The sequence below is a fragment of the Mauremys mutica genome, chromosome 4 (genome assembly GCF_020497125.1).
Source record: "Mauremys mutica isolate MM-2020 ecotype Southern chromosome 4, ASM2049712v1, whole genome shotgun sequence".
In the NCBI taxonomy this organism is placed as follows: domain Eukaryota; kingdom Metazoa; phylum Chordata; order Testudines; family Geoemydidae; genus Mauremys; species Mauremys mutica.
Genome location: NC_059075.1, coordinates 107,856,693 through 107,928,178, shown reverse-complemented (window position 1 = coordinate 107,928,178; position 71,486 = coordinate 107,856,693). Strand labels below are relative to the sequence as shown.

The 71,486-nt window shown below is 45.6% G+C and overlaps 2 protein-coding genes across 3 annotated transcripts; both read right to left on the bottom strand.

Annotated features, from left to right (window-relative positions):
• Positions 1 to 12,779: 12,779 nt before the first annotated feature.
• Positions 12,780 to 17,281, bottom strand: LOC123370078 (insulin-like). The gene is made up of 3 exons (XM_045016309.1): positions 16,938 to 17,281; positions 15,377 to 15,608; positions 12,780 to 12,959 (listed from the first exon to the last, which is right to left on the bottom strand). The coding sequence occupies exons 2-3, from the start codon at positions 15,561 to 15,563 to the stop codon at positions 12,826 to 12,828; spliced, it is 321 nt and encodes a 106-aa protein (XP_044872244.1). The 5' UTR covers positions 15,564 to 15,608; positions 16,938 to 17,281; the 3' UTR covers positions 12,780 to 12,825.
• A 14,656-nt stretch (positions 17,282 to 31,937) lies between these two features.
• On the bottom strand, positions 31,938 to 68,209 carry TH (tyrosine hydroxylase). 2 transcript variants are annotated; one of them, XM_045014815.1, is made up of 13 exons: positions 68,102 to 68,209; positions 60,515 to 60,733; positions 54,231 to 54,405; positions 52,690 to 52,778; positions 51,676 to 51,743; positions 48,330 to 48,380; positions 43,740 to 43,885; positions 42,164 to 42,299; positions 41,961 to 42,030; positions 40,442 to 40,498; positions 39,121 to 39,216; positions 38,811 to 38,944; positions 31,938 to 34,065 (listed from the first exon to the last, which is right to left on the bottom strand). In XM_045014815.1, exons 1-13 carry the CDS (start codon positions 68,189 to 68,191, stop codon positions 33,906 to 33,908), a joined length of 1,491 nt encoding a protein of 496 aa, XP_044870750.1. In that variant the 5' UTR covers positions 68,192 to 68,209; the 3' UTR covers positions 31,938 to 33,905. The 2 variants fall into 2 exon arrangements, with proteins under 2 accessions (XP_044870750.1, XP_044870752.1); XM_045014817.1 differs by lacking the exon at positions 48,330 to 48,380.
• Between the last annotated feature and the right edge of the window lie 3,277 nt (positions 68,210 to 71,486).

The window sequence follows — 71,486 nt, the reverse complement described above, 5'->3', positions numbered from 1 at the left end:
CCACCGCTGTCTCCTGCAGGGACAGGAGGCAGAAGCTTGATCCTGTCGGCAGCCAAGCTCCCACTTCCCCCACTTCTTCCCCCCAGCGTGCTGCCTTCCTGTGCCTCCTCCTCTCCTTCCCTGCGCCGATCAGCTGATCGCCCTTGTGAGGGGGAGGGGGAGCGGAGCCGCAGCACGCTCCCTGCTCCGGGGAGGAGGCAGAGGTGGGGATGGATGGAGCCCTGGGGAAAGGGGTGGTATCCCCTCTAGCCCCCTGCCATGAGCCGCTCATGGCAGGGGGCTGGGAGCACCCCCATGAGCCGAGCACTCCAGCCCTCTGCCCTGACCCCTGAACCCCCCACACACACACATCCAGCCCTCTGCCCTGACCCCTGCACCCCCTCCACACACCCAGCCCTCTGCCCTGACCCCTGCACCCCCTCCACACACCCAGCCCTCTGCCCTGACCCCTGCACCACCCACAACCCCAGCCCTGACTTCTGCATCTCCCACACATACCCAGCCATTCCACACCCTGACTCCTGCACCCCCTAACACACCTCCAGCCCCCGTTCTGACTCCTGCACCCCCCTCATCCCCACCCTCACACTGAGCACCAAATGGGAGCTCCTGCACCCACCTCCCACATTCCCACCTGCACCCCCGGTCTGGGGTCCCAGCCGCTGGCCCTGCTCAGCCCGCTGCCGAACTAGGTGGACAGAACCCCAGGCCGGCAGTGGGCTGAGTGGGCCAATGGCGTAAGATCAGCATTTTAATTTAATTTTAAATTAAGCTTCTTAAACATTTTGAAAACCTTGTTTACGTACAATAGTTTAGTTATATAATATAGACTTATAGAGAGAGACCTTCTAAAAAACGTTAAAATGTATTACTGGCACGCGAAACCTTAAGTTAAAGTGAATAAGTGAAGACTTGGCACACCACTTCTGAAAGGTTGCCGATCCCTGCATTACAATATGTGTGACTCATAGATCCCATTCCTAGAAAAAACAGTCACGTGGTTTGTAGACAACTAAGGGAACTTTTGACTTTTTCTGAGCAATTGCTTAAATCAATTTCAGAAAAAGGTCAGGCAATATAGGCAGGGCCGGCTCCAGGCACCAGCTAAAGAAGCAGGTGCTTGGGGTGGCCCTCCAGCTGCTATAGGGGCGGCACGTCCAGACCTTCAGCAATTTGGCAGTAGGTCCCTCAGTCCCGCTCGGAGTGAAGGACGCACCGCTGAATTGCCGCCGAAGAGTACAGCGGTGCGATCGCGCTGCCGTGGCTTTCTTTTTTTTTTTTTTTTTTTTCTGCTTGGGGTGGCAGAAAACCTGGAGCTGGCCCTGAGTATAGGCAGTTAACTTGCCCTTTTTCCCTATCCTCCAGCTGTACCCTCCATGCAGCAGAGCTGGAAGCAATGGAACGAATAGGCCGCACTAGGCGATTTCAGTCTGCACAATGTTCAGACACTGTTAGAAGTGACTAAAGTTATCAGTGTTATATGGGCTGAACCAGAGAGAATAGACTTTGGTCCTTGCCCGCTCTCTCATCCCTCTGGTTACCAGAAATGCTAGCTCTGCATTCTCCATCCCTACCCCCACCCCAGCCTCTGGGCAGGTTTGCAAAGCTATGTTATTAATTCTCCCTGAGAATCAAGCAGGATGAGCTTTCTCAGTGATGGTGCTCCCATGTCTTATCCCACTGACACGCTCTTGTTTATGTTAGTATGGAGGGGGAGAGGGAAACACTCTCTCCCTAATAGGGGAAGCACCTGTTATGCCTCAGGAACTCTCCAGTTGCCTGAGATTAAGATAACGAGGTTGGGTGTAGCTCTGATGCCAAGTAAGACCTTCATCTTTGCTCACTTTGCAGCCTAGGGATCAGCTGTTCAGTTCAGCTCCTCCTGACAGACTGGAGTTTGCCATAACAACATAGAAGTGACCTACAAAGGGAAAAAATTGCAGTTGTGTCGCCCTCTTCACTGTTTTATAAGGTCTGAAGAAGGCCTGAAAATGTTGTTTCTACTTGGGATTTTTCCCCCCATTAGAAATATCAGGTCTGAACCGCCCTGTTTGTGCTGGAGAATTCCATGGAGGACTGGAGATCCAGGGGTACTAAGACATTACAAGATCTGTACAATGGGGTGTTCAATCCATAGAACCGTGAGTGGATTCATCTGGGCCAGGAGGGGCCAATTAACATTCTGTGATGCACCTGGAGGGGAACCAGGGCTAGATAGGGCCTAATGGCAGATGAAACCCAACGGGGGGAGGAGCTGGCATAGGAGTATAAAGCCAGGAAGGGGCAGCAGGCAGGAGGCTGGCAGTCACTCTACAGAAGAAAGGGGAGTTGGCTAGGGATAAGAAGGAGACCTGGGGGAGAGCACTGGGATCCTGCTCTGGACTAGAGTGTTTTACAAGAGACCTAGAGGGGTGAAATAGCCATGGGGAGTGGAGAAAGCTCTGGTAGCAAACTCACAGAAAGGCAAAGAGCTGGGGGAGGAGCCTAGGGAAACAGCAGTGAGGACTGATGCTGAGCAAATCTAGATGACTAGTTGTAGGGTTCCTGGGCTGGAACAGGGAAGAGTGGTTCCCCTACCATCTCCTGGTAAAGTGGTACCTGGAGCTGGAACAGAGGACTGCCTGAGAAGGCATATGGACAACTTGTCCAGTGGGACTTTGTTGCCTCAGAAGTGGGTCATGATCTAGTGACCTGACTGGAGAGCTGAGTCAGGGAGAGAAAGAGAGGAGCCACAGCACAAGCAATTGACAGAAGGGGTGTGGGGGAGGGGGAACTGGACTGAAAGCTAACTTCCAAACCCGGCCAGAAGGGAGGAGACTGAAACTTGAGCAAGTGAGCCAGGAAGTTATATTTTAGTCAAATTGTCTAAGAGCTTATCAAGTGAAACTCCTAACAAACAGTCAGGAGAAAATCTGAGTTCACTGGTCCTCTAGCAAAAACAGGGAAGGCAAGCGTTCATGGGCTTCAATCAACATGGGATGTAACTGCACTTACCTCAATGTAATTACATCAGTAAAACCAGAGTACCTATCATCAGTGATGAATGAGATCAAGAATTCCTCAATTAAGAAAAAATAAGAATATACCAAAAACCTTTCAAGCCTTTTTAATATAGCACAAAGAAGAATGAAAGGGCAGTGATTTATTTTTGCCAGTTGCGGGGTGACCTTAAAAATACAATTACTCAGTGCATGAGACTCTTCACAATACCAATTTTTCCCCTCTCGCCAGGAGAGCCAGGCCTTTCATAGTCTGAGGCAGACAGATGTAGCTACATCCAATGAGAATGTTCAGTAGATATTGTTCATGGGTGTTATATCCTTGGGGCAGCCGGTGTAGGAAACAATCACTTGAGGCCAGAGAGCAGGCAGCTAACCAAAACCTCCATTTTATTTACATATCTACAGAGAGCTCCTCAGCCGGTTGAAACCGGTTGAGCTAACCCATAATAATCTAACTCAGTTGCCATAGCAACAAAACCATGACAACCAAATGCACAACATATTCCTCTCCCCCAATAAGAACATCCCCTAAATAAAACACACACTAGACTAGAGAAGGAGGATAGACTGCCTCCATTCCCGGCTAAACCCTGGGGATTATTTTGCCCCATAACCGTGGGTTCGCCCTAGCTAAAGATCCAGCCGATGAGGAGGCCTTCTGTCTCTAGGTGGATTACGGCGAACTACTGGTGTTATTGCACCAGAAAGCACGAGGGGCTCAGGGTCCGCAGCACGAACAGGTGAGGAGGTGGTATCAGCTCGTGCTGGGCAAAGGGGTATCTCAGCCGCCGGCAGTAATGGAGGAGAACAGTCAGAAACAGGTGACTCGTGATTCGATCCCTCACCAGAAGAGGTGAAGTCAGACCCCTCAACTGCAGATGGGTCCTGAGGACTGGCATGACCTGGCAACAGCTGATCTACATGTCGCCGCCAGGTAAGATTCTCTGCAGTCCGGACTGTGTAGGAAACAGGTCCTGTTTGAGTGATGACTGTGGCCGGAACCCATTTAGCTCTGGAAGTATAATTCCGAGCCAAAACTGGCTGTCCCGGGCTAAAGGTTCGGTCTTTTGCTCTGGGTGCCCGTCTGATGACTTGATATTGCTGCTGATGTTGCACAATTTGTCGGGGTTCAGAAGGTTTCAGCAGATCAAAGCAAGTGCGCAGCTGTCGTCCCATCATTAGAAAGGCCGGAGATGCGTGGGTCGTAGCATGAGGTGTGTTTCTGTAGGAAAGTAAAAAGGTATCCAGACACTTTTGAATGGAGTGTTGTCCCCTTGCTGATTTCAAAGCGTTTTTCATTGTCTGCACAAATCTTTCAGCTAATCCGTTGGTGGACGGATGATATGGTGCTGACGTGATGTGGTGTATCCCATTTGCTTTCATAAAATTTTGAAACTCCTGAGAAACGAACTGCGGTCCGTTGTCGCTCACAAGTTGTTCTGGCAGACCAAAACGACTAAAGAGTCCTCGTAGTTTTTGGATAGTACTCTCTGCAGAAGTGGACTGCATTATAGAGACTTCTGGCCATTTAGAATGGGCATCTATTGCCACCAAGAACATGCTTCCTTCAAGGGGGCCAGCAAAGTCAACGTGAATACGTTGCCACGGGTTTTCAGGCCAGTCCCATGGGTGTAGGGGTGCCCACTGGGGTGCATTCCTCACACCCTGACATGACATACAAGCTTTTGCCTTCTCTTCAATAGCGCTGTCCAGTCCAGGCCACCAAAAATAGCTTCGTGCAATTTCCTTCATGCGCACTATTCCACAGTGACCGGAATGTAGCTGTTCTAACATCTGTGATCTCAGTGGTGGTGGAATAATGACACGTCTCCCCCACAACAAACAACCAGATTGGACCGATAACTCTGTCCGCTTGGACATGTAAGGAACAAGGTCGGATGAGACCGGAGAGGTTTGTCGAGATGTTCCATGCATCACCAGGTCCATAACGTGGGACAATACTGGGTCAACGCGAGTTGCCTTCTTTATCTGAGTAGCAGTGATGGGTGTATTCTCTACCTGTTCAAAGTAGAAGATTTCCTTGTGGGCACTATCTTGGTGTTTGACCGGCAAAGGCAACCTTGAGAGGCCATCTGCATTGCCGTGTAGAGTGGATTTCCGATATTTGATTTCATATGTGTGTGCTGAAAGTAACAATGCCCAACGTTGCATACGACTAGCAGCTAATGGGGGAATGCCTGTGTAAGGTCCAAAAATTGATGTCAGAGGTCGATGGTCTGTGAGAAGAGTAAATTTTCGCCCAAACAGGTACTGATGAAACTTCCGAATTCCAAAAACAATTCCTAATGCCTCACGTTCGATTTGGGCGTAGTTAGTTTCTGCTTTGCTTAGAGTGCATGAAGCAAAAGCAATAGGTCTCTCTTCTCCTGAAGGCATAATATGTGACACGACTGCTCCCACTCCATAAGGGGAGGCATCGCAGGCCAATTGCAGTGGTAAGGATGGATCAAAGTGCGTTAGAACTTCAGAATTTAGCAATGCATCCTTAGCTTTGTTAAACGCAACATCACAGGCTTCAGTCCACTTCCAGGCCTTGTTCTGCCCAAGGAGCTCATGAAGTGGTTTTAGCAGTGTGGCTAACTGTGAGATGAACTTTCCATAATAGTTCAGGAGTCCTAGAAACGAGCGCAGCTGGCTTACATTTCGAGGTGGGGGAGCCTCCACAATAGCTTTAACTTTTGCAGGGGCCTTATGAAGACCTGCAGAATCAATGATGTGTCCCAAATATTCAACAGAGGGCTTGAAGAATTCACACTTGTCTTTGCGAACTCGTAGGCCATACTCTTCCAGTCTTTGTAGGGTAGCCTCTAAATTCTTTAAGTGATCCTCTTCATTTCTTCCAGTGACCAGGATATCATCTGATATCCTGAACTCCTGACAAGCCACACAAGATCTGGTCCATAGCCCTCTGGAACAGGGCGGGAGCAGATGTTATTCCGAAGGGTAGACGACAGTATCGATAAAGCCCCTTATGAGTCACAATAGTCAACAGCTCTTGGGACTTTTCATCGACGTGCATCTGTAAATATGCTTGACTCAGATCAATCTTACTGAACTTTTGTCCCCCAGCCAGGCCTGCGAAGAGGTCATCGATGCGGGGAAGCGGGTATTGCTCTGCACACAACACTGGGTTGACAGTGACTTTAAAATCACCGCAAATCCGGAGAGAGCCATCTTTCTTCACGATTGGAACGATAGGAGTGGCCCATGAGCTATGGGTAACTGGTATTAGGACTCCATTGGTGACCAGGCGCTCCAGGTCTGCTTCAACTTTTGGCCTGATGGCATATGGCACAGTTCGGGCTTTCAGATATTTTGGTGGACTGCCAGGTTTAATGTTCAATGTCACAGTGATTCCCTTCATACTTCCCAAATCATCTCCAAAAACAGCAGCATGTTTCCTTAGTATAGGGGTTAGACTGGTTTCTTCTTTAGTCATCCGGTACACTTCTGCCCAGTTCAGTTGAATCTTCCCAAGCCAAGACCTACCCATTAAGGCTGGGTAGTTACCTCTCACCACAAACAGTGGCAATTTAGCCACCTGTCCATTGAGCTCCACCTTAACATCAATAGTGCCCAGCATAGGCACAGCTTCTCCCGTATACGTCTTCAGAACAGTTTTTGTTGCCTTAAGCGGAAGATGCTGTAGCTTTTCTTTATACACAGTCTCGGAGATCAGTGAGACGGCTGCACGGTGTCCAGTTCCATGCGTATACGTTTGCCATCCAACAACGGGGTTACCCAGTATTCATGTGAGCCCATTGCCAAAGACAAAACATGCAGTGGCACTTCCTCTTGCGATGAGGTGTCACCTTGATCATCCTGGGTCTGCTCTAGGGTATGCAGGGTTCCTCTTTTTGTCGGCCAGACCACAGGCCTCTTTTTCTTTTGTTTACAGGCACACTCAATGTGTCCCTTTTTGCCACAGTGTCAACACACCAGGTCCTTACACCAGCATTCTGACGCCTCGTGACCTGGCTTACCACAGCGGTAACATTCTTGACTCTGCACAGTTTTGTGGGTCGGTTCTTGTGACACTTTTTGCACCCTAGGGAGTGCACCGATGTATTGTGCCTCCCTTGTAGCCAGTTCCATGGAGACAGCAATATCAACAGCCTTCTGTAAGGTAAGCTGAGCCTCTGTCAGTAGGCGCTTCCGTATAGCTTCACTGTACAGGCCACACACTAACCTGTCACGCAGGGCATCATGTAACATTTCTTTAAATTCACAGTGTTCTGCTAGCTTTTTTAAAATGGCTACAAATTGTACAACTGTTTCATCTTCCTTTTGGTCTCTTTTGTGGAACCTATATCTTTCAGCAATTACCAGTGGTTTTGGGGAGAAATGAGACCCCAGGATTTCCACAATGTCACTGTAAGATTTAGTCTCAGGCTTAACAGGGTGTAGTAAGCTGCGTAGCAGAGAGTAGGTTTTAGCCCCTACAACAGTTAAGAATATTGGCACCTTCTTCGCTTCTGTAATGTCATTTGCAATACCAAAAAGCTCAAAACGCTCAGTATACACATGCCACTGCTCTGTATTCTCATCAAAAGGCTCCAGGGGCCTGGTCAGAGTAGCCATGATTTTTAGTTTCACTTTCACAGTCAGTGCAAACAAGCAGCTTTTTTTCTTTGTTTGGTCTTTACCTTGACTTCTACTTCCTTCTGTTACTGGAGCAGCACCGGAATCCCATCCTCGTCGCCAGTGTTATATCCTTGGGGCAGCCGGTGTAGGAAACAATCACTTGAGGCCAGAGAGCAGGCAGCTAACCAAAACCTCCATTTTATTTACATATCTACAGAGAGCTCCTCAGCCGGTTGAAACCAGTTGAGCTAACCCATAATAATCTAACTCAGTTGCCATAGCAACAAAACCATGACAACCAAATACACAACAATGGGGGGGGGGAAATGAGGCTAAGCCCTTGCTCTAGTGGGGAGTGTCCACTGCTACCAAGCAGAAGAGACACACCAGGGAGGAAGGGTGTTCTTGTGGTTAAGGTACTGAACCAGAGCTTGAGCAATACGTGTTCAGTTCCTGGCTCTGACCTACACTTCCTCTGCTCCCCTGAACTAGTGACTTAAGCTGCTGGTGCTTCAGTTTCCCCCGCTGTAAAACGAGGAGGATGATGATGATAACTTCCTCTCTCCCAACCTCTGTCTGATTAGACATTGCACTGTTTCGGGCAGAAACACTCTTGACACGTATCTGGACACCGCCTAGCACAATGGGGTCCTGACCTCAGCTGGGGCTTCTAGGTGCTACTGTCATACAAAGAGTTAATGATAATGAAGACACTTCTCTTCTAATTTTGATAAGCACTTGTACAATGGCAATGATGCAATATACGAAGCTTCCCCTCTGATCCTAACGCCTGTCTAGGGGGCCTGCATGAGATATATAGCTCCCCAGGAATGTTCCAGGGATTTAAATGTGTGCAGCTGCCTTGATTGTTTTTTCTGGGCAGTTACTATTCATCTCTGACAGCATGTAACAAAAACTGTAAAACTGCCTTCTCTCCAGGCATTGATATCTCACTCATTGCTGAATGCTTTAAATACACAGGAATGTAATCCCAGGTGCCTGAGAGCTGCTGATTTTGACTAGGACCTGCCTTTCCCATCTCCTCTCCTCCTCTATATTCAGGCAGACTGTCTAGGGAAAGGGGAGGGAGGAGGAAAGAGGGCAGTGGAAGCAGGTGAGAAAACCTTTCCTTAGTGCCCATGTGCAAGCACAAGAACGTAGGGGTTGGGAATCTCTTCTGGGAGAAGGAGCAGAAGAGGAGGGAGGAATTCTGGTATCTTTTGGGTCAGGCTCTATGAAGAGGACCAAGGTGGGGAGGTACTTTTGTTGAGTGAGCACCCATGTTGAGCATTCTTATCCACAGCATCTGGGCTGGTGTAGGTAAATCAGGGGCTCCCTGCAAAGCCCTTTGATGGGGCTTTCACTTGCAAAGCCAATGAAGCAGTGAGTAACTTTTCCCACCGACCCCGAACTGAGCTCATGCCAGCTATGGGTGAGGAAGGAGTAAGGAAGTAGGATTTCAGCCCCACAGTGGGGTGGGCTCTGGCCAGAGAAGTGGTGTATGTTCTTGGCCAGGAGGAGTTAGGGGGATGGAGGATTCTTGCTGAGAAGGAGGAAAAAGAATCTGCATTGTACTTCATGCTTGTGGGCCATGATAAATGGGGAGACATCTTGCTTCCCTGTGGGGGCTTGAGACATACCCCTACCCTGAACTCTATCTCATGAAGCAGCACTGGAGCAAGCGCAATAAATATTGGTATAATCTACCTGTATTAATGGGCCCCACGATCCCAGAGAATCTATTGCTGCAAGTCTGGCAACATTGTCTGACTCTGCCTGTGCTAAGGAGAGTGAATGACCAACTGCACAGCTTTACGCCTCATACAAGAGACGGGTACATTCAGCAGCACACAGGAGGGCACTGGCTCAGTTCTGATTCCAAGGGAAGAGTGCCACCTGCTGAATTACCAATGCCACTTTCTGCAGCAAGTGTACGTTACTTGAGCTCTTTCCTCTAAAGCACAGCAGATCCTACAGGTTCATGGTGAAAAGTGACACTGTGTTGTGCTCCAGGTCACAACTGACTGACCTTGGACAAGACTCACTTAAGCAGGCCTCTTCCTCTGCTATTTCAAAGGGGACCCCAATTTGTGTTTCTCTCTAAGGAAAGAATTACTCTGGCACCTCTAAATCCGGTCACTGAGGAGAGGAACATCTGCCTCACAGGGGTCTCTGTTCATGAGGCTTTCCTCCTCTGAACTGTTTGGCCTTTCACATTTGCGAGTGGAGTCAGCATCAGAATCCCTCTTCTGTCTCTGTGGATCTGTTTAGCACTGCTCCTCTGGCATGATGGAAAGTGTGCAATTGCTGGAACTTAAGCTAAATGCCTGGATTTAATTAAATAACAGCCTTATCATTAGTAATTGCTCTTGGTATTTTTATTGCAAAAATCTGAATCCTGGTGATTTCACTCGGCATTAGCATAGCTATATAAGTGCTTCTTCAGAGTCTTCCCTAGAAACGAATGAAGTGATACTCAGCCTGGCTTGGAGCTAGTTACTCTGAAAGCAGCAACAGCCATGCAAAGATCTTGTCATATCTTCCCAGCCTGGGGCTTGTGGCCTGAGTTTCCCAAGCACAACCACAGGCACCACAGTTCTATAGAATAGAGACCAAAGAGATGTGCCTCTAGTCCAGGATGGTGGCAGCTGTAGGAGTGAGATGCTGAGACGAGAGTGGTCCTGGGGTTAAGGCACTGGACTAACGCCCCTTTCTGCATGGCCTTAGGCAAATCATTGAATTTCTTTGGGTGAAATCCTGTCCCTGTGAAGTCAATGGGGAATGTCACTAGAACTGGGCTTGAATTCTTTGTGGCTCAGTTCCCCATCAGTAGAATGGGGATAAGAACATTGCTTTACCTCCCCGGGCCTGGTGAGGATAAATGAATCAATGTCCGAGGCTGTCAGATATAAGTACCTAGCTAGGAAGAGGTCAACTGGACGGAAAGTCTCATGCTGTTTGATTTTCCATTTTGTGCAGGTGTGCTTCCCACCTGCACTTCTGCCAAGGTGACCCACACAAGCCCACACTATTCCAGTCCTTGAACTTGTCACCAGTTTGCCAGATTGTGTTCGTGGTGGAACTAGGAGCTGTACTCTAGGAACGTATTAAAAGATGGCACCTGGGCTACTGTGATCACTTGCTGGGGGACAGCAGTTCTGACATCTTTTGGGCCAGGTTCTATGAAAAGGACTTGGGGGCAGGGTGGGGGTGGGGCATCTGAATCTCTGTGAGGCATGTACAGGTAGAACCCAGGTAGTGCAAGTTATGCTTGTGAGCCTGCAGATCAGTGAGGATGCTCTATAAAACATCTGCTTATCGGCAATTTAAAATTGACCATTGATGGTTTTGTTTCAGGGAAGAGGGGACGTATATGTTCAGACTAATATGTCTCAGTAGCCTCCCTCATCTGCTGAGCTCCAAGTGAAATTATCAAAATTTGCCTCTGAAAGGAAAGAATTGGGTTTCTTTTCCTGCAAACAAATGAACAAACAAAAATTCAGTGGAGATACAGGAAGGAATAAAATGGATGCAGCCACCTTGAGGTGCTTGCTTTTCATTCAAGTGGACTGTGGTAAATCCAGGACAAACAGCTACAAAGGTGAGAGTGGTAGTAATTAGTCCCAGGGGGTTAAAAGGCCTCTCCCAATCCACTGAGGAGAGAGAACCATGGGAAAATAAGGTTCAGCTGGAAAGGGGTTACTAGGGAACTAATTAGGTTCAGCTGGCTCCAACTGCTTGTGACCTTTTTAAACCCTCTCCTGTGTGGAAGTGGAAGGGGGTGAGGGAGCGGGAGCGGTCAGTAGGTTGGGTGCAGCAAGACACTGAACCCTTCCAGGAAGGAAGGCTGCACTTCCTTCCCAGAAGGGAAGCAAAACAAGCACAAGGGACTGACTGGGGAAAGGAATAGCCTGACCCTATGCTACTGGTAAGGATTTGTCTTGCCCAAGCCTGTGTCTCCAAGGCTAAAAAGGACTGAGCCTAGTGAGGAGAAGGTACTTTGCCACAGGATTTAACTGTGTCTCTCACCAACAGAAGTTGGTCCAATAAAAGAAATTACCTCACTCACCTCTTTCTCTGGATAAGAGAAACTCATCTCAGTGATGGAGTGGGATGCTTAGTGCAGCGCAAGGGGGGATGCAGTGTTGCCCCATGAAAAGGGACAATAAAGTTAAATGCCCTAGGTGCAAAAATAAGATGGGAATGGCCTCCCACGCATACAGCATTTGAATCTCAGTAACCTTGTTTGTTTTATTGAAGCAAGGCAGTTGGGTGTAGGTGCTTTTCAGGGCTGCAGCTGAGATCAGATTAATCAAGAAATGAAATTCATGTTGTGAGGCAACAACTTGTTTTGAGTGGAAGGGGCAGCATGTTATAAGGGTCAGGGAAATCCCAGCAAGGAACAGAAACAATTCTATGTTCCACATGGAGCACAGCTCAAACAGCACATTTTGAACACTGAGTAGTCACTACAAATGGTTTGGGAAACTCCTTTCACTGAAATTTAGCTTTATATGAACTATTGGTTAAAGACTGTTGAAAAGCAAACACATTTTTAATAACCATGAGCTACTCGTGGGTAATTTGCGAACAGAAAGAGGGCTGGATTCACTTAATCAGTCGTTCATAATGATTAATTTAACCAGTTATAGTTAAGAGATTACTCCACTCTTTGCTTATAGCAGCCTGAGCCCTGCCATCTGAATGAGTTCCATTTTTCCAGCAGTGCTTCTATATTTGGACCATGGACCTACAGAAAGTTGGTCAGTATCAAGTGCTGATGGAGATGGTACGGGAGTAAGTTGTTGGCAAGATATGCTTCATCTTAAACCCCCTTTTACCACCCATCACCAAGTCACTGATGGTAGTTTCTACTACTAACCCTGACATGCCCAGTTCAGCATTGCGTTCTCTGCTTTTAGGACTTTTTAGATTCCCAAGAAGTCTTCTGAGTTGGGTAAAGGCATTATTACACGATGGGTGACTCCATTCCTTTCTGATCCCTTTGATACAGACCTATCAGACTGCAAAAGACATTTCAGACTCTGGATTCCTGAAATAAACATAAAGTAGGCTCTAGAGGCAAACATCTAATGAATTACACAGCTCCTTGAGTAGATTCACAGCATTTTTATTCAATTGCTTTAAAGGTGCAATACCAAAAGTGCCTTTCTCTCTCACACACACAGACACACACTCCCCTCCATATTTGTCTCCTCTAATTGCAGTAGTTTTCCAGCTGGTACAAGGAGCAGGTGTTATGGCAGCATTGCTCAACGATTCCCCTCTTGTCTTGCTGGTATTCCTGTTGGAATGGCAGTTCTTCCACCGAATTCGGCAGATGGCCATTCACTGCCAGGAAAAAGAAGAAAACCTTGTGGAATTAAATATAAAATTACCTTTTGGCTGTTTTATCTCAGCGGGGGTACCTCTTTATAGTGATCAGGATTTCCTGTATAGAGTTGATTGGAAAATAGGGGGAAACTGAATTTATTTTCCCTTTATTAATATTGTAGCTTATAGAGGCCCTGTATTTAGGGTGACTCTCCCGATATTAGAGGCTTTGTCTTATATACACAACTATACCCTGCTCCCTGGAAAGAAAAAAAAAAGTGTCCTGATTTTTCACTCTTGCAATCTGGTCATGCTACCTGTATTTCATGTTCCAACCAGGTTCTGTAACTCATTAGAGGGGCCATGCCTGATGGGTATTGGCAATACTAAAAGGAAGAGGGTGTAGAATTATTGTGGGGGACTTGTAGAGATGAAGAAAGATCTTCTGAGCTAAATGAGGTGTCTGGCTGGTAATCAGGGCCGGCTCCAGACCCCAGCGCGCCAAGCGCGCGCTTGGGGCGGCATCCCGCGGGAGGGCGGCAGGCGGCTCCGGTGGACCTCCCGCAGGCGTGCCTGCGGAGGGTCCGCTGGTCCCGCGGCTCCGGTGGACCTCCCGCAGGCGTGCCTGCGGAGGGTCCGCTGGTCCCGCGGCTCCGGTGGACCTCCCGCAGGCGTGCCTGCGGAGGGTCCGCTGGTCCCGCGGCTCCGGTGGACCTCCCGCAGGCGTGCCTGCGGAGGGTCCGCTGGTCCCGCGGCTCCGGTGGACCTCCCGCAGGCGTGCCTGCGGAGGGTCCGCTGGTCCCGCGGCTCCGGTGGACCTCCCGCAGGCGTGCCTGCAGGAGGTCCACCGGAGCCGCGGGACCAGCGGACCCTCCGCAGGCACGTCTGCAGGAGGTCCACAGGAGCCGCGGGACCGGCTACCGCCAGCGCGCCCCCCGCGGCGTGCCGCCGTGCTTGGGGCGGCGCAAATCCTAGAGCCGCCCCTGCTGGTAATAGACTATTGTAAAAATGTGCTGCTTTGTTACATGGAGGTGAGTTAGGTTGGAATTGCAAATGTCTCAGAGGGGCCTCATCTTGTGAGCCTGAGCAAACAATAACACTGCCCAAGGGACTGTGGGCAAGTGTTAGTTGTCAGGTTGGATGTGCTGCCTCTTGAATCTGGAATAACCTTTTCTCTTCACTGGCTGCATGTAACCTAGGGATGACTGGAACATAGTACATATTTATGTTTGGTGAAAAGTGGGAAATGGAGGATTTTTGCAAAATTTTTCCAAATTTTTGATGAACTGAATTTTTTTCCATAGAAATATTCGGCTTTTCAATGAAAAACATGGAAAACTTCAAATGATGTGAAAATTTTTGCTTGGAAGGGAAAAAAAAGCAATTGTACAACTACAAAAGTTTAGATGGAAAAATTGTGACCATTTCCATTATTGCATCACTTTCCCCTGGCTCTTTGTTTGTCTTTGTTTAGAAGTTCTCTGGGGCTCTCTGTTTTATGTTTGGAAATCTCCTAGCACAAAGGGGCTTCCTGTTCAATTGAAATTTTCCAGCCAGTCCTTTTAATGTCAAAAAGAATAGCTTGGAAACAAGCCCATTCACTCTGCACCTCAGTCAGGCAGATGCTATAGTGCCACTGGCACCCAAGTGAGCGCCTGATTTTGACACCATGACATGTTTACATGGAGGAGCCTCTCTTCCCCTTGGAATGCACCTGAAATCTTGGGCTACCATGTAGACAAGTCTTGTCCTTCCTACAGACGGTCTGTGCTCAGCCAACTGGTTGAGAAGAGCCATGGTGCCTGACAATACCACTTCCATGTCAGCCATTTGGCAGCACGAAGCACTGTATGAGCCCACCAGGAGCTGGGAATGGCACTGTTCCCACTCCCTGCTTTCTAAGGGAGGAGACAAGTGTGAGCCTTCAGTGATAATTCCTACAGCATGTTGCTTTACTGCAGGACCACCCAGCCAGTCTTTGCTTTTGAAAAAAACAACAAAGCTTCACTTGAAATATGATTTTCCCGTATTTGTACAATGGGGTCCAGATCCAGGACTGGGATTGCTAGGCTCTACCACAATACACATTAATAATAATAATTAGCATCCTTTATTTGCTTCATACATTTTTGCCCCATTGAAGAGAAGATGGCTGCTAACATTTCAACAGCATGCCCTGAAGGACAGCTGGAACTATTAAGACATGCTGTGCCCTAGTTTTCTCCCTGCCAACACTTGCAGTTCAGACTTCCCCTTTCCTCCCTGGCCACACTGTGATGGAGAAGCATCTTCTCACTATGATTCAGCAACATGCTTTCTACTCATATATACATAGCCTGTGAGTTCCTGAGGAAAGAGAAGTAGTTTGCAAAGGGAAAGAAGCTGATGTGAGCTGCAGGGGAAGCAAGTGAGACTGCTGGAAAGAACTGACTTACCTAGGGGCTGCTCGAGGTCCCGTCGGGCTTTGGGAGAGTAGAAGAAGCCCCGTTCTCCACACACCAGATAGAGGGCCTCCACTAGGTGTGAGCCACAGAGGTGCTGGTTGGAAGCAGCATGGCTGATAGGGGGGCCAGAAAGGGCAAGAAGGGCCAGGAGAGGCAGCGATTGGATCCAGAGAGCCATGATGAGAAGGGCGAGACCCAGGAAAGCTAGGACGGGGAGAATGAGCTAGAGACAGGGAGGGTGGGTAGGAGAGAGTTTAATATGAGACTTACATCATCGTGCATCTTAAAGCCTTTAATTCTTTTGGCAAGAGAGTCAATGCAAGGTGATGGAAGGGCCCCTCTAATAATCCCACAGAAGCATGGGTGAGAGGGTGCGTTATGAATCCCAGTTGCAGGGAAACTTTGGTGCCTCCCATGTGATATTACATTAATAATACTTTTTAAAAAACAACTCGTACCCAGTACATATGGAACCCAGTCAAGTAGAAAATGGCTCATGTCTAATTTATCGCTCCCTGACCTCTTCCCCCAAAGAATTGACTGGACCCTAAGTGCCTGAGTACGAAATAACAGAGAACCGCTCTTAACTCCTGCACATCAGCCGCAGCTCGGAGCCTCAGGGAGAAGAATGCAAAGATAGCCTATGATCTCCCCAATTCCTGGGGCAGCAAAGCAGTCAGGGCTCAGTGGGGCATATGGAAAGCCCAGTCATGTTCCCTACACCAGCGCTGGTGGGGAAGAGGGGTTGTACTGTCGGAGCCACAACAGCACCTCTGCAGCAGCAGAGGACCCTCCTATAGCAGGATCACCCTTCTCTGGCCAGTTATGTTAGTTATGTGGTGCTTGTTAGGCGATGGCTACAGCACACACCAGGATCTGGGCCATAGTCTTTTGAACGGAATGATGCAGTCATCTGCCATGTTAATCCCAAGATGCACACAAAGGGGTGAAACAGACCTGATCAGGCTGCTTCTGCTTATCCATAGAACAGGTACAACACGTGCCATAGCAGTGCCAGCTTCCCTACCCATCCTACCAATGCATTTCAGCCATGGCCTGGATAAGGAGGCAGCCCGCAACGCTGGGCTGTTGTTTTTTTTTTATTTTAGCCTGCATTTAGCTTGTGGGTTTCTTCTCCTTCTAGCAGGTTGCCCCGACAATGAATATTTTGTGGGGAAAACACTCAAGATGGACTTTCACTGTTGAACCTCCATGGTCACCTCTTCCCACTTGTGGTGCCCACCTGTGCTATGAACATCACAAAACCACTGCAGGCACTGACTAGCACCCTGGTTTGCTGTCTTAGCAGAGAGAGCACAAAGACTGACCAGCCGTGGATAGGTAACCCATTCATGTCAAATCTGAAGCTTTTAAGCAGGGCAATATGGGAAATTTTGATATCCCCATGCTGTGCCAATGCTGCAGATAGCTGATATAATTTGCCAGAGCTGTCAAGCCAACACCTTTCACTGGCACTACATTCTCCTAAGAAAAGGGCTTGAAAAAAAAACACAGATAGAGGCTGAGGTGATAGAGAGGAAAATAGACTTACCTAACTAGGTGGCAGCAGGAGAAGAAGTGAGGTCTGCTTGGAGAGACAAGAGTTGCTTTATAGTGACTTCCCTATCCTCCTTTCACTGTATTTATATCCTTTGCATTTGTTCGAACAACACAGGAGCTAATCAGAGCTCCACCTTCTCAGCGAGGCCCTGGCCAAAATTTTTGCTGCCTAGGCACATTAAGTCCTCTCTGCACAGTGTCAACAGGTCTTTAGGAGGGTTAAGATAGAAGCAACAGTGTGCAGTTTCCATCTCATTTCACCTGAGCCTGTTTTTGCTTTGCAGAAGCTCTGCCTGGAGTTGTGGTGACCCTTTTAGCAGGAGATAATGCTGCTATTAAAGCTCTAACGATTACACTAATGCTGGGCAATAGGCACTGCCAGGATTGAGGGGGCCAAGTGGCTGCCAGTCTCAACAGCTGTTTCTGAAGTGTAAAATTAGAGAATAGCAAACATGTTAATATGTTAGGTTAATTTCAGCCCACTGAATAACTGACGATAGGCCAAGCTGTTGATGAGACTGTGCTAGAGCCAGGTGTTAAAGAGGAAAGAAAACACTTCATTAGAGAGAAGGATATCTGTATCACTCACTCACTCACACACACATAGATATAGATATAGATAGACTAGAAATTGGATCTTGGACCCAGAAAACGTTCCTGATGAAAATTTCCTTGAAACTGACGTGTTTCCATGAAACATTTTGGCTTCAATTAAACAGCATTTTCAACGGAGAAAAGATCTGTCAAAAAGAAAACATGCATCAAGGTCTTCCTACAGATGGACTAGGAAGGATGGCTTCATGCTCTCACCTCTAGGCCAGAAGGCTGTGGGTTCCAGAACAGGCCCTAGGCTTGTATGTGATCTTTACAATGCAGGACTACATACGGGGTACAGCTGAGACTTCTCCTCGTTGGAGATTCATCTTTAAGTCTAGCTTAATTGTTCCCATTAACTCACTCCCCCATCCAGACACAAACCCCCTCAACTGTGTGTTGCTTGTTACAGTAGTCCAGGCAACTACCATGCTTGGTGGCCTAGAGCGGACTGTCATTTTGCAGTGAGGTCACATTGTCTCATGCTAGCCCAAAGATCTGAAGATCACTATCTGATTTAAAAAAAAAAATTAAGACTGAGAGGCAGTAGTGAAATTCCAAGGCCCTTGGTAGATGGTGAACAAGCAGGGCTGTTTAGTGAGTGGTGGGGAGGGTGGGAATAAACAGAAATGTAAACTGCAGCAGTGTTGAGCAAGGAATTGCCTCTGGCTACAAAAGCATGAGAAGGGAGACTTCATCTCTCAAATTTTCCTTTCGTATAAGCTCTTTTGTTTGTGAATCAAGGTTTAGCTAAGTTTGTAATGTCCTTCAAGGTAATTATCTATGGTGGGCTACTGAAATTCAGGCTCCTGCCATGTGGGGGGTAGGGGTAGGGTTGAAAACAGGATATCATTTATTATCCGAGTCCTCACTAATACTGCCCATCCACCTGTCTGAATGAAACAAGTTTTAACTTTCATGGGGCTTGTATACTCCATGATTCTACTGCCATGTGATTTTCTGCAGAATTCTACTCCATTGCTGGCAATTTTTAAATGACGATTGGATGTTTTTCTGAAAGATGCTCTAGGAATTATTTTGGAGAAATTCTATGGCCTGTGTTATACAGGAGGTCAAACCAGATTATCCCAATGTTCTTTTCTGGCCTTGGAATCTATGAACCTCTCTTTTTTTTTTTTTAAACGAATTAGGTTCCTTGCCTTCAGGGTTCCAATGGAAAGCTTAAAACTGTGACCTGAATGTAAACCAATGCACTGATGTCTGCAGAAAACCTGAAGGAATAGCTTGGAGAGGTGGGAGCTACCCTATTTATAGTATTAGCTTGTTAATTCTGAATCCTAATGATAACATTTAGCATATTATAATGTGAGGAGAAAGTCAAATAAATAGAATTTAATATCAGAATGAATAATGGAGGGGCTACTGTATTGACTACATTATTCATAGTCATAAAAACAAAACAAAAAAATTCACCATAAGCTGCTACCGAATTTCTACTAGAATGCTGCAGAACATAGGGAGCTAAGTGCAGAATTATGTTTCTCTCCCCTCAGAATATATGGGAGTCGGGAGGTTGCTGTCATTCTAGGTTTTTTAGGAGTTCATATTGAATGCATAATGGCTGCTACGTTTGCCTGTCCAGATGCTATGTTACCCTGGAAAGCACTTGTAGCATAAAAAGGTGCTATATAAAACTACACACTGCAGACAAGGCATGGGTTGTTTTTTTTATTATTATTATTCTGTACTTCCGTACTGGTATCCAAATGATACAAAATCAATAGGGGAAATAAAACCGGTAGACATCTCCGCTCCTCTTAAGAAGTTTATTACCTTTATGTCTCTATCGCACAGCAATAAAGGGAATTATGGAAGATAAAAAGCATGAGGAGTAGTTGTTTGGTTCATGGTAGAATACTGGTTGGGTGAGAATGAGCAAAAGAGAGACTGAAGGAACATCATAGGGAAATCTATATGATCCCAGAAGGAGTTACAGGTTCAAGTGCAACCAGCTCACATGCAGGAAAGCTAGCAGACATCAGCAGAATTCCCCTATGTATTTCCAAAACCACAACTTGGATCATATCTTACTTTTGTCTTCAGTAGCTTCCTTTTCTTCTGGCCTTCCGGGAACTCATCTTACCCCCCTTCACTTGATACAGAATTATGCTGCTACAATCACCCTTCTTTTTAATTATCTGATCACAACACACTCCTTGTCACTGACCACTTTGATTTGCTCTTGCCCATTGTTTCCCAAAGTGTGGGGTGTGGGTGGAACTCCCTGTTGTTCTCCAGTCTCTAGCTGGTATGGTTGAGAAGAAAACCTTCAGAACATGAAGTGAGTGTAACCGCTGTAGAGATGTTTGCACCTGAGTTTGCAGAGAGCCTGAAACAATAGCTCTGAGGTGTGAGATGCTCTGTTCATGTCAATGGGTGCTAACCAGATGCCAATGATGATACTTTAAATGTCAACACATTTAATTATTTCACTGCTCATCAAAGAAAGGAAAGAAAGCACCATACTATGTAGATCCACACTATCATTACACAAAGTATGTGAGATCAAAAGGACTAACCAGCAAAGGGGGAGGGGAGCATTAGTTTCATTTTCCTGAAAGTAAGCTCAACTTTCAAACACTGCTGTAGCCTACCACAGCAGGTTGCAGTTACTTGCCTCACCCTCATAATATGACTCCAGCTACTGTACATCTCTGAGCTCACTTCCTCCTGCTCCCATGCCTGCTGCTGCCAATCCATTTGTGCCACCCTCTTCAAAACACACTTTTTCTGCAAAGACTCTCAGCAAAAGAAATGCATTTTAAAAATCTGGACTCCTTTCATTGGACCATCTTCTGGTATCCTGTTACACTATTCACTGGAGTTACAGACACTCAACACTTCTGAAATTCAGGACCTTATCTCTCTTAACTCTCTCGCCTGTTTAATTTAGAAATTAAGGGCTTGATTATCCTCTTATATCTGTATAAATCAGAATTCCTTTGAAATGAGTGGAGTTAGACCAATGTAAAAAATGATGAGAGCTGAATCAGTCTAAATTACCTAAATTAATGGCCTAAAGTCCTTAGGTAAGGGATCATGTCTTCCCCTGCTATCAGTGCTCCGTAAGTAAAAACTCCTGTTTGGCATTTTCATGTTTTTAGGGAATATAGTATCATGTGTTTGCTAAATGACTCTGGGAGCAGAAAGTCTTGTGAAAAGTGGCAAACCTCTGATACATGGATGGAGAGGGGATTTATTTACCCACATAGATCTAAGACAAGGTTATCAGTCATGTCCTCTGCTATATATGCTCTCTCTCTCTCTTTCTCATGCCCTCATGACATTCAAACAATTTAATAGCATCTCTGCACAATATGTAACATTATCCCCATCAACCCCTTCCCGCGGTCCCCCAAAAAGCCTGTTCATGCACTACTGAGTGACCTGGCAGCATATTCAAGGAATAGGGGCTCGGGTGCCAGGAAGATCTGAGTACAGTAAATTCACTTAATCAGGCCTGCTTTCCACTGGGCTATGAGAGGGTATTACCTGCTTCCTAGAGTAAGTGCCACCTAAATCACAAAACTGAGATACAATGTTCAGGAGATTTTCAAAACCATGAATAGAAACTGGGTGCCTACCACATCTCTGTGTCTATGGCAATCTCCCCCAATATACTGATCCAAAGTAATGAATCTCACAGCCTGTTGTGCTTCTGACATTATGGGTGGCATTGGCAAAAATACAGAAATGACTTAGGACCCCAAGTCCTGTTACAAGTTAGACGTTTTTAGTTCCCCCTCCTGCAATGTGGCTAGGTACCCTATCAATATACTGCATATCTTAGGCTCTTGAAGAACCTATAGCAATGAGTTCTAGCACTAGAAAAGGTTCAGAAAAGGGCAACTAAAATGATTAGGGGTTTAGAGAGGGTCCCATACGAGGAAAGATTAAAGAGGCTAGGACTCTTCAGCTTGGAAAAGAGAAGACTAAGGGGGGGATATGATAGAGGTATATAAAATCATGAGTGATGTTGAGAAAGTGGATAAGGAAAAGTTATTTACTTATTCCCATAATACAAGAACTAGGGGTCACCAAATGAAATTAGTAGGCAGCAGGTTTAAAACCAATAAAAGGAAGTTCTTCTTCACGCAGCGCACAGTCAACTTGTGGAACTCCTTACCTGAGGAGGTTGTGAAGGCTAGGACTATAACAATGTTTAAAAGGGGACTGGATAAATTCATGGTGGCTAAGTCCATAAATGGCTATTAGCCAAGATGAGTAAGAATGGTGTCCCTAGCCTCTGTTCGTCAGAGGATGGAGATTGATGGCAGGAAAGAGATCACTTGATCATTGCCTGTTAGGTTCACTCCCTCTGGGGCACCTGGCATTGGCCACTGTCGGTAGACAGATACTGGGCTAGATGGACCTTTGGTCTGACCCAGTATGGCCTTTCTTATGTTCTTATGTTCTTATGAGTTACATAGGTTAATGGCAAGAGGTGCTATTTTAGAAAAGTGTTTCCTATTTATCTGTTGCCTTAGTGCTCCCTTGTTCTTGTATGACTGGGAATAGGAGTGTCCAATGAGTCTCCACTATGCCATTAAATATTTGTTTAGACTTTTGTTTATATCTCCTGTTCCTCGTCTCTTTTCCACACCTTAGAACGGTGTGCCTTGAGCAGGGGCACTGTGCAAGGCTGTCTGCTCTCAACCCTGCTCTTTGTCAGTTTAATCACTAGTGACAGCTATTAAGCATCAAAAGCATCACGGTAGGAAGGCCAGACTGTAAACTCTCCGGGTGCCCATGAAGGATTGCTGCAGAGAGGAGACCCGGATCTCTTTGTTTAAAGCCTCCGTCCTCACAGCTGTCACAAACTCTGGAGGTTTTAAAATGAGCTTTGATAAGCAGGATCCTTTCAGCATCCTTCCCAGAAAAGTCTGAAAGCAAGCCCCATTACCTAGGAATCTATATGTCCTAGCAACTATCCCCACTCCCATCCACCTATACTAAGCAACCTTTGCAGCCACTTGAATCTTGCATGTCTGCCTATGCCGGGGGTTGCTGCTGCCTGTTGGCTACACTTTAGAGCTGGAGGGCAGCAGATTTGCCTAACCTAGCCAGTCAAGTGCCATTGGGGCTGCTTCCAAGAGGAGCCTGCTCTGGAGCAAGGGCTTGTGACACTTTGTACATTTTGGGAAGCATCCTCAGATGTTTTAAACTGACATGGTTCCAGGGAAGTCAATTGAGCTCTTCTGATTTACACCAGCCAAGGAGCTGGCCCATATGACACTGATTCAGCTGCAGCTCCAGCTGTCCTAGTCATATCATTTCATTTACGGGCCTTACTTAGAGGTCTAAAGCACTGCTTTCAGTTGCACCCAAAACCAATTTTGTTTTGTGATTAACTGGACTTTGGCCACAGGCCTATCCCTCCATCTAAAGTTCCCATTAATTCCACATATCCAAATCCCTTAGGCAGGTTTGAAAATCTCATCCTGTTTCTGTAGCATGCACACACGAGGTCTAGTATGGCATCGATCTTTTCAGGAATAAAATAACAGCTAGCTGTGGAAAAGGAGAAAAGCCAAACTGCACCTGTCCAGACAGTAATTCCCATAGCTTTGCCATAGTTTGAGTGGTTGAGAGCACTTACTAGGACTATTAGTGTTATATTTTGTTCAATTCATTTTCCATTTCTGTGGACAGCTCAGTTTTTACAGATGGGGGGGGGAATGATGTGGGGAAAAAAAATCAAAATTTTGAAGTTGTTTCAGGGTTCAAAATAGACCCATTTCCCACTTCTTGTGAAAACTTTCTATGATTTTTTTTGCCCAAAAAATCATTATCAATTATATTGCATTTCAAACATGGGTTTTCAGTGAATGAAAAATATCAACAATGATTCTGATATAAATTTCAATAAAATGTTGATAAAAACATTCTGGAAAATGTGCAAGAATGACGGTGTCAATGAAGATAAATTTTTGCAAAAAGTTGAGAGTTTGCAAAAGGCCATCTTTCAATGAAAAATGTGTGAAAAATCTCAACCAGCTCAATCAGTTTCATTGTGGGGTGAGCCTACCCCTGGATCATCACTTAATTAGATGGAAACGGGCCAATGTCATAAACATTTCTTAGATTTTTAGGCCAGATTTGAACAGTGTGTTCAAACCTGCGGCACCGCCCCATCCTCCGGTCATTTGGAGAGAAGAACATGCTGTGGGGGGTTGAGAAGGGTTGTTGAACTGCTCATGACTTCTGCCCTGTGTGACATAGTTTCAAGTCACGTCCTGAGCTGATATCTTCCAGCAAGACTTGTGCCTCCCCCGACCCTAAGCACTAACATCAATGGGAACTTGGCTTAGGCAATCCTCAGTGTCGTGTAATCAGGTTTTACAGTCTGTTGCCAGCACAATAAATCCTTTACTACAGTAGATGTCTAGCATTTTCAAACGGTGTCCTGAAAAATAACAGGACTATTATGGGGGAACTGGTTAACGATTACAAGTTTGTGCAAGTTCTTCTGAAACCAAAGGTCAGATTCAGAGGTGAACAAGTTCTCGGTGAGTAAACCAATTGGTACCACAAGTCACACCCGTGGCTTTAGCTGCCTCACATGCATTGTGTTCGCCGTTCACTGCTAGGGCTGCCCTGTCCCCGTGCCACTGGCAGCTCTCTCACCAGCCTGATCTTATCACACTGCTGTTTAACCATGTCCAACTGTTACCCATCTGCTCTCAGTTTGGATTTAAGTGCTTGTGTAAGGATATGGATCAGCAGTAAAAACTGAAGCCCTTTCTCCATTAAACGGGCACAGAAGTTCAGTCCTTGGCAGGCTGATTAGTCAGTTGCTCTGTCAGCTGTGATTATGGTTTTTGTGATATGGACACCTTTCTTATTGAAAATGGGGCAGAGACCATGGACTCATTCTCTCTAGGGATCACCTGTTGTTGTTGTCATCTTCTTTCTATTCAATTGTGGGTGAATTCATTGCATATTAAACCAATGGTAGCTGAGCTAGGCATAATGCATGCAAGCACTGTTTGAACTTTCCCCATACCTTTCTGCCACTGCATCTTTTTACTGATCCAGCAGCAACAGGGCCTCTCAAGATGTTCATAAAGATCAGAAGTGTTGTTAGCAGCTTTTATGATGTCCACTTAGCAAAGGACATAACAAGCCAACTCATAACGGAGATCTAATCTGGATCTGAAGCCAGGGGTCTGTTTCTCTAGCTGTAGTATGCAAGTAAATCCCCTTGCTGTAAGTGGCAGCTGCTTTGTATCTGTGGTGGGAGACTAGAGCTTCTGGGAGTCCAACAATGCAAGGCCAGTCCATCAATTCACAATGCCACCCAGCACTCATATTCTGTGTCATTCTGCATGTGCTGCTCTCTCATACTAAATCCTTATGCTCAGCATAATCGAAAGAGGAGATGAGGATTTAGTGTAGTCTAGAGGGTAGGGCACTGGCCTAGGAGTCAGGAGGTCTGTTCCCAAGGTCATACAACAGAAAGGGGAAGTTATTTCACCTCTATCCCCTCCAATCCTGTGTTCCATTAGACTGGAAGCTCCAGGGTTGTTTCTCACTAAGCGTTTGATTAGCTCCCTATTGCTCATATTAAATCCTCAGCACGTCGTACAATGGGGCTGCAGTGTGCTACTGTATTACACACAATAACAAACAGATCAGGAAATGAGGGATCTGCAATGGAAACGCTGAGTGAATTGGCAGCAAGCAGGGGATGTAAATCCAGGATTAAAAATCCGAGGTATCAGGAGAGGGATTGTAGCTTCAACCTGCAGGTGTGGCAGGGAATCTCTGCCTGTGTGGGAGATATGGAGGCCCAGAGCTGAAGAGCAGTGGTGGTGAGCTATAAAGGCTTATCTGGAGCCGTACAATGAGAGAAATAATTGCGTCAAAAGGGACATTGTGCAAGCTAACAAGGACTTCCCTCCACTATCTGGGCTAAAAGCAATCCAGCTTGTTTCTAGAAACTAATCCAGGCTGTCAGCCGGGCACACCTCTTATGGGCTGACCTGATCTTCCCTCCAGCTATGAGACCAGAGGAGCAATGTGGCTACCGGACTGGATTTCACAACTTTCCAAGCTCCTCTGGGTAGGGAACTTTGTCTTGTTCTTTGTTTGTAGGGTGCCATCCACAGCAACGGTGCAATAGTATAAAATCGAGAGCCTGATTCAAAACTCAGTATAGCCAACTAGACTTTTCCCATGGGTTTTGTATCTGACTCTGCCATCAGATCTGATCTGTTACAAGATTGCCAGAGAAAGGAGATATATCTGTATATATGGATAGGTAGCTAATGAATATAAGGAGTACCATATACTGGTACCCAAGAATACATAGCATTGTTCATAAGGCAGAAGGTTCAATAAAGTTGTTGCTATACACAGCACATGGCTTCTTGACTCCAGCTCTTATTACGATTCCTTCATCCAACGGTGACATTGTAGCAGGGAGGAAACAATTGGCCCAATTCCTTCATCCCTTTTCACATCCCTGGGAGCTCAGATGATTCTACTTTCCATCCACACTTTGTGCCGACTGGATTTCTTAATAAAACCTAGTTCTGATCATTTTTCATCAGCAGATCTCAAAGCACTTTACAAAGAAGGGTCAGGGACATTATTTATTCCCATTTTACAGATTGGGAAATTGAGACACAGGGAGGGGTGGCTGCTGTTTTGAGGCTGGAATTAGTTTATTTTATCCATAACTTTCTTTATAATCAATTACACTTAATTACACTCTTGAATAGCCCCATGCCCTGTGAAGCACTATGAGGTTACAGAAGGGTTAATTCTCTCATGTGTGTACACGCACACACACACACAGGTCTTTAAGACATTCCCAATTATTCTGGAAATCAATCAAATCCCTTGGGGTTAGATACCAATAATAATCACTGGATAAGTGGATTGTTTTGAGCACTTAAGGCTCAGAGGCACACCAGTAACTGGTAGGTAGATTTTTGACTACTGGTTTATTGGGTACCTAGACAACGAGGTGTAAATCCCACTGATAAGCACCCTTAGTATTACAGGGTCCACAGAAACTAAGCCAGTGGTAGGCTGGAGAGTGGTTTGGTTGGAGACAGGCACATGAATCTCTAGGTTCTTAGGGGAGATGATTAGTGGAGAGCTGGTTCTCTGCTGTCCCTCTCACAGGGGCTGTCAGCTGTGCAGCCTGCATCTGGTGCTTCAGAATCCCTCTTGTTCACACTGTGGTGTGGAAGTGACTTGAGGCATTGGGCTATCACTACCAGTGGGGGCTCTCCCGACTTGCTCCAGCTGAGGATCTGCTCCCATTAGTTCAAAGTTACCTCCTCTCAGTTCTTATCAATGTTTAGAAAGAAAGCTCCAATCTGTTCATTAGTGGTTTGGCCTTAGCTATAAATCGAGGGGCCCAGTACTTTGCTCTGACATTGTTGTCCTTGTTAACTTGTCTGTGCCCCCAAAGGGAGGCAGAAGTTATTTAGGGCTGACCTCAGTGGAATAAGAATGAACAACTCGCCTTTCTCACTATTTTTCTCTCTCTCAGGTTATTGTTTGTTACATCAGATCATCAGAGCAGGATATCTACTACTTCCAAGGCCATAAGAATATTTTTTAAATCATTTCATTGCTCAGTTACCAAGCGTGTAGAGATAGTAAATCACCGTAAATAATAAAAGGGTAAGAGCGTTTAACAGCAAGGATAAAAATGGATCTTATGTCTTGTTTCTCCAACAAGACCAATTAAGATGGTTCCTGCTTAACTCTGAGTCACCAATCTGCCATCCCTTTGGCTCACATCTCAAAAAGCACCTGTGTTTCATTCCTAATTAGCACTTCCAGCATCCCTCTGGCTGAATCTTTAGTGTGTTTTATTGCAATGTATGTACACATCTCTCTCTTTGTCAATGCGGGGCAAACCTCTAAAGGTTTGGAGGTTGGGTTAGGGTTGGATCCAGGGTTTGACACTGGGAATTTAGATCTGGATCCAAGCTCTTCACAATTCTGGGTTGTTCAGTGCCAGGGTTTGTTTTTTTGGATGGTGGGGGGAGATGGATCCACCTCTAGTTAGGTTTTGAAAGCTACCCATGCAAAACTCCTCCATTCACAGTGGAGCACAAACATGACTTGTGCATGTATAATGCCCAATGAGTATATGCAAGCCAGGATTTGTGTGCACATATTGACGTGATCATGCACAAATCCCAATTTGTATCTATGCAAGGCAGGCGTATATAAAAGAGTGTGCAGGTTTGACCATTCGGCCCCCCAACAGCTCATTTTATTAATCTAAGTCTGAAAAACAGGCTGTATAATAATTGTAATGTGTTTGCTTAGTTTGTAATGGAAGTTGTATGTTGAGAACTCAACAACGCTATATCAGTATGACTTCTGTTTTGTAGTCAGTGTTTATACATCATTAACTATGAATCCTTATGTGATCTTGCCAAACCTAGTTAGTCAGCAAAATGGGGCTCAATCTCTCAATCAGGCATTTTCATGAGATATTTGATACTTCCTACTTTTGGCCACGCCAGAAATAGCACAAGACCAGCTTTTCTGTAGGACTTTTGCTTTCAGTCCCAAACGTAATAATGCACAGCTGCAAAGGAGCTGGACTATTGAAAACTAATAAAGAAAAGTGCAGAACATTTTTTTGCCTCTCTTCCCCTCCCCCTCATCCTCCCACCCCCCAAAAAAAGAGGTTGATTTGAGCTTGATTCGAATTTTGGGTGATGGTTCAGGTCTGTTCTTATTTTACCCAAATCAATTCACAGGTGCTTATGTGAATACACAAACATACCCATCCCAACAGTGTGGCACACTCTAGGCAGAGCTTCAGTTCACAGATTGCCGTTGTGGAACAGCAAAGCCAGCTGTCACAATTTTTTTAAAAGCTTTCACTGAAGAATAATACACAATTATTATTATTTTTAAAGTACTTGGACCATATTTTGTTTGCTAAAAGCAAAGTATTTCCTAGGAAATACTTTAGATATTTTCAGGACAAAATCCTCTTTAATAAAAACCCGAAACATATAATTGTACTGATTTGTGCAGTGATTTGGGTCTGATGCAAAGTTTGTCGGACTCAACAAACTGATTCAGCAAGGTACATGCCTCTTTTTTTCTATATATAATTTCCCATTTTTACTACCACTGGTGTGGCTCCTCTGGTGAGCGCACTAATGTACAAATGCTGTAGATAGCTGTTGCTGTGTTACCCACCGGCTTGTCTGTATCTCTGCTCAGAGCAGGTCTAGACATAGAGAGTAAAACTGCAGCAGTAGCAGGTGCATTTTCATCCCCATCAAAATCACTTTGTGTTACAGTTAATAACATTCGTCGGTTCCTATACAAGTGCACTTGTAATGACGTCCCTAGGCTGTTCATGGTCATCCCTAGATGATCCCTAAGTCATCTGCAAGGATTGAACCCTGGACTTCTGGATCTAAAAGTAGAAGCCACCAATGTTTGAGCCAGAATACCAACCCCCTTAGTGCTGAGGCAGTAATAGACTCACAGACCTTTCCTGGGCTCATGCTAGCGTTCTAAAAATAGCTGTGTAGATGGCATTTTGAAGTTGTGGCTTGGGCTAGCTCTGGAAGCGGAGTGGGCTTCAGAGCCCGAGCTCCAGGGTAAGCTGCAATTTCAAAATGCTGTCTGTCTATACAGCTATTTTTTTAAAGCAGTAGCACAAGCCCAAGTCTGCTGACCCGGATTGGGAGGCTTGCTGCCATTGGCTGTGTAGACATACTACATGTGGTTTAGCCCCTAGAGATGGACAAAGAGACACAGTGGCTAAGCTAGCACTCCTACCATTACTAACACCACTGGGGCTGAACTTGTAGTAGTAATCATGGGCGCCAACTTATATGGGCTCTTGGAGCTAAAGCCCCAGGAATATTCATAATCAGGGGCTCTGCTCCACCAATATTTGGAAATATTAGATTTTCCCCCCTCCCCGGAGTTTCCCTGCCTGAATGTAAAGAGAGCGCACAGCACGTCTCTCTCTCTCTCTCCTTTGCTGCTGCTGCCGGTAGCCTAAGGGCTGCAGCATTAGCATAAGAGGAATGTGCTAACTACTGCTGAAGCACTCAGGAGGGGGAGGGGAGTGGAGGGGGCCTCCCCTCCCCTCCCCTCCCCTCCCCTCTCCTGCCCCTACCTGGAGGAGACACAAACGGGCCAGGAGACAGACATCATTCACCTTAGCAGCAGTTGGGGCTTCCGTGAGTGTTTGACCCTATGATTTTTTATTATGTTTGAGTGTTTGACCCCATGATTCCCCCCCTGCCCCAGCCCCAGTCCGAGCCCCTACTCCTACCCCCAGTGAGGCACAGCAGGCTGCACAGGGGAGGCAGGAAGCCACATGTGAAGGCAATGCCCCCTCCCCCAGCACCCACCAACCCACCCGCCACAGGAGGGATGGGAGAGGGAGGCTTCCTAGACCTGAGCAGCTGGGGCTTGGGTGAATTTTATGACACCCTGCTCCCCCACCCCATAGCCAGCCACCACCCTGCCTACCCCACTTCTGCCCCATGCTGGGCAAGGGGCAGCCCCATCCCCCATCCACAGTGAAGTTATGGTGAGGGGTAGCAACATGGAAGGCCACCTGTGCCCCCTCCCAGTACCCATCATAGGGGAGGGGAGTGAGCTTTCTGGACCTGAGAGGGGCTCTAGGAGCATGTGCAGAGTGTGTGTGCCATGGGGGGCAGGAGGGGACCCTCCCCTGGAGCTTGCTGCTGCCAGTGGTGGTGATGGGGAGTCCTCTCTGGCCCTAGCCCTGGGGCAGCCTGTCTGCACCCCAAGTTCCTCATCCTCAGCCCTGCCTCACCCCAAAGCCTGCACCCCCAGCACCGAGCACGCTCCTGCACTGTGAACCCCTCATCCCCAGCCCCACCCCAGAACCCTCACCTGAGGGGAAAAACATGCAACTTAAATTTGGTGGTCAGTTTGGAGTATCATTGTATTTAGCACAATATTTGATTATTTTATACCCTTCAAAGTATGTAACTGGTCGTATACAGGTGTTTTCTCTGAATACTGTCTGTGTGCCTCAGTTTCCCCAATGCATTTCTTAAGGCTCTAGATGGTGGGATAAGGGGGTGTGATTGTTGTAAAGCCCTAGAGGGCCAGTGTGATGCTGTCTGCACAGAGAATGGCTGCAGCCCTGCCTCCAGGCAACTGATGGCCTGGGCCACTCTCCTGCAAGGTGCCAACTGAAGGTGTTGGAGAACAAAGAGATCAGGTGGCCTCCTAATGCTTGGAAAAGAGACAAAGGCCAGAGGAGGGAGTGTCAGTGCCTGTGCAGACTTCCGGGAAGTGCATGGTGTGGAAGGGGATTCTGGGATGCTTTGGAACAACTCCATACAAAGCCAGTCAGGACTCTGGGGGAGCCTCCTCTCTGAGCATACTGTCTCCAGGGCAAGAAGCTTACACCTTCCTGGGTCTGACCTTGGAGCATTCAGCATGCCCTTCCACACCATGCACTTTCCGCAGCGAGTGTGCCCAGGTAGGTCCTGGGGCAACCAGAGGTCCCTGCACCCCAACTCCGCAGTCAGATGTGACTCTCAGCCAGACAGTAAAACAGAAGGTTTATTAGATGACAGGGATACAGTCTAAAACAGAGCTTGTAAGTACAGAAAACAGGACCCCTCAGTCAGGTCCATCTTGGGGGGTGGGGAGCCCAGACCCAAGTTCTGGGCCTCTCCCGATTTCCCCAGTCAGCTCCAAACTGACACTCCCTCATCTGGCCTTTGTGTCTCTTCCGGACAAGGAGGCCACCTGATCTCTTTGTCCCCAACACCGTCAGTTGGCACTTTGCAGGGGAAACTGAGGCACCCACACAGTATTCAGAGAAAACATTAAGAACATTCCCACTTTGTCACAACAGGTGCAACAAAATTTAATACCGTATATTAGGTATTAATAGGCAAGTGCTGCTTCTGACTTTCCACTTTTAATTGACCCTTGTAATCTTGTGGGGCTGACGCATTGTAGCTTCATTTTATATCAGCTTACAGGGTGAGAGCGGGGGGGGGGGGGGGAAACCACCATTTTGGGCCCCACCAAAAATTATACGAACCTGCCGCCTATGGTAGTAATAGTGGGGAATTTCAGAAGGGGAAAAGGATAGTGAAGGCAAGGTTGAAGTAAACTTCTGTTTGGTGTTACTAGTAAGAAAAAAGACATCTCCGCTAATGCTCCACGAGTAACTGTGCAATTAATAACACCTTGTGAAGGCAACAAATAAGCCTGTTCCCTAGGACACAATGGCTCACTAATTCAATAAGGGACAAGTCGGAGATCTTTTGCCTTATCAGATCCTTGTTATGTTTGTGTCCTGCCGGCAGACATGGGGCCTGGTCTCAGTTTGGAAATGAGAAAAGACACAGAAACCAAACCCAGGATGCTAGACCAGAAATATAATCTTTATTATTAATAATATGTGAGCAGCAGCATGACTCTGAACTGAAAAATAAATTGTTTTTCTTTACACAGACAGACAGATCCATCCACAGCAGCAGCAACAACAGTGAGAGAACCATTCATCGAGGCATGATGAATATCAGTGAATAAACTAAAGGCTGAATCAGATGAAGGCTTTGTATCTTCCTCCTCCTCCCTGCCCCAGAACTCCTACTCCCAGCATGCTTCATTTAAAGGAGAGTTAAAACAGTGACCAGTTGCTCATTCATTCTCCAGGTCATTTTTATACAAACTGCCTCCACATGTCATGAGGCCTGGGGAAATGACACTGTAGCTTCCAGATCTGGGCCCACAGAGCACTTAGGAACATGCTTCACTTTAAGCACCTGAGTAATCTCCTGGTGGGTGTTATCCAACAGAACTGAAGTCAATACAAAGATTACCACTGATGGGATTACCTACGTGCTTAATGTTAAGCACGTGCTTAAGTGCTTTGCTGAATCAAAGACACTCCTGCTAAGGCACCTTCGACCCCTGGATATTCTCCTTATCCAGCCTGCTTGCTTGCTGGGAGGGGAGAGAAATGGGACAATGGAGCTACAGTAACTATATATATTTAGTTGTTTCTTGTAGTTGAACAATGTAAAATAATTAAAATCCTCCCTTTTGGAATGAGCACCCTCACTGGTAGAATGAAGACTGGCGTAACCTTTTGGGTTATTATCTCTCTGTAACTGAGCAGGCAGAGCATGGAGGCCCCCTCAGAGTAAGTCTGAGAATGGGTTAAATGGGTGATGTGTGGTGTTTGCATTAAAACTCCTTAATGAGTCCCAATGGGAGGCAGGAAAACAGAGCTCCACTGAAGGGTTGGTTTCTCCTGCCCTCCTTCTAATTGTCCTTATCCTAGGGAAAATATATTTTAAGTATTTATAGCTTGGGCTAACATGTTGGTGCACTTTTCCTTGGAGCTAGAAAAGGCTGTTTGCTACTAGCTGTGAGACTCCATTTTGGGTAGGATGGAAAGGGCTGATTGGCCAGATTCTATTAGGGGTGGGGCTAAGGATCTATAAAACTGGCTACTAGGCCCAAGAAGGTCACTCCACATTGGGAGTTCAGGCTATTCAGAAGGCTGCTCCAGTTCTGGAGTGATGGTTGTGGTTAATATAGCTCAGGAGTTCACTTCCACCCGGGAGTCTGACAGCACTCAGAAGCTCATTCCAACTTGGAAGTTTGGTGTGGCTCAAAAACTTGTTCCAGCCTGGAAGTTTAGTTTAGCTCAGGGGCTTGTTTTAGCTTTTGGAGTTTACTCCAGCCCAGAGAGCCCAGCCCATTTTCAGAAGTTTAATTTGGGTTAGGAGTTCAGCTCAAACTAGGACCTAGAGCTGGTAGGATTCACTTAGAAGCCTTTTTTCCCTCAAAGGGGATTTAATACAGGACGGTTGCTTCTTCATGAAGCTGCTATTGGAATATTTTTTTTTAATTAAATGAACACGTTTCCTGTGGGATCTTAAATGAAAAATCCCTTATGTCCAGTATTTGTAATGGACTCCTGACTTCTTGTGCTCTTAATTCCATTAATTGCACTTGAGTCTATGACCCACAGCTCCCGTATAATGGCTGTAGTGTGACACTGGATTGGGGACTGACCCAAAGCCCATGGTAGGCAATAAGAAGACTCCCAGTGACTTCAGTAGGCTTTGGATCAGGCCCTTAACCCTTCCATCTTCCATTCAAACTGGATCATCTCAAAATACAAACATCCATCTTTAAATGACCGTGGAGATACAATGGTGGTGGGCAGCAGTACAAACCCTAAGAGAGAATGGGCTGAAGCTATTGCCCAGGACCTGGCTGAAAGCACAGTGGCAAAGTGCCAGAGCAGGGGCCATCTCTGTGATGGTGAAAGGAGGAAGCACCCAGTGGCAGAGGGGCGAGAAAGAACATGGTTTTCATATTAACTGATAACATTCAGCGCATCAATTAAGGAGTGAAGCTCGTCCCTCACATTCTCCAGAGAGTGGTGGATTTTCTGCGAGTTGTCCAGGAGCTCAATGCTTTGGGTGTATGGATCGTATTTCACTGAGAAGGGTCGCTTGATGCGAGCAGCATAGCTTCTGTAGGGAGAGGGTAGAAGCAAATGTAATGAGTAGAAAGGGGTTGTGAATGGGTTGAAAATAATGGGGGGGGCGCGTATGCTGCCATGAAATATCTTCAGAACGCACTCTCTGCTTTCAATCACTTTCCATTTTAACATTTTATCAACTTCAAAAAAAAATCTGCGCTTTTCCCACCATCAAGTTTATTCCCAATGACAGTGCCAGAGATGTAGTCTTGATATATCCCTAGTGTATTTCCATGTATTGGAGGGATGAATTTGTTCCTGCACATTTCACTGGGCTAAGATAACTCTGAAAATAAGGGTTAAAATGTTGCCATAAGTCAAATGTGAAAGTGAATTTCATCTGGGAGGATGTTTGTGTAAATGACAAAACACCATCCATTTTGGCATTGGGCAAAGTGACTAACATCCACACCCTCAAAGGTATCTAACCAATTATTTTAATGGGAATTAGGTGTTTAAATACTTTTCAGGCATTAGGGTGTTTGGAGACTGAGGGTTTGTGTACATGGGGAAGTTATGCTCATAGAAGGCAGCATGTGAATTTAATCTGCTATACGTGTACCAGCATAACCCCTTGTGTGGACTCTCTTATTCCAGAATAAGAGGGTCTTTTTCCAGTCTAACTTAGGTCACTTTGGAAGCAGTTTAAACTAAATCAGAAAAAAAAACCACAATTCTTATTGCAGAATAAGAGTGTCCTCATGACAAGATATACCTGTATAACTATAGTGATTTAGCTATAGCAGTATAATTAGACCAGTATAATGTCTCATGTAGAGAAGCCCTAAGTAAAACTTTCAAAAGCACCTTAGTAACTTTGGAACCAAAGTCCCACTGATTTTAATTGGGGCTTAGGCTCCGTAGGTACTTTTGAAAGTCTTGCCATAGTTTATAGTCTCTGCTCAGGAGTGGAATGGCAACGAGTGCTGCAGGTCAGGAGAGAGGTACATCTGGAGAGCTGGGAACCAAGAGTGGACCATGGGGGAAGAGAGGCTTTGTTCTCAGAGCTCTCTGGGCAAATGGGAAGTTTACATGGCTTCTCTGTACAGTTTCCTGACTCAAGTCAGTTCTTCACTCCCAATTAGTAACCCTGCACCTGACTCAGCATTAACCCATTGACTTCAGTTGTAGGTGTAAACACTCAGCACCTCTCAAAAATCAGGACCATAGCTGTCAACCTTCTAAAACCCAAAATGTGGGATAAAGATCACAGGATAAGTTAAAAAACCAAAGGCCAAGATTGTCAGAACTGGGTGTCTGACATTAGGTTCATATGACAATATTAAGCACCTAAATAAGTGACATGATTTTCCACTACTGAATGAATATGGACTTAGGATCCTGACAGTAGACGTCCATATTTGAAAACCGAAAAAAGTTTACAAAGATGGGGGAACAAGTTTGTTCTACTAAAGAGAGTATTTTTGATGAACCCCAGTTACATGAGTCATTATTTCTGATGGTAATAATTGATACTAGTAAACAGGTAACAGCAGGTTCACATGGATAGAGGTGGACAGGGGAATGACTGACTGGGATGATGATCACCCAAAGCATAAGAGAACTAGGATAACCAAAAGTGTTATACAAGATCCTGCACATTTCACCTTGCTGCCAATATTTGACAGATCTGTAATACCTGGTTCACCTGCATCCTTTACTGATAGTCTTTATAGTATCAAGTAATGTTTGTCTTTCCTTAGGTTTTGGCACCCTCTTGTGGTCTTTAAAATGCCATTCACTTACAGTTAAAATAGGGAAATGTACTATCTTCCAGACCTGGTTGAAAATTTTTCTACAAATCCATATTTTCCAACAAGAAATATCTGCCTGAATCAGAACAGTGACTTGAACCTGGGTGTCTCACCCTCCCAGTGACTATCATAATCACTAGGCTATTGGTTACACTGGTGTGGATGGGTCAGTCAGTCTCTCTTGTTTTTTTTTCACAAAAACATTTTTTCCCAAAAAAGTTCTAGTTTTGTTCCAATGTGGAACACAACCATATGTTGAAATTTTTCATGAAATGGAATTCTTGTTTTCTGGCCAGATGTATTACCTTCCTTTCTCTCCTAACTATGCCTCTATTGATCACTAAAACAACAAGGAGTCCGGTGGCACCTTAAAGACTAACGGATTTATTTGGGCATAAGCTTTCATGGGTAAAAAAACCTCACATCTTCAGATGCATGGAGTGAAGAAGTGGGTTTTTTACCCATGAAAGCTTATGCCCAAATAAATCTGTTAGTCTTTAAGGTGCCACCGGACTCCTTGTTATTTTTGTGGATACAGACTAACACAGCTACCCCCTGATAATGTCTATTGATCACTGTTTTTCATTATTACTCCGATTAGAATGAATTGCTCTTTGAATGGTGGCTCAAGAGATAAAAGAAGCTCTGACAGGGCACTGAAAGAGTTAACATTGTGACAATGGTAGTCTTATTGGAACTGCAGTGGTCTGCTGCAAATTGGGATGGGGAGAATCCTGGGGGAAAGCATTAATCATTAGAAATGTGGGCCCTTTGAGGATCTATATCTCAGATGACATCCTGAGGTCCCTTCCAACCCTGATATTCTATATCTATATCTATCTATATCTTGCTTCTCTTGGTGCATAGGAACACAACATCCCCTCTGTAGGTAGCTTCATGGATAACTAAATAAGTGCCAGATTGTAAGCTCCTGGGGGCAAGGACTATCTTTTTGTTCAGCACCTACCACAATAGGGTCCTACTCCATAACTGGTGGGATCCCCAACCACCCATGAGTCTGGTCTCTGCCATACTCTGCAATAACGGCATGGCTGGCAGATGTGCCATATCACCACTAAGGCTACGTCTATACTACCCGCCCGGGTCGGCGGGTAGCGTTCGACTTCTCGGAGTTCGATATATCGCGTCTCATCTAGACGCGATATATCGAACTCCGAACGCGCTCCTGTCGACTCCGGAACTCCACCACCGCGAACGGCGGTGGCGGAGTCAACGGGGGAGCCGCGGATTTCGATCCCGCGGCGTCTGGACGGGTGAGTAGTTCGAACTAAGGTAGTTCGAGTTCAGCTACGCTATTCGCGTAGCTGAACTTGCGTACCTTAGTTCGACCCCAGGCCTTAGTGTGAAGCTGGGGCTCCACTCTGTGACCCTTCTGATAGGAGTCCAGTAATAGAGATAGAAGTATCCATTCCTTTATCTCATTCAGTCTGCCCTCCAGCTCACTGCCATTGACAGGTCTAATGCCTATGAACGATTAAGGGTTGGACGGGTGGGCACGGTGGCCTAGTGCTTAGAGCAGAGGTTTACGAGTGAGAATTCCTGGGGGTTGATCTTGGCCCTGCTGTGTGAGCTTTGCAGAATTGCTTTAACCTCATTGTGCCCTAGTTTCCCTACCTAAAGCTGAGGTTAATATGCTTACCTGCCTGTAGGGCCTTGTAAGGCCTAATTAATTATGGTTTCTAATGTGCTTTGAGGTCATAAATGGGGACTTTCAACTGAAGTGCCATATATACTCGTTCATAAGCTGATTATTTTTTTAGTAAAAAAGGGAAGCATCAGAGAAGGGGGTCGGTTTATGAACGGGTATAAAGAGGGAGAGGTGGGACACAGCCCCTCTCCCACAACAGAGGGAGCAAGGAGAGGCAGTACAGCCGGCAGAGCCAGCAGGGAAGAGGTGGGGCCAGAGTCTCTCCGCTTCTGGCCACACTGCTCTTCCCCCAGCCTCCAAAGCAGCTCCAGCTCCGGGGCCAGGGGCAGCTCCAGGCCTCAGCACGCCAAGCGCGTGCTTGGGGAGGCATGCCACGGGGGTGCTCTGCTGGTCGCCGGGAGGGCGGCAGGCAGGCTGCCCTCAGCGGCATGTCTGCGGAGGATCCGCTGGTCCCACAGCTTCGGTGGAGCCGCGGGACCAGCGGACCCTCTGCAGGCACGCCTGTGGGAGGTCCACCAAAGCCGTGGGACCTGCGGACCCTCCACAGGCACGCCTGCAGGAGGTCCACTAGAGCCGCGGGACCGGCGACCGGCAGAGTGCCCCCCACGGCATGCCAACATGCTTGGGGTGGCGAAATGTCTAGAGTCGCCCCTGTCCGGGGCTGGCAGGCTGCGGCTGTGCCACTCGGCCCAGCCCACCAGAGCAGGCTGTGGCCACGCCATCCAACCCTCCAGAACATGCTGCGGTCGCACCGCCCAGCCTGCTGGAGCAGCCCCAGCCAGGCCAGAGACATCCTCCCCTGGCCAGCCCCAGCTAAGGTGGGAAGGGATGGGATGGGGAGAGCGTGCGGGTCCTGGGCTGGGATGGGATCATGTGGGGGTGGTCACAGGGGTTACTCCCCTGACCCCCAGCTTCTCCCCCTCCCCCGCAAAATTTCCCCACCAGTTGCTGCCCCAGCCCGTCAGGGTAAGCAGCTGGCGGGCTGAGACACTTTGTTTACTTAGGTTTACCTCCGTGCCTGCAGACACTTGAGGTAAACAAACCATCTCGGCCTTCCAGCAGCTTATCCTGATGGCCTGGGAGCCAAAGTTTGCCAGCCCCTGAATTATAGGGTTGGCTTATGAATGGGTCATGAAAATTTTCCATTTTTAGTTATCCATCTTGGGGGGGGGGGGTTGGCTTATAAACGAACCAGCTTATGATTGAATATATACAGTACCAAGTATTGTTTTGAATGATGCAAGGAGGAAGACAGGCCATGATATAATTAACTATATGTATTTGCCCTGGTGGCATTTCCATTCCGGATCCTACCTGAGTTTGTCTTTGGCATCATTGAAGCTTTCGGATACAAAATACACTGGCTGGTAGTTCTGATCCTGGTAGGGCTGAACAGCAGCAGCATCTGGGTCAAAGTTCCGGACCTCCGGCTCGTCCGACAAGGAGTGCTGAGGAAGGTACGAACAAAAGCCAATGCTTAAAGGAGGGGAAGGAAGTTTGTGTGCATGAGAGAGAGAAATGCAGAAAGTGGATTTGCTAAAGGAACTGCAGGTGTGCAGAGGGAAAAGGGGCCCTTTGCCGCAATGTGTATGAGCAGAGATGGACAAGGTAGGTTGAGACTTACTATTAGCTCCCCATAGGAGGAGAGGAGCCCAGCTCCATAAGCTTTGATTATTCCATTCTGTTTGCAGAGCCCAAACTCCACTGTAAACCAATAGAGCTGCGAAGAGAAGAGAAAAACAAGCAAGGAGTCACTCCTCCTCCTCTTCATTTTCCTTTCACCTCCCCGCAGACCGTTCAGATCAGAGAACAGCCTTCCCGGGGCTGTTAGATGGGCTTGAAAGGAACCAGAGAGGTCACTGGCCACAAACCCAGATCAGATCACTCATATGCTTTGGAACAACTTTCATCTCTGTAGCCTGTCTGCCTATACTGTGCCCATCACTGTCATATCTGACTTGCATTGACTAATTGAGACCTACTCAAGAATAAATCCCTCCTTCATAGCTGGTGATGAGCTGGCTCTTTCCTCCCTTCCCCCTTTGGAAGATCTGGGGACATGGTGCCACCCTGTCTGGTTCCACTGCTGGAGGGAGTGAGACAGACAGCGAGTTAATAGTCTTATTGGGGTCCCCAATAGCATGGGGCTTGAAGCAATTGCTTGTGCTGCAGGTGCTCAGGGCCAGCTAGTCCCAATGTGGTTCACGAATCTCTCTGGATAATGTACTAAATAAACTGGTTATATCACTGAGTATTCAGCATCAACAAAATACCTTTATGAATGGGCCTTGAAGCTGAACTTGGTTAGGCAGACTCAAAGGAAAGGGATATAACTTAATCCAGCTCCAAAGATTCCTTTCAATGCTATGCAGTGAATCCCACATCTTTGACAGCATGATGCCAGATGATACAGAACTGTAAGTGCCATTGTCCATGAAACTTAATGTGTGGCCGGGTCAGCTCTGCTCGACCTTAGTCTTTTGTAATTGACCTCTATCCCTGTGAGTGAGGTAGACTGTGTTCCCAGCATGCACTTCAACAGACACTGCAGCACCCCATGGCTAGGCCCCATGTTTCATTGGTGGTATGTGATGCTCTGGAGAAGGCCACCTAAGAAGGGAACCAGAACTCTGTGTTCTCCACTCACATGCGCCAGTGGTGTAATGCAGCATGCTGTGTGGGAAACAAGCCTGGTGACACATCTGCTGATTGGATGGAGAGAACGTGAGGGGAGAGACAATGAAGACATTTGGAGACAGGACATTAGTGACTGATCTTAATGCCTCTACTGAACCTGTATGTATGTAACTCAGGAAAAATTGCCCCATTTCCTAACTAAACCACATCCTCCTGAATCATCCCAGCCACTAATACCCAAGGAGGAGAAGGAGCTCACCAGTTCTGCTAGGGTAACAGGGATCCCTACAGAGTAAAGGAAAACTTACCGTTGCAAGTTTCTCAATCTCTTCCTCAGTGGCTCCCAACGATGCCAGTCCAATATCCTAGGAAGAGAAGGAAGAAGGTTAACGCGTAAACACCCAGAGCCATTTCAGTCCAGTCAGTTTTGCTAATGGGTTTGGCTTCTAGCCTGCTCAGATGTCACTCATTTTATGGACTTCTCACACCACCCCCTAGTTAGCAGCTCAGAAACCAGCAGCAAGGTGGCACAACGCTAATTCTGAGCTTAGTGTGTAGCAGCTGCTTCGGTATCATTTCCTTTAGCACCTCATGCTACGGAGGCTGAGAGCTCAGGGGGAAGAAGGATGATCTTGTAGTTAAATCACCAGGCTGGGATTCAGGAGATGTGGTTCTATTTCTTGGTTTGCCACAGACTCCTTGGGCAAGTCACTTAATCTTTTAGTCTTCAGTCCCCCATCTGTAAAAGAAGGGTAATACTTCCTTTCTCTCTGTCTTCTCCATTCAGTCTGTAAACAGACCTCACATTTAAGGCCCTTGATGGCCTATCTCCACCTCCCTATCATCTCTCATTCGGTATCAAGATGTTAATTTCTGCCTCCAACCAGCAAATGTCAGCCTTTGTCACTCATCTGTTACATTTTCGAACAAGAACCTTCATGCTTTTCTTCCAAGCTGACTCTCCTGCTCGGGAAGAGCTCCCCATAAACATCCATAAAGCTGCCTCATTATTTTCCTTGAAATCCCTCTTTAGAATTTTCCTTTTCCATGATTCCTACCAAAAACTTGAAAACAGTTTGGCTACTGGTGCACTGAGAACACAGTCTATCTTGCTGACCAATACGGTCTCTTGTTTCCTTGTACTCCCTCAGCTGTCTGTATCCTTCTGTTGTCATATTTAGACTGTAAGCTCTTTGGGGCAGGGACCCTCTTTTATTTTATGCTAGTTGATATGCAGACACAGCAGGGTCCTGGTCCATGACAATAGTCATGTCAATAGTAATAAAAATACAACTACTACTAATGATGTAGGTGGCCAGTCACCCATCAGAAATGAACAAAGAGTAAAAAGCACAACTCGAAGTAGAGAGGGCACAAGCAACCTGTGGGCTGAAATACAGTCACGCCATGTATTTGAGGAACAGTTACTAAGAATGACTATGTTCATAAAATGCAAAGTTTGATCTGTGGATCATTTGCGGGGAGGAACAAGGCCAAAATCCACTGGATAAATTGTTTGTGTGCTTGATACTCTGTCCAGCTCTAGTCCATGATCCTATAGCATGCCCTACAATAACTCCTGCTAGGGCAGTGCTAGGAATATGCTCCCACACAGCTACTATTTCCATGCCATTCCCAACCATACTGCTGGGGAAAATTGGAAGTGAAGTAGCTCCCCTATAGCCAACATAACTACACAGATCCCTAAGTAATCCCCCTGGTGGGATAAATTGGAATTTGAGTTCTCACACCATTCCCTAAAATGGCTTCTGAGCATCAGGACCCATTGCTGGGCTTTCAGTGTAAGGAACAATCTGCCCTAATTACCTGGGAGAACTGTGCGAACGTCCTGTCGGCCAGCATTGGTACGTGCCCCAGAAGTTCGTGACAACAGTCCCTTCCATTGGAAAGAAAAGAGGAAGGATGGATTAGTCACTGCTAGAGGGTTGAATCCCATTTCCTGGTTATACACTGTGGCAGGAGCAGTGTGAGGACAGAGAGGATTCTGCATTGTACCCAGCAATACTCACGGCTCTGGGGAGTGCATGGGTGAGGATGCATGGCGGATGTACTGTGTGCACTGGAATACCCTGAAGGCCAAGCTGGATAGGAAGTCACGTGCAGACAGCAGGCCAGCCACAGGTCGGAGCTGGAACCCCGTTCTCTCTGAAATAATCCAAACAACTACTTATCTATAGGGCCCTACCAAATTCATGGCCGTGAAAAACATGTCACGGGCTGTGAAATCTGGTCTCCCACTGTGAAATCTGATCTTTCTTGTGCTTTTACCCTATATTATACAGATTTCATGGGGGAGACCAGCATTTCTCAAACTGGGGGTCCCAACCCAAAAAGGAGTTGCGGGGGTGTCACAAGGTTATTTGAGGAGGGTTGTGGTATTGCCACCCTTCTGCACTGCCGCCTTCAGAGCTGGGTGGCTGGAGAGCAGCCACTGTTGGCTGGGCACCCAGCTCTGCAGGCAGCAGTGCAGAAGTAAGGGTGGCAATACCATACCATGCCATCCTTACCTGTGCTGCTGCTGGCGGCAGCTCTGCCTTCAGAGCTGGGCTCCTGGCCAGCAGCCGCCACTCTCCAGCTGCCCAGCTCTGAAGGCAGCACTGCCACCTCCTGCAGCAGTGCAGAAGTAAGGGTAGCAGTACTCCCCCATAACCTTGTGACCTCCCCCCCCCCACACGCACATACAATGCTCCTTTTTGGATCAGGACCCCTACAATTACAGTGCCATGAAATTTCAGATTTAAATAGCTGAAATCATGAAATTTACTACTTTTAAAATCCCACGACCGTGAAATGGACCATGAATTTGGTAGGGCCCTACTTATATAGTGAAAGTCCTTTGAGCCGAGTCTCAGGGTGGGGTGTTCATTAGTCATGATAGTATTATCAGCACTTACAGCAAAAGCTATGGTAATGTAAGTGAATGTCTTCAGTTTTACCTTGGCAGACCTAGCATCTCTACTTGCAATAGGCAGCAAATTCCCTGCAAGCCAAGAGGACATGGTGACTGGGCAAATGCTGAAATTCACCACTAGGTACAATGGGGTCCATACACAAATATTTCAGTGCTTGGGCTCTCCGTCCCAGCCCCCACACCCTCCACAGTAGCCCCTACATTCCTTGAGTTGATTCTCACTCCTGTGCTCGGAATACACATTTCCACTCTAGACCGTCCCCCCGTCCCCTCCCAAATCCTTCTTTGCACTTCTGACCTGGAAGCCCATGTTTCAATGCACTGACTCCTGCCACCACCCTGAATTCTCAGACTGGGGCCCAGAATGCTCGCTGGCTCCCTCCCTTTCTCTAAAGTCACTCTCAGACTCCACAGAGGTGTACACACTCTTGCATGAGCCCCCCACCCCCCGCCCACTTCCCTCCTGGAGCCCGCTAGACCTCTCCCTTGTTTGTACTATCCTACAAATCAGTTCATGCTGTCGGCCCCCATAGCAAGCGCTTCTTTACCCTAACCTCCAGTTCCCTCCTCTGCCTTGCAATGCACCCCAGCCATTCCATGGAGTCACATGCCTCCATGCTGATACCCACGACCCTGTGATCCCACTCCTGGCCCTGGAATGTGCCCACACCCACCTTTCAGGAAGCGGGAGACATCCTCCAGTTGAGGAATGTTGTTCTCGCTGTAGCCGCAGAATCTCTCTAGCAGGTGAAAGGCGTCCAGGTGCTCTTTGCAGGCATGAGTCGGGTACAGACTCTTCAGTGTGATGTAAACCTCCCTCCTTCAGAGTGACAGATGGGAGAGAGGGTGTGAACAGGGGCGGCTCTAGGCACCAGCAAACCAAGCTGTTGCCTAGGGTGGCCAAATCTAGGGGGCGGCAGGCTGGGCCGGTGGACCTGCCGCAGTCATGCCTGCGGGAGGTCCACCGGAGCCGCGGACGAGCGGACCTGCCGCAGGCATGACTGCGGAGGGGGCGCTCGTCCCGCGGCTCGGTTGGACCTCCCGCAGGCATGACTGCGGCAGCTCAAGCGGAGCCGCCGGACCCGCGAACCGTCCGCAGCCGTGCCCGCGGGAGGTCCGCTCGTCCCGGGGCTCCGGTGGACCTGCCGCGGGAGCTCAACCGGAGCCGCGGGAAGAGGGGACCCGCCGCGGGACCGAGGAAGGGCGGCGCAGCACACCGCGCTGCTTGGGGCAGCCTATTTTCTAGAGCCGCCCCTGGGTGTGAATTCAGGATCTAGCCCTGCCGGCCTTTGTTGCTCCTCTCATCAGGACAGACAACACCCAGTACACATCCTACTGGAATTCCTCTCCCTGTTTTTGTTTGGTTTTTTTTAACCATTGATTTTCTATCTGTTTACACACCACATGCTCGAGCACATGTGCACTCGCACACTCTTCACCCAAATGCTTCTTGCTGATTGTGAGAGTGGAGAATTCAGAGGCCACCTTCACAATTCCTGTATCTGGCGATAACTAACTCAAGGCCAAGGTGCATCAAGAGAGTTGATTCTAACTGGAAACAAAAATCCAGTCCCAGTGGCTTTATCTTTTAAAAAAGTCACAGTAGTGAGAGATAATTAAGAGAGACAGCAGATGGATAATCCCAAAATACACATCAGCAGCTCCCCTGATAAGTCATCTTCTCATTAGTGGTCCTACCCACCAAAGGTAAGGCTACACGGCAAACAGAAACCTGCAGGTGTGAGTCTCAGAGCCCAGGTCTACAGAGTCAGGCTCATGAGGCTCATGCTAGGGCGCTAAAAGCAGCACTGTAGACGTCATGGCTCGGGCTGGAGCTCAGGCTCTGAAGCCCGACCCTGTCCCTAGGCTTGGAGGCTCGCTGCTGTGGGTTTTAAAACAGTTTAGACGTACCCTAAGAAGAGCCTCTGGAGACAATAAGAAGTGGAACTGTAATGGACTTTAGGTACAGACCTTATAGGGTGACCAGACAGCAAGTGTGAAAAATGGAGACGGGGGTGGGGGTTAATAGGAGTCTATATAAGAAAAAGACCCAAAAATCGGGACTGTCTCTATAAAATCGGGACATCTGGTCACCCTAAGCCCTTAGAGAGGAGGAGCAGCAGAAACTGATTGATGGTACTAAAGGGTCTTGGATGTGCCTTAGACCTTGTTAGGTGACTGAGCAGTTAACAAATAGAGTGGCAGTACTGGATCAGATTTCCTCACATGCTGCACCTCCTTCTCTGAGTTATGAACATTAACATCATCTGACGTCATAGGCAGCAGGTTCGTATAATTTTTGGTGGGGCCCAAAATGGTGGGTTCCCCCCCACCCGCTCTCACCCTGTAAGCTGATATAAAATGAAGCTACAATGCGTCAGCACCACAAGATTACAAGGGTCAATTAAAAGTGGAAAGTCAGAAGCAGCACTTGCCTGCTTCAATATACGGTATTAAATTTTGTTTCACCTGTTGTGACAAAGTGGGAATGTTCTTAATGTTTTCTCTGAATACTGTGTGGGTGCCTCAGTTTCCCCTGCAAAGTGCCAACTGACGGTGTTGGGGACAAAGAGATCAGGTGGCCTCCTTGTCCGGAAGAGACACAAAGGCCAGATGAGGGAGTGTCAGTTTGGAGCTGGCTGGGGAAATCGGGAGAGGCCCAGAACTTGGGTCTGGGCTCCCCACCCCCCAAGATGGACCTGACTGAGGGGTCCTGTTTTCTGTACCTACAAGCTCTGTTTTAGACTGTATCCCTGTCATCTAATAAACCTTCTGTTTTACTGTCTGGCTGAGAGTCACATCTGACTGCGGAGTTGGGGTGCAGGGACCTCTGGTTGCCCCAGGACCTACCTGGGCACACTCGCTGCGGAAAGTGCACAGTGTGGAAGGGCATGCTGAATGCTCCGAGGTCAGACCCAGGAAGGTGTAAGCTTCTTGCCCTGGAGACAGTATGCTCAGAGAGGAGGCTCCCCCAGAGTCCTGACTGGCTTTGTATGGAGTTGTTCCAAAGCATCCCAGCATCCCCTTCCACACCATGCGCTTCCCGGAAGTCTGCACAGGCACTGACACTCCCTCCTCTGGCCTTTGTCTCTTTTCCAGGCATTAGGAGGCCACCTGATCTCTTTGTTCTCCAACACCTTCAGTTGGCACCTTGCAGGGGGGTGGCCCAGGCCATCAGTTGCCTGGAGGCAGGGTTTCAGCCATTCTCTGTGCAGACGGCATCACACTGGCCCTCTAGGGCTTTACAACAATCACACCCCCTTATCCCACCATCTAGAGCCTTAAGAAACGCATTGGGGAAACTGAGGCACACAGACAGTATTCAGAGAAAACACCTGTATACAACCAGTTACATACTTTGAAGGGTGTAAAATAATCAAATATTGTGCTAAATACAGTGATACTCCAAACACCTTCAGTTGGCACCTTGCAGGAGAGTGGCCCAGGCCATCAGTTGCCTGGAGACAGGGTGTCGGCCATTCTCTGTGCAGACAGCATCACACTGGCCCTCTAGGGCTTTACAACAATCACACCCCCTTATCCCACCATCTAGAGCCTTAAGAAATGCATTGGGGAAACTGAGGCACACAGACAGTATTCAGAGAAAACACCTGTATATGACCAGTTACATACTTTGAAGGGTGTAAAATAATCAAATATTGTGCTAAATACAATGATACTCCAAACTGACCACCAAATTTAAGTTGCACGTTTTTCCCCTCAGGTGAGGGTTCTGGGGTGGGGCTGGGGATGAGGGGTTCACAGTGCAGGAGCGTGCTCGGTGCTGGGGGTGCAGGCTTTGGGATGAGGCAGGGCTAAGGATGAGGAACTTGGGGTGCAGACAGGCTGCCCCAGGGCTAGGGCCAGAGAGGACTCCCCATCACCACCAATGGCAGCAGCAAGCTCCAGGGGAGGGACCCCTCCTCTGCCCCCCTGCCCCCCACAGCACACTCACTCTGCACCACAGTCACTGCACATGCTCCTAGGGCCCCTCAGGTCCAGAAAGCTCACTCCCCTCCCCTATGATGGGTACTGGGGGCGGGGTTGCCATCACAGGTGGCCTTCCATGCTGCCCCTCACCATAACTTCACTGTGGATGGGTGATGGGGCTGCCCCTTGCCCAGCATGGGGCAGAAGTGGGGTAGGCAGGGTGGTGGCTGGCTATGGGGCGGGGGAGCAGGGTGTCATAAAATTCATCCAAGTCCCAGCTGCTCAGGTCTAGGAAGCCTCCCTCTCCCATCCCTCCTGTGGCGGGTGGGTTGGTGGGTGCTGGGGGAGGGGGCATTGCCTTCACATGTGGCTTCCTGCCTCCCCTGTGCAGCCTGCTGCGCCTCACTGGGGGTAGGAGTCAGGGCTGGAGCTGGGGCTGGGGCTGGGGGGGAATCATAGAGTCAAACACTCAAACATAATAAAAAAAATCATAGGGTCAAACACTCACGGAAGCCCCAGCAGCTGCTAAGATGAGCGATGTCCCTCTCCTGGCCGGAAGTCCCGTTCGCATCTCCTCCAGGTAGGGGCAGGGGAGGGGAGAAGAGGCCCCCTCCACTCTCCTCCCCCTCTACAGCAGCAGTTAGTTAGCATTGTTCTTATGCTAATGCTGCAGCTGTAGCCTTAGGCTATGGCAGCAAAAGCAAGGGAGAGAGACACTCGCTGTGTGCTGTCTTTACATTCAGGCAGGGAAGCTTGGGGGGGGGGGGAAACCTAGCTCCAAATATTGGTGGAGCAGAGCCCCTGATTATGAATATTCCTGGGGCTTTAGCTCCAAGAGCCCATATAAGTTGGTGCCCATGTCTGACGATCTTGTTCTTGAGGGATGGGCCTCCTGGATCCTCCCACTTAGAATTCCCTTAGCTCCCAAAAAGAACGAGGAGTACTTGTGGCACCTTAGAAACTAAAATTTGTTAGTCTTTAAGGTGCCACAAGTAGTCCTCGTTCTTTTTGCTGATACAGACTAACACGGCTGCTACTCTGAAAGTTAGCTCTCAAGGAATCCCTTGCAGACAGTCAGAGCTCTTTACAGAGAGGCAATTAGGTAACATCCATGCCTTCGTGATATATTTTTTAAGACACTCCACCACAACCATTCTGTTCTCAACTTCCTGTATTGGCCCCAGTATAAACCCACTGCTGTTTTCTGATTTCTCTATTTGCCCAAGGCACACTCCCCCACAGCTGGTCAATGGGACAATATTTTTTATTTCTTTCATGGTTCCTAATTCAGCAGGACGGAGTCAGAAAGGATTTTGCATTAAATCAACACTCACCATGTAGCTATCTCATCTGCCCTGTACTCCACCCTAGGGATTGGCTCCCCGCTGCAAGGCAAACATGGGGTTAGGGACGATAGGAGATGGGGAAACACAATAACAACGTGCTGTATACTCTGGGGCCTCAACCTTAAGAAAGGTCCCCCACCCTTTAAGAAAAGAGCACTAAGTTTACGATGCACAATATCTGCACAGTATAATATGGACTAGACAACTTTAAACTTAACACATGGCTAGCATATGGGGCACAGGATTAGCACAGGTCTAGTAGGAAACATATGGGCCATAAGTAGAGTTGGGCCAAATTTTTTGATCAAAACTTTTTTGGCCAAAAATGCAGATTCAGCAACACCAAAACTTTTAGTGAATTTCTGTCAAGATTGCTCAGTTGTTTGGGTCAAAATGAAAGCTAAAAATTTTCTAGAAAAATGGAAACTTTGTTTCAAAGGTTCCTTTCATTTTATTTATAATTTTTGTAATATATTAAAAATGCTCAAAATCAAAGCAAAAGGTTTTATGGTGTGCCCAACAAAACAACGTTTTACAAATATTTTGATTCACTGAACCTGTCAAAAAAAACCCTTCATTTTTGTCCCCACCAGAAATTATTTTTTTCTTCAATTTTTCAGACTTGCCAGGGAAAACTGAAAACGCTATTAGTTGCCCTGCTCTGGTCATGAGGCTAATTAGAGACACAGCTAGTATATGAGGATAGGGCTAGCATGGGTCTAACTGGAGACATGGGGCTTAGAACTGAACATAGGGTTAGGAGGGCTTTAAACTAGCAGCTACTGGGGTGAGTGCTAAAGAATCAAACCCTGCACATATGCTCACAACATGTAACTGAGACTCAACGTAGCTTGAAGGTAAAGAATCAGGGCATCAAGGGCCGTAAGGAGCAGAAATTCTTCTATTGCCTGTACACCAATACTAGAAAGCTGGGAAATAAACAGGAGGAATTAGAAATGCTCATTTTATAGAAAAAAATTGATGACTGGTGTTACTGAAACCTGGTGGGAGGAGTCACACAACCAGACTGTTAAAATCACTGGATAGCCTATATTTCCTTGATAGGGTACATGTCTACACTTTGAGCTAGGGGTGTGATTCTTAGCTTGTATACACATACTCCCACTAGCTCAATGAGAGCTAGAGTATAAATACTATTGTAGCTGTGGTAACATGGACAATGGCAGCATGGCTAAGCTGTGCTGAGTACATGCCCACAGGCCTCAGGTGGGTTTGATCTTGGCACAGCTAGGCTGTGCCTCCACTGTCACTGCCCATGCTCCCACAGCTACATTGCTATTTATACTCATGCTAACGCTCATCAAGCTAGTGTGAGTATGTGTATGTGAGCTGGGAATCACAACCCTAGCTCATAGGGTAGGCTTAGTAAGAAGGGAAGGGAGTGACACACTACATTAAAGATACTATTGCCTACTTTAGAGTTACTGACAATTCAGAAGGACAGGAACAGGAATGATTATGGACCAATGTACTAAGTGATAAATCAGAAGAATTATATAGATAAACACAGACACACACACACTTGGTGCTTTAATAAAGACAATTCCCCAAAGCTGACTGTTGAGTAAAACTGAGTGGGAGGGGAGGAAAAATTTAAATATCAAAATATGAGTGATCATTAGCATATGTTTAAGAATGCTTTATTCAATGCCCCCAGCAAACCCACAATTCCACAAGAAATTATATATATATATATATAAAAGAAAAGTAGTCACATTTATTCATATATATATATAAAGTGACTATTTTTTCTTTTATATATATATATATACACACACACACACACACACACACACACGGACAATGGAAAAGTTGATAGCAATGAATACAAATGGACAGTTACGAAATGCAGATGATTGATAAGGGAAGTTCAAGGTATCAATGAAAAAATGTACAGCCAGTAGAGGTAAAGATTTCCTTCTTATTGTCCTTAAAACAAACAAAATCCTAACATTGGGATAGACCTGGTAATATATAAGGATGATAAAACTGTCAGTTATGATGTAGAAAAGGCAGAAATATTCCATAAATAATTTTGCTCTGTATTTGGAAAGAAGCAAGATGATGCATTCATGCCTTACAGTGATAATGAAATACTTTTTATTCCATCAGTAACCAGGGAGGATGTTAAACAGCAAATATTAAGGTTAAATGGTTAACCGATGGATCTAAAAGTAATTGTGAATGGAGAATCATCATCATCTTGTTAAGGAAAGTGGGATCTCCAAGGTATCTGTTCTTTGCCCCATGGTATTCAATATCTTTGTCAATGATTTGGAAGAAAATACAAAATTATTGCTGATAAAATTTGTAGATGACACAAAAATGGAAGGAGTGATAAAAAATAATGATGTGGTCAAGTCAGTTCTAAAGACCAATCTGGATTGCTTGGTAATGAGCTCGAAGTGCAATACTATAACTAAGTGGGTGGGGTGAGGTGAGGTGAGGTGAAGCGGGGTGGGGAAGGGAATGCATTCCTTGGATGCATAAGCAGAGGAATATTAAGTAGGGACAGGGAAGTGGTATTACATCTGTATCCAGCATTAGTGAGACCATTACTGGAATACTGTGTCTAATCCTGGTATCCATACTTCAAAAACAATGTTGAAAAATTGGAAAAGGTTTTAAAAAGAACTACAAGAGTGATTTGAGATCTGGAAAACATACCTTATAATGAACTAATTAAGAAGCTCAATCTCTTTATCTTACCCAAGAGAAAGTTTAGAGGTGACCTGTTTGCAGTTTACAAGTACCTTTATGGGAAAGGGAGTTCTGATAGTAGATGGTTCTTTAATCTAGCAGAAAAAGGTATAACAAGATCCAGTGGTTGAAAGATTATTTCTAGATTGAATTTGTCTAGCTTTAAACACACATTTTTAACAGTGAGAGTCATTAACTATTGGATCAATTTACCTAGGAATGGGGTGTTTTCTCCATTACTTGAAGTCTTTAAATCAAGACTGGATATCTTTCTAAAAGAGATGCTCTAGCTCGGACTGAAGTTATGGGCTTGATGCAGAAATTACTGCATAAAGTTCTATGGCCTGTATTATGCAGCAAGTCTGTTCTGGCTTTAACATCTATGAATTAATGAACATGCAGATTTTTACACATGAGAAGAAGCTGAAATGAATGCAGAGAGCAGAGGACCTAAGAAAAGAAATTGGAAAGGGAGAATGGAAGGGCAAAATAATGGACAGAGAAGAAGATAAGCTGATAGAAGACAGGTTTATGGAAGTAACATAATAAATTCCCAGCAGGTGGCACTGTGCTATGAAATTGCTCCTGCACATACGTTTGGAAAGTGTCTTACTGCTTATAGTGGAAGGCAATTTCTGCTATCATTTTCCTTCGCTGCCGGTATGCTTGGTCAGAGAATCCCTGTGACAAAAGGGAACAGAAAACAAGTGTTTAAGTTAATTAACATTTCATACAGGAAAGTTCTCTCATTTCCCGCACTACCGCGCACACGCTTATATATAGGCCCTATAGTGGTGGAAATATACACACTCACGTATTAGCAGTTAGCAACTGCCCCTCGTTACAACAGAGGCCCCTCCTTTCATACCCATAGGTAACTCCTTTCCCCATCTCAAAGTGAGAGCTTTGTATTCTCCTTCTAGGTGGAGGAATTGGGCCCTGCCCCAATCCAATGTATGTCCTGTCTATTCATTTTGTGAGAAGCCAGGTCCTTCAAGCCAAACACAAGACATCTCTACTCCGTCTCTGGGAAGCCAATTCTGAAACAGAACCAGTTAAAATTTGGGCTAGATAGCCACGAAAATTTCCTCAGAAGTGAGATCTTTTGGACTGAGGAATAATCTCCTTAGGAATGTAGTAGAAGCCCCATCTCTTGATCAAACTAGACTAGACAAAGCACCGAGGAATGCAGTATCCTGCAGGAACTAAACCTGTGCTGGCTAAAGGGAGATAGGCAAGGTGGGATTACAAGTAGAGCTAGGCCAGAAATGGTTTTCTCATCCTAGGAAAATGTTTGACATTTTAAAACGTTTTCCTTTCCCAATTTGGATGAAAAGTCAGAATCTTAAAAATATTCATGAGCTGACTATCCCACAAAAGTTTTAGTTTGAGTCTATCAAAACAGTTCCTTTTGATTTTGATCTTTTTGTATTTTAACATTTTATAAACAAAAACGGACCCTTTCCTGAAAACAGTTATGATTTTGCAGAATCAACATTTTCTGATAGAAAAACATTTTATCAAAAAATTCCCAACCAGTTCCAATCACCGGTGCTTTCCATTTCTCTGTTTCTGTTGGAAGACACATGGCTGGAAAGTGAGGATACGTCTGTATGCACCAACTCACCGGGTGATCCAAATCCAAGTCTGGGTCAAACTTGGTGACCAAGTGGTGACACTTGTCCAGTTCAGAGATTTTTCTTGGAAACCAGTAAACTGTAAAGAGAAATAAGACCATAGAAGTGAACCCTGAGCTAAGTATATCTCATGCTAAGTGGAGGAGATAAGGTCATAGCACACACATGACCTGATGTGGCACATGCATAAACACATGACCACGTCCATTCCAAATTATTTAATTGCACATGACACCACTGTGCTTCAATGGCTATGCTCCATGACTGCCCATGATCTCTTCCTATGGTACAACTATCCCACAGCCAGACATAATAAAGTGACCTCCATCACATGAGCAAACATGACTTTCCTTTCAACCTCCCAGCACAATGATATTTTCTGATACTAGGAAACCACCTGGAAAAAAAACTGGCTTTCACTCATAGCAGCTTCACCCTCCCAAGGGTAAAATAATACATGGTCACTGTAAGACACTAGAATCCTGCGTGACTCCCCCACACCTCTGACTGCTTCTGTTGATGAAGCTCAGGTACATCAAGGATTAGGTGGTAAGGGAATATATCCATTTTACCTGCCTTCCCAGGCTTGTATGTACATCATCCAATGACTTGGACCAGGCTATTCACCTGCATCGCTAGCTCAGAGAGAGATGATGCAGCACTGATCAGCTAACACTGAAGGGATGGAATTACAAGGAATGCAGGGAGATAATAATGGCCCCAGATTAGCAGGGTGATACCCAGACCCCAGGCACATGATCTTCTGACACCAGGTATAGTAAGGAAAGCCTCCATGACTGATCATCATCCCCATCATCAGCTCTCCTTTCTCTTTGTATCTGTTGGGCACATTTAGCCAGAGTTGTTCCCTATCTACCCCAAATATAAAGTCTGAGACAATATCATGTTTAAATCACTAGCCAATTTTTGGAGTGCTGGCATCTCACCAGGAAAAAATTAAAGCTCTTATTGACTTTTCCTGATGAACTTCCAGGGCTACCTTACCCTTATCACCCCCTAATAGCTGCTCCAGGAATCAAAGCTGGGAGGAAGAGAGAAATCCTCTGACCTTAGTGATGTATCAAAGTAGAATTATTGCTCAACTAGAAAGGATTCATTTTACTAATCCTTAGAGACACGCAATTGGTCACTAATGTCTCACTGGTGTAGAAAGAGCACCCTTCAACCACGCGTGGGGTTACTGACACATGGGTAGAAAGGTCAGAAATGTAAAATAGACAACTAGCTAGAATAAGCAGGGTGGAAGCTGTACTGTACTAGGTATTAGGCATTACATTTCTAATCCTGTTGCTATTTGGACCTGGAAGAAGGAATCTGACATCTCTTGAAAAGGGAGAAGGTGAGAGAAAAGATGGGATCTGAGTAGCTTGCTGGGAGGAATATTCTAGTCTAGTCTAGTCTATTCAGATCCCTGGCATGAGAGTGCTGAAATCCCCATGCCACAGTTTCTAAAGTTCAATCTTCATGTTAGACTTGGAAGAAGAAAAAAAAACAGCTACAAGTTCCTTACACTTGTCTTCCTTGGTGCTTCTCACATCTTCTGACACCCTTCTGATGGAGCTCATGAGAGTGCTGACATCGGAGCTATGGACTTCACACCGTACAAAATATTCCAGCTCAGTGGTCCCTGCCCGAGGCTTCCTGCTGGGCCTTGTCTCCAGGTGGTGGATTTTAGCTTCAAATGTCTTTAGAGGGTGGAAGAGGGGAAAGATATAATATAAAAATACAGGCTCTGGTAACACTGCATTGCAAACTTTCAAACGGGGTGAAATTAAAGTGAAGAAAGTCCAGAAACACAAACTCTTTCCAGGATGCCTGCAGGGTAGGAGCATGGGTATTTCTGATCCTGAGCTAGGAACTCCTGAAATCAGAACAGGACACTTTCCTGTTAATTCCATCCCTTTCGTATACTGTAACGTGAGTAGGTTGAAATTCTATGACTGAAACATTTTCCCATTACAAAATGCCATTAAATCTTAATGGACATTTTCTGCAAGATTAAACCACATTTTGTAATGTCAAAAATTTTGCGCAAGAAAATGTGAACCATGGTGACATATTTTTCAATTCTCCAATTGGGAAAATGAAAATGAGAAAAATTATTTTGAAACAAAATGTCTCATTTTGAAATGGTGATTTGAAACAAATTTTGTTTCAATTTAAAATGTCAAAAATTAGCATTTCCTATTTGAAATTTTCAGAATTTTTTAAACTAACTTTTTCTCTATTTTGGCTTTTCACTCTGACACAGGTAAAAAGTAATTTCTAAATGGAGGCATTTCCTGTACATGGAATATTGCCCTCCTCAAACTGTTCTAATTGTTATCAAAGTGATGAGGCATCAATGTCAGTCAAGAGTCACAAGCTCTCAGCTCAGAGTGTGCAAACGAATAGCTGCAATTTGTTGTAGTTGCAGAACCTTATTACTTATGTTGAACAGCTGCAGTACACATAAGGAAGTGACATTCCACCAATACCTCTCTTAATATCTCTCAAATGCCTATTATGGGTGTGGATTTCAGCCACTATTACCCAAAAGGAAGCAAAACACGAAGTGAGGAGTTTCAGAGTAGCAGCCGTGAGCTTTAGCTCACGAAAGCGCATGCTAAAATAAATTTGTTAGTCTTTAAGGTGCCATGAAGTGAGGAGGTAGCTTTCATCTACCAGGCAGTGTCAGTCCTATGCACTGGCCAAGGTGCTGAAATAAAGACAGTGAAGAAACTGTCAATGCTATACATCATTTATGAGTCATCTTTTCTCTCTGAAGGAGCTACAGGGTCAAACACACTGAGTCGCTCTCTCTTTCCAACACACAGGCAGTTTTTCATGCATTACACCCATCTCCTCTGAATTCCTTAAGGATCTCATACCACAGCTACTGTATCTCAGTCAAGGAAATTCCTTTACAGATTCTTGTCAAAAAAGCTATCAACATCTCTAAAAAGTAATATTAAGAACCACCACCTTGGTCCTTTCTCACCACCCATACGAGCCAGCAGGTCTACATGCTACTTCCACTGTCTTCCCATCCCCTCTTAGCCAGGAAGCAATATTCTCACTCTAATCTCCAGCATGTTAACAAGTTGTGATACTGCTTGGCCATTGGGCTGGCTCACAGAGCATTGTGATTGGTTTAGCTTCCCTTCCAATACCTTGACTCCCGCTACATGGTAGATCTAATAAGTAACTTCCTTCAGTTCCATTTTGAATTAATTACTAGACACTTATGAAATTATAAATACCTGGAAAGGTTCCTCCTTTGTCTCCTGGTATCTTTATTATCCAACAAAGGGAAGGCAGCAGCATCATGAGAGATCAGCCAGTGTTCATGCTGCCATTGGAACATCTTGCTTCTTGAGAAGAATTGGAACTTGGCCTCATGCCCTACCCTACAATCTCAGTGACAGAGCTAGGTGTGCTGCTGGGAACATCTTGCGGTGTATTGGAGAATCCCAAAGCACCCACTACGAGATTCCCAACAACAGGTATAAACTGGCATAACTTCATTGAAGCTAAATGGAACTAAGATGAGTTACACTAGGTGCGGATCATTCTAATTATTTTATTAAACATGAAAGAGAGACCCCAAAAGTCAGACATCTTAACAGAGTTTAACTAGCTTATGAATTAGTCTGTTTCTCACTAGCAGCACTCAAGTGGCCCATTTTCTCTGCTGTCTCCAGACTAACTGAATGCAGGTGCAAGCTAGAATTTTAACTCAAGCTATCACATTTTTTTGCTTATTCCCCAGCATTTGGCTATAGGAAAACAGGCTTCATTTTAGAACATGTGCTGAAATGATTGATTCAGATGGAATAAAGGAGCCCAAAGAGTTAAAGGTGTTAACATGACCCTGGAACTCTCCAACATTAAACAGTTTTCAACAGTTTGGTATTTATTAAAGTTACAGAAAAGAAAGAGAAAGAGGTAAACCATCAGAAATTTTAAGTATTAAGTAAGGCTTTTATTCTAACATCCATTGTTCCCTTTCCCTTTAGAAGTAATGAGTCTTTAGAAGGGAAAAAAAAGCCTTCTCTGAGAGTCATTTAGATGCTATGATAGGTGGCAATATCTGTCCTTCTGAGGAAAAGAGCAGAAGTTAGTTGGGCTCTAGCTGTTACTGCTTTGGTTGTCAAAGTCTGATCTTGCTTCCTTTCAGACAAAACAAAATGGACACAAGTAAAAGGGGGGAGAAAAAAGAACAGCAAAGATAGAAAATGCAGCTTTGTCTCTGGTGTTTAATCTTACTTGTGTCCTTACTGAGTGGGGGAAAAACCAAGCACAGCATATGGTCTTATTAGCTACTTCAAGACCCGGGAAACTTGTACTAACATCTGGCTGTCCCAGGCATTACTTTTAGCTTCCTTTCTGATCACAGGCTTACAGCAGTGGCGAAAAAAAAACAAGTTTGACCAGCCAAACCAGACTCTGATTAGACAGAAGGAAAAAATCTGGAAGCAGATGGGGTGGCTCTGGGGAGGCTGGTGCCATGACCAAGAAGATTTCACCTCTAGGTCACAGGATTGAGTCAAACCTCAGATTGGTAACAACTGAGAGTTAATCTGATTGCTGTTGAATGACCTATGTGAAATGAGTTTGGTGGCCTCAGTCCTGCGGACAGGGCTGGTGCAACCAGGTGTTAGGATTCGGGGGGTGGCATTTTCTTCGGTGGCAGCCGGATCTTTGGCCGCCCCAGTCGCTGCCGGCATTTAGGCAGAGGGAGCTGGGGCAGAGGAGCACGGGGAGGGCTGCCTGCAGCAAGTAAAGGGGGGAGGCACACGGGAATTCCCCGCCCCAGCTCACCCCTGCCTTGCCTCCTCCCTGAGCACGCCGTGGCTGCCTCACTTCTCCTGCCTCCCAGGCTTGCGGCGCCTAAGCTGATTGGCACCGCAAGCCTGGGAGGCAGGACAAGTGAAGCAGTGATGGCATGCTCAGGGAGGAGGCGGAGCAGGGGTGAGATGCTTCACTTCTCCCGCCTCCAAGGCTTGTGGCACCAATCAGCTTAGGTGCCACAAGCCTGGGAAGCGGGAGAAGTGAAGCAGCGATGGCATGCTCGGGGTGGAGGCGGAGCTGGAGTGAGCTGGGGTGGGGGTGGGGGGTGCCTCAGGGTGGAGGGTGAGGGAGCTGCCGCAAGGGGGGCACCATGTGGGGGGGGGGTGCCTCAGGGTGGGGGCTCAGGGACGGGGGAGGGCGCAAGGTGGAAGTTTTGCCTAGGGCACGAAACATCCTTGCACCGGCCCTGCCTCCAGACAGATGTTGATTTCATCACACTTACTTCCACAACTGGCATCTCAGTGGGGAATGACTACTGAAATAATATCAGTCCTAGAGGTGGTCCCTCCAGCTAGGGCAAAGGGAAAGGGTAGAAGGATGCTATGGGAAGCTTGCTCTGCAGCTGCCCATGCTGTACTTGAGCACTGCTTGGTCTCCAGGGATATCAATTTGGCATCTTTCACCAGCAATTAATTCACTCAGAGATAAAGAGTGGAGAAGGGGGGTTGGCCCTTTGCATCCACAGGAGGGTTCTGATATTTTCCCTGATGCAAGGGAAATCTGGCCCTTGCAAACCCACTTCTCTGGGTGATGACCCAGTCTTTTCCGAATCTCTGAGTTCTTCAGTAGAGGAAGGGGTGTGATTTTTAGTTAATCAGAGGCAGAACAAGGAGAAGGATCGGAGGCAATGTCACGAATAAATTCAATTTAGGACCATGTTTTTAAATGTACCTACCTCTATTACATTGTTCCCCAATAATCAATACCTTAGCATTAATCTGACAGCTCTGATTGCATTATCTATGCGTTGGCTGCATGCAACGCATACAGCAGAGTGAAACCAGCCTCCCTGCAGCCTGTTTCATGATGAGGCAAATGTCATTACACCCGTCTGTTTTCATATCTTGTACCTGCATTGCCAGAGGGATCTGAGAAATGAATCTTCCCCTGTTGTAACTTGAGATGCTTGTGGCTTTTTAAAAAAAATCCTTCTCTGTGTCAAGCTGAGAGAGCGCTTCGCTGAGAGAACTCCTCATGCAATGAGTAAATTGCCCCAAGAGGAAGCAGGTGCCATTTGAATAAAAGCCACCCTGAGTTCTTGCCTGACTTTTTAAATTGTTCTCTGCTGCCTTGGAATATATATTTTTACACACACACACACAGTTTAAAATAAATATCACCCACATCTACTAAGTGCAGGACCCTGTAAAATTCACAGGATGAGAATCACTTGGCATCTCATACCAGAGAAGTAGTAAATTGCATTTGAAATCTGTTGTTGATGCACTTCTGAGCCTTTTCTGAGAGCCGCAAACTTCCTGGAAAGAGACAGCAACTGTGACCAAGACCAGCAGGGCTCTCAAATGCTTGCCTTGTGGAGCACTTCTGGTCCACAGATCCCACTGCAAAGGCAATATGCTACAGGAACACAGTGTTAAATACTGTAAGTTGGTACATTTCTATCCTGCTTCCACCCATGCTTTCACAAGAGATGCAAGGCCACTTGTGGACATTAAAGATCCCAAACAGCTTTCCATAAGATTAGAGGAGGTGTCCTGATCAAATTTCAGTTTGCGTAATTACTAACTAAACTCTCCCCTCACACACACACACACTCAATTTCAATTGAATATTTTTTTCTTTTCTACGTGTCCTCAGCTGTTTTTCAGTGTTGCTGTGTATTGTTAATGGTGGTCAGGTTTCACCCTCAGAAGTGGCTGCATTTCACTGGGGACTAAGATGTTACACACATACACGCACATACTGACCAAATTCTCCTCTCATTCATACCACCGAAGATGATGGAATTAAACCAATATAAATGAAGAGACAGGCTCATGATTTGTAATCTGCTTTTGAAAATTTCTGCATGAAAAGTACTATATAAATTCAAGTCATTATCTGTTATGACTGGTTAAATAAGCAGCACTTACCTATGTGAGCATCCATCCATGGTACCAATGTCATAGATAAAGCTACTTTTGACTGGGAAAGCCCAATTATTTACCATCTCCCTATGCAATTGTATACAGTGGTAAGAAATGCTGCTTGTCATGGGCATATTCAGGATGCAGTAATGAAGGAAATCAATGCAACTTTTGAAAGTTTATGGATCAAACTCATCCCTGTGGTAAGTAGGTATAACTGATGGGCACTATGCTGATTTATGCCCATGCTGAAGCTGGTCCAGTCACTTTGGCTGAAGTTCAGTGGGGATATGATTCAGAGATGGGCAGAGCCTTGAGCGAGGGGGTGACTGAGGCTATGTGAGGGAGCTGCATGGCTCATCTGCAATCTGTCCAAACTCTGCAGTCTCTGATGTGTTTCAGGGATTGCTATAAAGGTGGACAACAGTTCAGGGTGTGGGTCGTTAGAGAGAACCATGAGAATCAGGGGTGAATACAAATCCACAGTTGTTTATACTTTAGTTGTGCTGGGTACTGGCTCACTCTGGGCAATGTTCAATCAAAGGCAAGCCCAGAGCCTGAATTACAACCACAGCATTGTCAGGCAAGGGGTCTGTCTCATTTGTATTGGTCTCTCTGGGAAAGAGTGTGATAGAGACACCAGTAAATGAATAGAGTGTACTACTTAAGTTAATGTAACCATCAATATTTGAATTCATCCAGTTAAGCCCTGAAGAATTAAATCAATAATTCATACTAGGGAGGCTTTAAACTAGACCCTTATCCAGTTGAATTTTGGTGAGTTGGCAGTGTTCCCCCATGCTACAGTAGCAGACCTTCCACCCACATCAAATGCAGTGTTCATTGAGTGCAGTACAGGAGGTTAGCTGCTCACCTCAAACACTTTAAGTGCATGGGATAGCGATGAAGTCTTCGCTCCCTTAAGCATGAAGAAAAGGTTCAACATGGCCTTCCCATCTTTCTCCTCAAAGACAATTGTTTCTGTGGACTCTGCAGCATCAGTGGCGGTGGCTGCTGCTGCTGCAGCAGCAGCTTCTCTCTCCTTCCTTGCATCTTCGATGAGGCTCTGCCGTCTACCGATGAACCGTGGAGACTGGAAGGAGAGCAGAGTTAAAAAGCAGCAATCTTCTCCTTAAGACAACCGAGGAACAATGGGACTCCCACCACCTGATCCCCATTGTAACATTCCTTCAAGGACTAGCAGAGAACAGCTCTTATTGGAGACAACTAGAGCAATCTGGCTCTGCAAACCTCAGTCTGGGTCCAGGCTCTTTTCAAGGTTCTGAATTTGGCAGCAAGCGTAGTCAGGCAAGAGTGTATTTCTTGTATTACTAAGGTTGAGCTTGGATTTTTGCTATGGGCACTATGGATTCTATTGTTTTCATGTGTTGTTTCATGATAAAGAAGCTTCTTTTAGCGCTTTGAGACACACTGATTTAAACCCTGGCCTCTACTGGAGGCAGAAGTCCGGATCTCACAAATGCCTACTGCAAGGCGCTGACTACCTTCAACTCGCATTAGTTTCACTGGGAATCACAGGTTCCTAATGCCTTAATGGGCTAGTCTCATAGAATAGAATATCAGGGTTGAAAGGGACCTCAGGAGGTCATCTAGTCCAACCCCCTGCTCAAAGCAGGACCAATCGCCAGACAGATTTTTGTCCCAGATCCCTAAATGGCCCCCTTAAGGATTGCACTCACAACCCAGGGTTTAGCAGGCCAATGCTCAAACCACTGAGCTATCCCTCCTCTCATGCTGTGGTAGGTTCCAGTGCAGAGGGAATATGCCAACCCAACCACCTTTTACTTATGATCCTTTTATTCACTGCCATCAAAACCAGATCTTGGGCCCCATTCTCTGTTGATGTAATTGGGCTAGATCCATTTATACCAGTAGAGAAATTGATTTATCCATTTTTGTGTGTGTGTGTCTTATGTGCATTCCCAAACACTGAGGCAGGAGTATGTCTGTGGAGGTTTTTGTCCTGCAAATAGCATCTTTTATAGGCTCCCTTGGTTGTCTTTTTTTTTTTAACACCACTCTTATCAGAAATAATAGTTTCAAATCCATCTGAAATGGCCCTAACTGGATTATAAGAGAGCGAGATGGTCCATCTGTAAACTTCCACCAGGCTTGTGTCTACTGCTTATTATGGGATCATATATTCATGATGTTTTGTTTGATCTAACCGAAAAAGCTGTAAATCCATCCCAGCCACGACTAGTTAACCTGGCCTCAGCACACTGCTGGTAATATACCTCCTTCCCTGGGCAAGATTTGGCAACAGAGTACAAATAGGCTAAGCAACAAAATAAAACCAAACTGAATCTTCACCCCACATTTGAAATGCTCTTTTTTTTGTGCTCCCTGATTGCGGGGAAGAGTAGAGGAAGAAAAGTTGTTTCAGCTATTCTGGCCAGGCTGGAAACAGGAAGCATTGTGAGCTCCTGAGAAAACCTGTTCCCAGCCCAACTTTGCAGGCATAAGAGGTTTGTCTAGTTCAGATAAGATGGTGACAATAACCCAAACTTTTGGGTGCTTTTCCAAATGGAAACTTTTATTTGTATGACAGTAGCACATAGAGGCTCCAACTCAGCTCAGGACCCAATTGTGCTAGACATTTTAAAAGCACAGTAAGAAAGTCCCTACTCTAAAAAAGCTTCCAATCTAGATGGACAAGGCAGACAAAGATTGGGAGAAGTGAAATATTATCCCTATTTTAGAGATATGGAACTGAGGCACAGAGAGCTGAAGTAGCTTGCCCAAGTTTGCACAGGAAATGTGTCACAGAGCAGGAACTGAAACCAGTTCTTCTGAATCCCAACTCAGGATCTCAGACACAAGCCCTTCTTTCCTCTTGTATTGAAAAATCTCTGAACTTTTTGAAGTTTGCCCACCCATAGTTCTTCAGATGTGTTGAATATGCCAACAGGAGGACTAGTAAAGATTAGTCCTGTGTACAATAAACAGTCACTGAATATTTTGCTCCCCTACAGCTGGGTAGATGTGAGCTTCCTTAGGTGGGTAGTAATACTAAAGTCTGGTTTTAAAGCTTTATAAAATCTCTCACTTCCTTTTTCTCCCCAGCTACTCAAGTGCCTTTATTTAATTAGTAGAGCTAGGTGCAAACCTCACTCACCTGTTGAAAAAAGAGTTCTTAACAATTTTGGAAGCATTGACCTTCCATTTGCTCTCATAATAGAGACATTTTCTTTCTCATTGATAATTTGTGGTTTTTTCCTTCAAAAAATTGAACATTTTCTATATCACAATCGGAAGTTTTCAAAATTTAAAAAAAAAACCTTAAAACTGTCAAAAGAATCCTACCATATAACTTATCCTAACCACTCCCCCAAACCTGATGATGAATGATGACAACTGAGCATGACAAAAAGAAGACATGACTTATGAAGAAACACAGAGAAGACTAATACCAAGAGACTAAAACCCAGATGGCTACATTTTTCAGTTAGTTTCCATTGAAAATATTTAAAAAATGTCCATAACTCTCCCAAAAGGTTTTGGGGAAAAATTAAAAAAAAAAAATTCTTGCAAAATTTAAACCAGCTCAACCATTCAACCTTTTTTTGTATTTTTAATTTCCTCTACTTACCCAGGTGTATTTTCTTTTAAAATCATTCATGCATCTTGTATGCAGCCAGTCTCAAAGTTTTCCTCTCACATTTAAAACACACTCATCTTATGAAGTGGGTATTCACCCACAAAAGCTTATGCTCCAATACGCCTGTTAGTCTATAAGGTGCCACAGGACTCTTTGTCGCTTTTTACAGATCCAGACTTACACAGCTACCCCTCTGATATTTTAAACACAAGCGCTTTATAGTTTTCTGTGCCGCATATTTTTATACATCAACCCATGCACCTACCCCCAGTACTTTTTATTATAGATTCCCTTATATGATGATATTTGAAGCCTGTCACACATTTGTTCCTTGCAGTATAAAACACACATGTTTGAACAAACAATCACTGGTTATCTGCATGATCAGGTCCACAATGGGTATGGAGGACATGTGTCCATGTCCAAACAGAAAACTCATCTAATAAATATATTAGGTCTCAATTGAAGAAAGCATCCCCATTTAGGAAGCAGTTAAGCACGAGTTTAAATCCCATCAAAAGTGCTTAAAGTAAATCAAATTAATTTAAACTTCCCATCATAGATGGAACAAACACCCTTGTGCAACACCCACCATCTGTAACAAATCGCCTCCTCAATGGTCCAAGTCAAGCAATGCTTTAACAAAAAGATGCATCTTGCCCTGTGCCCTGAAGTTCAACAAACTTTAGCTTTGGCTGAGTAGATAAAAAGAAAAAGAAGGAAAGAACCGTGCATGACAGATATAAATAACAGAGTCTAATGGACAACTGGAAAGGGCTTTGAAAACATGATCATGTGTTGTATGAAAATCAGAATAGAATAAGCAGATCAGATCATTGATAAACATCCACTTGACACAAGTTGCTTCCATTCGGTGAGTTATGCTGGCGGTCAGTCCCCAACATAATCAGACATTGACACTGCAGCTTTGCTAAAACTTACTACATGACACCTCCTCCTCTGCATGATTAAGGCTGGCTTCACGGATGTGCAGCAGACTGCATTGGATCGAAAGGGAATCAGTTTTGTTTCCCTTCCTCCTTTACATCTGGCTACTAGAAAGAACTGTAGAATCATCCTAGCAGCTGGCAGGCAGTCACCTGAACATTCACCTAGTATGTCTGGGTAAGTTAACAAGATACTAGATTTTGTTTGGGAGGGTCTGGGGGAAGTAATATTTGCCTGCCATCTCCACGGCTTACTCTATTGTCTGTTTGCTAGCTTTCCATCACAATGGTCTCTCTCTCTTTACCCTCCTCCTTGATATTTTTTTTAGAATATTATTTACTCCCAAAGGGGTTAAGTTGTAACTCAGTACAGTTGCAGAGGGTTTTCATTACCAATTGCAAATTAGATACACACAAACAAAATTGATTCCTCTTTCCACACTAACTGTTCTCCCATTAATGCCTGGTTTTTTTAGAAGTCATTGTTGAAAGGTGTGTTTTGAATCAGCTTGCAGATTAGTTCATCTCGTGTATTTTAGAATTCTTACTACAGTAAAAACATTACTTCTGTTCTGTTAAGCATCAGGTTGCTTATTTTGGACTAGATTGTGAATCCATGATTAACAGTTTGTGGTACTTTACTCCTCCAACAGCCCCTTTGAAATTGTGGCAAATCAGCGGGATGACTTGGTGTGAGTAAAGATGCCAGAGTATGGCCTTCTGAGTTTGAGTAACTACAGCAACTTAGCTTTCTCCCTGCTTATAATTTTCAAGAATCTAGGAAACAGAGGATTTTACTTGTTAAGAACATTTACTACAGCCTAGCATAACCGACCAATATGTGTCATTATTTCCTTTTGCCAGTTTAGCTTATTTTGTTCAGGAACTGATATAAACAATATTAGCAAAAGCACTTTTTTGCTGGTATAAGCTGCATCTGCTGTAAGAGAGTTAGACGGTACAGTTATACCGTCAAACCCTTTTTAGTGTAGACAAGGCTTAGATCCTCAATGCTTTGAGACAAGCACTGTCTTTTCGTTCTGTTTTTGTACAGCACCAAGCACAGTAGGGTCCTGGTGCATGATCATCATCATCATAAAGGAGATGCAACAGCTCCTTTAGAACAGAGCAAGTATGTGGGACAGGGAACAGATCACTGCCAGGATGTTAAAACACTGAAACAAGATGACAGCTTGTCCCAGACATACAGGTCCAGATTTTTAAAACTGTATAGATGTTGCTGCGGTCAGCATCACAACACCTAAATGATTCAGGAATTTAAATCTCACTTTCAAAAGGGATTTAGGCACTTAGGAGTCTAAATCCATCAGTTGGCTCTGAGATTTAGACTCTTAAGTGCCTAAATCCCTTTTGAAAAAAAGATTTAGATTCCAGTTAGATGTTGCGATGCTAAGCACAGCAACATCGAAATAGCTTTAAAAATCTGGGCCACACTCAATACATAGCAGAAATGCAGGAGCAGAGACTCAGTTGATATAAATCTGATTAATGAATAATGGGAATGTGGAAACCTTCTGCTAAAGGTGCAGTAAAAAGGATAAACTAAAAAAGAAAAGACAGAGTCTTAAATGGGCATTTCAGATTTGCCATCTGTTATTAAAGCCTAACAATTTCGTTCTGAGCTTTTCCAAATCCCCTTCCCTTCGAAGGCAATGGTGTTTTGAAATAACTTGAAGTCTGATATAAGCTTTTCAGTGCCGAAAGTGGAGTGAAAAAGGTGGGGGGGGGAAGGAGGCTACCATAATCCAGGAGCAGCAGCTTTGGCAAAACAGTACTTAAAATGCTCCCCCCTCCCCCAGCAGTCCGGCTCAATTTTTAAATTAGCCATTTGGGCGGAGGGAGAGAGTCACTAAAAGGGACAAAAGGTGACAATCGAACACAATTTCATTCTGAGCTTTTCTAAACTCTCTTCCCAGGGTGCCATGAAGGAGACAGTATTGCTATCACTAATACACCTGATGAACAAGACCATTCAATGTCACGTTTGTCATTTACAGACTAAATACCCACATGAATTGTATTACAGCACCAAATAAACGCCCCTCCATTGTCATCTCCTGCTGTTCCCATAGACAGAGGGGTGTTCATTTGACTGGCAATCTGGAAAGTGCCAGTGTTCTAAGAGTTCACTACTACGTCCGCCAAAGCACTCTTTTGCTGGAACAAGATGCATCTCTACTAAAAGGGTTCTAAGAGTTAACTACCTTGTCATTCCCTATGTGCCAGTTGGAAAATGCCAAAGTGAGATGTGGAAACTCCCATGGTTTCCCATGATTGCGTATTACAGAAATCATGCTTACCTCTTCATATCCTAACTCTCCTTCCTTTCTTTCCTAGCATGCTACAGTTTCTGGGAAACTTTTTTGTTGTTTGCACAGTAGTTGATTTTACAAAATACACAGCACTGCAAACCGCGGGTGCAAGAGTGGGTCAGCAAAATACAGAGAGCAGAGAATGGAAAGCTCCATCTCCTGCAAATAACATATCAGAAGTCGAATCCAGTTTTACACACAATATTAAACAACAATGATGTATTGGATTAGATGACCTCATCTCTTTTCTTTCCATGTCAAATATTGGTGATTCTGGAAATGTCTTTTCTATCCATGTCTAATATCTGTGGTTCTGGAAAGTGGTAGGAAAGAGGGGAGCTTTAATTTGCGGGGGGACGGGGGAGTTTATGTGGGGAAGCTCTCGTGTGACTCAGCTAGGGAAAAGGTTGTACAGTCACTGCTAGGAAAAGCCGAGGGATATTTAAAACACATATATACGCTACAGTATAGACAAACTCTAAACTTATGTGAAATCCCGATTTTCAATACGTACTCTTTGCACACAGTAAGATCCATTTTAAAAAACTTTACAATCTCCTACCTACCAGTATTTGGGACAAACTACAGAAGGCACTAAATTGAGTTTGCCAAATGCAGGTGCTAATCAAAGTTATCACTTGAGATCCTATAGTGCCCTAACTGTGGGGCATTTGGAAGTTGTTCCAGACAGCTGATTGCCTACTGTAACAGTCAGCCATCTAGCAGAGAGGGAGACTGCCACAAAAAGGGACAAACTATGCATTAAAGGTTTGATCTGACAGGATGCTACATGCCTTATTGTCTCATTGGCTTTAATGTCTCCTAGGGACATCAGTTGACACTAGATGACAAAACTGTTTGTAACTAAAACGCCCTGCATGTGCCTAGTGCCAGGCCAACTGAATCAGTGTATCTGAAACTCACCTGGGCTGGATTCAGATTTTAAAGGTAGTTTAAGACTCAGCAGGAAATATTATTTTCCCCTCACTTATAGTTATATTGCATGTGGGATTGTTCCACACACTGAGCCGATGGTCCTAAATCTCTGTGGGTGGAAGCAGACCCTGCAGTAATTACATAGGAACAGTTAGCAAGTTTGTCTGAATTCCCACCACTTTGTAGCTTCACTGGAAAAAAGACGGACATGCGTTTTCATTCAATTGGCAAAGAAGAACGCTCTTTGGCTTAGTACCGGGAACTTAAAACCTAGATAGTATTTAGATTTTCAAAGTGCAGTTTTACCCTGGAGAATCCTTGTTAGTCTTGTTTTCCCTCTATTGGTCATTCCAATTTAAGAGGGCGGTTTTATTATATTATTAGTTAGGATTATTTGTTTTCTGATATTTATATTTATTGTGTATTAGTTTGTGTGCATGAATTATTTAGGCTGGATTTTATTTATGATTTGCCAACCCTGAGTGCCTAGATGCCTGGGTGCAGTGATGCTTTAGAAATAAAGTTATTCTGTTATTCCATCTAGCTATAGTTACAGTCCCTTGTGCAGCTTTAGCCATTCTGGAGATTACTGGGTGGTGGTGGTGGGGTGGGAGGGTTCTTACCATGATGGCCTCGGCTTGCTTGGAGTCCAGCTCTGACACCGCCCTGCGGAAGCCTTTGGCTGAAGAAGTGGAGGAGTTGGGGGTTGGCATCCTTGCTGTCGTACTGGCTCTGCTCTCAGCTTTGCCTCTCCTTGCCAGGCTTTTATAGGGCAGGTCTGACGTCAAAGACCCTTTCACATCCCCCCTCCCCCTTCCCCACCTCCCTCCCTTTAGCCTGAGGGGGAGAGAAGAGGAGGAGGAGGGGATGTGGAGGAGAAAAACGCTTCTGTCCCATTAAATCTAATTGCTACAAAGATTGCAGACACCCTGCCTCTGCAAACCAGCCATCCGCCCTTCTCCTCCTGCACCCAAAAGCTTTTGCTCTCTGTTTCTCTTTCTCTCCCTCCTTGCAATGGAGTTCATGCCTTGGTCCTGTGTGTTTTATTCTCCCACACTTTCTTCTCCAGTCTGGGCTACGCTGAGCTGAAGTGCTTTGATGCTGTAAGAGAATAAAACCAAGGGAGAAAAAGAGCCAGACCATTCTATCCTTTTTAGTCTGCAGCCCTACAGTAATGTAGACACAATAATAATGAATAATAGAAATGAAATAGGACGTGGCATGCCCACTCTGGACCTGATTCTGAGCTCACATACACCCCCCTGGTGTAAATCAGGAATAACTCTGCTGAAGTCAAAAGGGTCAGCTCTCCAGATGCAGTAAATAGGCACCACTCTCTTGACTTCAGCACTGATTAACACCAGCTGAAGATCTGGCCCAAAGGGGTCAGACTGGTGTAAAACCAGTGTAAATAAGACTAGACTCCTTGGGAAGAAAGGAGGAAGGTTTTTTTTCAAATTCAGAAATCTAATTGGAACAATATGAAAAGGATTCAGGGTTTTGCTCCATTTGGTGTTATTAGTCCAAACCCAATGACTCGAAGATCCATGGAGCTATGACGATTCACGTCAGCTGAGGGGCTGCCTCAGGGATTTGGTGCTGCTACAACTGCCTTTTTCTCTTGGGCAAGACTTATTGGAAACAAGTTCTGATAATTTTAAAAAATGGTGTTAATGCTGTGTGCTGGCTTGCAAGCCTTAAGACTGAGGGCCAGCTAGTGTGAATGGTCATAGCACCATTGAAGTCAATGGCGTTATGTCAATTTGCATTAGCTGAGGATGTGTCCCAGAAACCCACTCTTGTTAATAACATGGACCGCAGCAATGTAAGACTCATGTTATCTCCCTAACAGGCTCCCAACTCTGGCTGGGAGGGACCATCTTCAGTGGAGAGATGATAGGCTACTCTTGATGGCCTATCCGGTCCTTAGCCTCTCTACTAACTGCCAAGTTGGTGTCAGTGGCACTGGTGGTTGCTGTGTCATGGTTGCAGTGATCCCACACTGAGATCTAGACTTAATAAGCCCCGTTTGTAAAGTGCTTGACATCTCTTGGCTGTTACAGTTTTGTTGTTTGTCACCTACTATAGTTAAATTGGAAAGTACAAACAGCATGACAAAACTATCACTGCACAGAGATATTTTTGACCAGCACCTCGGCGGGTGTACGGCAGCTTAGCTTCCTTGACATCAGAGTTATGCCAATTTACACCAGCTGAGGATCTGTCCCACTACTGAATACAAATAAATTTCAACTGAATTTGGTCATTTTGGAGTCCGCTTACCAGCACTAAACGCATGCAAATACTATTGTCAGATGATCAATTGCCCCTTTATGGGGGAGCAGGGTCCAGTGCACCTGTGACTCAATAGATGCTTCTCAATTGGGTTTAAATAAACACACCTGCGCCAGAGAAGTGGGAAAGTCAGAAAGGGATAGATGACGGCTTCCTGGGGGCAGAGTAGAAAGAGAGAAGGAGACAGCTAGTTGTCTGAGGGGAAAGAGTACCAGGAAACCAGGAGGAGAGCAATAACTACGAGCTGATGATGATGAGTATGAAGGAAAACAGTTGGGAGGACTGGCTAGAGCTGAGGAACCCCGCAGGAAGGCTTGTGAAGTGGTCCCAAGGAAGAGTGAAAGAACCAGTATGGTCAATGTAAGCTGGCCCCAGAAGCAAGCAGTTGATTCTAGAGGGAGGTCCCAAGGAGCAGAGGTAGGACTCACAGCAAAGAAGCCTGGGGAACGTAACACTGCAGAGAGACCTGAGTGGAGTGCTGTGGGAAGAACCCAAGAACCAGAGGTTGGTCCTGAAGGGAGATTCCTTTGAGCAGGGATAGGAATCAAAGGTGAGGAGTCCTGGGGCAATGAAACTCTGAGGAGACGCTCTTTCAGCAGACCTGACTTGGGGATATGGGAGGAGACCTGTGGGAGAGAAGTGGGTCTTGGAACTCTCAGGTAGGACAAAGGAATTGGGGTAGACTAGTTAATGACTTTTGAGTGGGTGACCTGGGAATGGTGACCTTTGGATGGGATTGGAGAGCTGCTGCGTGGCAACCCTGGTTTTACTTAGGCGGTTTTGAGAGGAATTGGTTTTACTATGAGGGATCTGTGGACCGGGGCACTTTATGTGAATAAAAGGGTTTAAATTTGCCTTTAAGAAAGACAATATTCCTTTGAATGTGTGGAGAAAATGGAAACTGAGGAAGGTGTATGGTTATGCCATGGCCTGCTGCAGGAAAGTGGCCCTAGGAGGGGCTGCCTCAAAACAGCCATTCTTCAGAGGTAAAAAACTGAAGCAATGTGCAAAGTACCAGACAGGGAGTCTGCTATCCCAGCTCTCCTCAGCTGTCAGCCACCTCTGCCTCCCTGATCTTCACGTGTCCCCTTCTCTCACGTTTTGAACACCGAGTTCTTTCCATGCCTTTAATTTCATCCCTAATCCCCTCTGTGCCTCTCAAACCTACTGTTCTCCCTCTGCTAAATGCTGGCTGCTTGAAACGTGAGATGAAAAATAGTCTTACTTACCAAACTGAAGTGCAGGACAACACTCGGAACCTTCCTACATCACCTTCCTGAAGTCAGATGCTGTTTATCATAGAACCAAAGCAGTCCACTGTCCCGCTCAGTGCCTATGTGCTACTCCCATTGATAGTTCTAGACAGTGTATGAAGGGGAGAGCAGACTGAGTTATATGCTATAGACGCCATAACATTGTGGAGAAAGAAGCAGGGAGTGGTGCGTGGCCAAAGTGCTGCTGAGCTCCGGTGACTTTTGGCAGCTGGAATGGCACTTTGGGGCTACTGGGAGTGAGAAACAAATTAGAGTATCCCTGAGGCTGATTTAGTTTGTGCCAATGGCTGAAGTGACCCCTGGTGAGCAGCTGGACTGGGGTTTGAGGAGGAAGGGGAAGATTCTATTAAGCTTTAAAACCAGACTTTAGTATTACCACTCACCTAAGGAAGCTCACATATACCCAGCTGTAGGGGAGCAACAGCAATAGGATTAACTT

Excerpts from the sequence above, each read along its gene's own strand:
- LOC123370078 (XM_045016309.1), bottom strand. The coding sequence starts at position 15,563 with ATGGCTCTCTGGATCCAATCGCTGCCTCTCCTGGCCCTTCTTGCCCTT. Across the intron at positions 12,960-15,376 it reads GGACCTCGAGCAGCCCCTAG|TGAATGGCCATCTGCCGAAT; the intron begins GTAAGTCAGTTC and ends TTTTCCTGGCAG.
- TH (XM_045014815.1), bottom strand. The coding sequence starts at position 68,191 with ATGCCAACCCCCAACTCCTCCACTTCTTCAGCCAAAGGCTTCCGCAGG. Across the intron at positions 60,734-68,101 it reads AGCAAGCCGAGGCCATCATG|TCTCCACGGTTCATCGGTAG; the intron begins GTAAGAACCCTC and ends CTCTCCTTCCAG. Across the intron at positions 38,945-39,120 it reads CCTCCTATGGGGAGCTAATA|CACTCCTTGTCGGACGAGCC; the intron begins GTAAGTCTCAAC and ends TACCTTCCTCAG.